The following is a 71279-nucleotide window of genomic DNA, read 5'->3' on the forward strand; positions in this document are numbered from 1 at the left end:
GTTCACGTCCTTGGGAGTTCGTTTACCCTTCTCTCCTTTTGTCATGGGTTTGCTAAACCATTGTGATGTTGCTCCGTCGTAACTGCACCCGAACAGCTGGGCTGCCATTCGATGCTTCGAGATGGTTTGTGAGTATCTGGAGCTTCTGATCTCTATAAACGTTTTCCTCTACCTTTTCCTTCTTACGAACCCTTCTAGGCAGGGGAAGACGAAGAAGGGGTATATGTCCTTCAGGGCCCAACAAGGTCGCAAGATCTTTGGCCTTTTTGAGGACTCCTTTCATGGATTTAAATATACTTTTTTCAAGGTCAGGCCAATTGAGGGTCATCAACCCTTCTGGCTTACCGCCGAGGGGGAAAGGCGGGTCCCGACTTACTGGAGTTTTGGGGCGGGATCCGATTATCTGATAAAAATATAATATGATTGGTTGAGCTCGGAAGAGCGTAACATCGCCGACATCTTGTTGGCCAGTTTTGACGAGAAAAATCTTAACCCTCGTATGGTTATGGGGGAACGGGAGGCCGGTCGGTCGTATGTTGGTGAGTTCTTTACCTTTTTTGTATTTTATTTAGTGTTTGCCCTTTTATTGCTCACACCTTTGCTTTTTGCTTGCAGTTTCCATGGCTGGCGGGAAGACTACCCTGGCTAACTTGATGAACCTTATCCATGAGGGTGATGGGGGTGATGAGGACTCTTCGACGACTTCTTTGACGAGTCAGGACCAGGAGGATGCCGGGGAAGGCAGTGGTCGGGCTGACGGGGTTGACCAAGCCCAGCCGGAGAAGGTTGAAGTCCCTCCTGAGAATGCCTCGGGGAACCCGAGTGTGGAGGCGGAGATTCCTTTTGATGAGGAGGATCTGGGGTTTGGTGATGACGACTTGAAGGTCGTTGGCAACCCGAAGAAGAGGAAGCGGGACTCCGGGAAGGCCCTTTCTATTATGGAAAAGAACTTCGATGCCGGGGGTTTCATCGAATCCCAGTTACTTCCTAGTACTGAAGAGTTTTTTCGGGATGTCGACCTCTCTGAGCAGGCGAGGTAGATCCATCGCAGTCTTCTTCGAGCTGCTGCTATTGCCAAGAAGGTGGAACCTGTCTTGAGAAATTATCATGTTTTGGAAGGGAAACTTCGAAACTCCCAGAAAGACTTGACAGATTCAAGATATCGGGAGGAGTCTTTGAAGACAAAGTTGTCTGAGCAGAAGAAGAAGGCTGAGGAGGATGCCAAAGAGATCAATAGGCTGGTGGATCGGGACCTCGCCTTGATGAAGGATTTGAAAACTTCTTGTGGTGAGACTGCCGCTGCTCAGAAGAAGGCCAAGGAATTAGAGGAAGCTGAAGTTGGCAGAGAGCTCGGCAGCGACTGCTCGTCAGGAGATAGCTGCTTTGAAGAAGAAAAATAAGGAGATTGCAAACGGGGCCCGGGAGGCCGTGAAGCTGACCGAGGAGGGGATTAAGCTCCAAGTGGCCGTGCTGGCTCCTGAGCTCGATCTTTCTCAGGTTGGAGCTCTTATGACAGTTGAGAACAAGAAGATTGTTGATATCCTCAAGCCTTGAAATGGATACTTCTTTTAACTTTTGTACTCCTTGCTTTACCTTTTGTAATTTGTTTTTATCTTTGGGCCTGTTTAAGGCGCCTTTTAGTTGTAATGAACACTTTGGCACTTTATTTTGATTAGGCCGTTTTTTGTTTATTGTTTGCTTGCTCGGGCCATCGCGGCCTTTTGGTTTACCGTTTTTATGGTATTTACCATTTTTGTTGCTTGTCGCTTCGAGTTGTTTTTTTTGCTCTGGGTCCCTTTGGTTCCCGGGATGACCAGTTCCGGATTTCCGTTAGGTCGACCGTTCATTGTTTTTCGTCGCTTTTTCGTTTTTGACGTAAATCTTGCAAAAAGACAAACTTATTATATACACATATGTAGAACTTAAAACAAAGAAAGTAGTGTAATACATAATAAAGTGAAAGAAATGGGAGTAAAAAAGGAATGCAAAAGGAGGTCAAAGTGGAGGGGTCGAGGTTGTTAGATCGTGTGGTTGCTTCTTCTTATGAGTAGAACCTCTTTAGGTTTGCCATGTTCCATGTTCTCGGTACCTCGCTTCCATCCAATCTCTCCATCTTGTAGGCGCCCTTGCTGAGGACTTCTCTTACCCTGTAGGGGCCCTCCCAGTTCGCGGCCAATTTTCCTTCTCCCGGGGTTGGTGGACCTATGTCGTTGCGTCGTAAGACCAAGTCGCCTTCTTCGAGACTTCTTTTCAGTGTTTTGCCATTGTACCTTAGGGCTATCCTTTGCTTGATTGCTGTCTCTGTTAGGTGTGTCATTTGTCTTGTTTCATCAATCAGATCCTTTTCGACTGCCTCGCTACCCCCTCCAAGGAGTAATCTTGGACTCGGCTCCTCGACTTCGACTGGGATGACTGCGTCGACCCCGTATGTGATTTGGAAGGGGGTTTCGCCGGTAGATGATTGGGGGGGAGGTTCTGTAGGACCATAAGACTGAGGCTAGCTCGTCTGCCCAAGAGCCATTCTTCCCTTCAAGCCACTTCTTTAGCCATTTTAAGATGACTTTGTTGGCTGCCTTTACCTGGCCGTTGGTTTGGGGGTGCTCGACTGAGGAGAACTTTTGCTTGATTCCCAGTCCTGCTAGGAATTCTTTGAACTTTTTGTCGGTGAATTGTGTCCCATTGTCCGATATGACGGTTTCTGGGATTCCGAACCTGGTGACCACGTGCCTCCACATGAATTTTTGGCAATTTGCTGAAGATATGCTAGCTAGTGGTTCCGCTTCTACCCATTTGGTGTATTAATCTATGGCTACTATCAAGTATTTTACTTGTCCAGGCCCGGGCGGGAACTGCCCTAAGAGGTCGACCCCCCATTGCGCGAAAGGTCGGGGGGCCATCATCAGGCTGAGTTCTTCAGGTGAAGCTTTGTGGAAGTTGGCGTTTTCCTGGCACTTTTTGCATTTTCTGACGAACTCCTGGGCGTCTGACATCATTGTGGTCCAGTAATATCCTGCTCTGATGATCTTTCTTGCTAACGATCTTCCTCCGATGTGATGACCACAACATCCCTCATGGACTTCACTTAGGACGTAGTTCGTTTGGTCGGGGTGTAGGCATTTGAGTAAGGGTTGGTGGAGCCCTCGTTTGTACAGCTATCCTTGTATGATCACATATTTGGAGGCTTCCCTTCTGGTGTTTTGCACTTCTTTCTCATTCTCGAAAGTTTTGCCATGCTCCAAATATCAGAGGATGGGATCTATCCAAGAGGGGGGGTTCGGTATTTAGGTTGCGCACAGGATGATTGCAGGTTCAGTTGCTAGCCCTTGGATTAAGGATCTGTTTCCCGTCCCGGGCTTGGTGCTTGCTAGTTTGGAAAGGAGGTCGGCTCGGGCTTTTCTCTTTCTAGGGACATGCTGAATTATGACTTCCTCAAAGCTTTTGCATAGCTCTTTTACCTTTTCCAGGTATTTTTGTAGAAGTGCGTCCCTGGCCTGGTAGCTGCTGTTTATCTGAGAGGTGACGATCTGGGAGTCGCTACTAACTTCTACCCTTGATGCTCCGACCTCTTTGGCTAATACTAACCCTCCTATCAGGGCTTCATACTCTGCCTGGTTGTTGGAGACTGGGAAATCGAACTTGATTGATTGTTCATAAGCTACTCCTGCCGAGTTCTCAAGAATGATCCCAGCCCCTCCAAACGTTTGGTTGGACGCTCCGTCAACGTGGAGTTTTCACCGTGTGTTCGGTATGTCGGGAGCCTCCCCTGTGACCTCTACCAGGAAATCTGCCATGGCTTGGGCTTTAATTGCCTGCTTGAGTTGGTATTGCAAGTCGTATTGAGACAGCTCTATTGTCCACGCCATTATTCTTCCCGCGAGGTCGGGTTTTTGAAGGACTTGCTGAACAGCCTGGTCGGTTCTTAGGATGATCACGTGCCCTTGGAAGTACTGTTTTAGTCTTCTGGATGAGGTTAGTAGGACGTAAGCCAACTTTTCCAATTTGGTGTACTTCAGCTCCGCCCCTTAGTGTACTTTGCTGATTAAGTATATTGGGCGTTGAGTCTTGTCTTCTTCTCGGACAAGGACTGTCGCCATGGCTTGTGTGGTCACAACTAGGTATAAGTACAGGGGTTCCCCTTCTCTAGGTTTGCTGAGTATGGGAGGTTCTGAGAGTATCTTTTTGAAGTGGCTGAACGCTTCTTCGCATGCCGGGGTCCACTCGAAGGCGATTCCTTTCTTCATTAGGTTGAAGAATGGGATGTCCCTTTCTGCCGAGGCACCGAGAAACCGGGATAGAGCCGTGAGCTTCCCGGTGAGTCGCTGCACGTCTTTGACACACCCAGGGCTTATCATTTTGAGGACAGCTTCGCACTTGTCTGGGTTGGCCTCCACCCCTCTTTGTGTTATCATGAATCATAGGAATTTTCCCGCTTCTATGGCGAATGCTCATTTGAGTCGGTTGAGCCTCATTTTGAATTTCCTTAGTGCCTTGAAGACAGCTTGGAGGTCGTCTATTAGCTTGTTCGGCTCTGCTGTTTTCACCAAGATGTCGTCGACATACACTTCTACTGTCTTGCCGATGACGTCGGGGAAGATTTTTCTCATTAGCCTTTGATAGGTGGCTCCTGCTTTCTTCAACCCAAATGGCATTACTTTGTAGCAATAGGTGCCTCCTAGGATTATGAATGCCGTTTTGTCCTCGTCAGGTCGGTGCATTGGGATCTGGTTATAGCCGGAGTATGCATCCATGAAGCTGAGGAAGCGATATCCTGCCGCTGAGTCTACCAAGGTGTCGATGTTGGGGGGGGGGGAAGAGTCTTTTGGGCATGCTTTGTTCAGGTCGGAATAATCAACGCACATTCTCCACCTTCCGCTAGCTTTTTTTACTAGGACGATGATGGACAGCCATGTCGAGTACTCGAGTTCTTTGATGAATCCTGTTTCCAACAGCCCGACTGTTTGTTTGGCAACTTTGTCGGCCCTTTCTCGAGACATCTTTCTTCGCCGCTGAGCTACCGGTTTGGCGTCTGGTTTTACGGCTAGTCGGTGGGACATGACCTCGGGATCCAATCCTGGCATGTCTGATGGTGTCCATGCGAAGAGGTCACCGTTCTCCCTTACGACCTCCATGAGGGGGCCCTTGAGTTCGTGGGGCAGGTTCTTGTTTACAAAGGTAAAATGGTCTCCCGACTTTCCTATCTGAAATTTTTTCATGTCCCCTTCTGGTTCTGGTCTCGGCTTGTCCTCCACCCTGACGTCTAGGTCTGCCAAGAACACTCCAGCTACCTTTTTAGATTCTTTCTTTAGGGAGAGACTGGCATTGTCGCAGGCGACCGCCGCTTCTAGGTCTCCCCTTATGGAGCCAACTGTTCCCTTGTCTGTTATGAACTTCATTGTCAAGAATTTAGTGCATATTACGGCTGAGAATTCATTGATGGTCTTTCTCCCCATGATGATGTTGTAGGCTGTGGAGTCTCTGAGGACTACGAAGTCTGCCATAACCATCTTTCTGGCGTCACCATTTCCTAGGCAAATTGGGAGGGAGATCGTCCCGTCGGGTTTTATGTAGTTATCGTCTAGTCCCATGACCCCGTGCTGGTGATTCTTGAGGTCAGACTCCTTGAGCCATATGGCGTCGAATACGTTTCTAAATAGGATGTTAGAGTCAGCCCCTGTATCGACGAGGATTCGTCTGACTAACCTTGTCCCGACCATCGCTGTAACCACCATGGGGGTTCTCGGGAAGGTCGTGAAACCATTTATCTTCTGGGCCAAAGGATATCGTGGGAGGTCTTCTGCTGACGACGGGACCTTCTGTCGAGATGAAGAGGATGTGGGTATCCTTTTTTGCTGCCGACTTGGATTTAGGAGGGCTGTCGCGCCCGACCACGATGTTGACCACAAAGGTTAGGGGGTTGTTGGCATCCCCTATGGGTTCTTGTCTTGGCTTGACAGTCCGGCTACGATCTTCCTCGGAGCATTCTCGTTCCCGTCTCCTCGGCTCTCTTATGAGCCGTGAGAATTCGCTCAGCCTTCCTTCTTTGATGGCCTGCTCTAAGGCATCTTTGAGATCGAAGCAATCTTGGGTTTTGTGACCGAATCCCTTGTGGTAATCGCAGTAAAGGCTTTTGTTGCCTTCCGTTCTTTCTTTCAATGGTCTAGGTCTGGATAGGATTCCCTTGTCTGTAATTTGTTGGTAAACCTCCACTATGGGTGCCGTGAGTAGCGTGTAGTTTGTGAACCTTCCTATCCGTGGGGGTTGCTTGGATTGCTTGGTTAGGGTGCCGTCCCTGGGAGCTTCCTTGTATCTGTCGACCTGGGGGGCCTGTCGACCTGGGGGGTTTGGGAGCTGCCGTTTGTTGACTGCTACAACCTGACTCACCTCCTCATTATTGATGTATTCCTTAGCTACGCTTTGAATTTCCTGCATGGACCAGACAGGCTTGGTAGTGAGCTGCTTCCTAAAGTCCTCGTTTAGCAGGCCGTTCGTTAGGCAGAGACTAGCGACTGAGTCCGTAAGGCCGTCGATTTCCAAGCATTCGTCGTTGAATCTGTCCAGAAACTTCCTGGTCGGCTCCCCGAATTTTTGGGTAACCCCCAGTAAGTTAATTGGGTGTTTTACCTTGGCTATGCATGTCGTGAACCGAGCCAGGAAGTTCTGGGAGATGTCCGCGAAGGCCGTGATGGATCCTTACGGGAGTACGTTGAACCATCGGATCGCTGGGCCGACCAGCGTCACAGGGAATGCTCGGCATCTGACCGCGTCGCCTACTCCTTCCAAATTCATCCTTGCTTCAAAAGCTGTGAGGTGCTCCTGGGGATCCTTAGTCCCGTCGTACCTCATGTCCGTTGGCTTGTCGAAATTCTTCGGAAGTCGGACCTTGAGGATCGAGGAGTGGAAAGGAGTGGCTCCCATGATGATAGGTTCTTGTTGTTTCTTGGCTTTCCCTCTTTGGGACTCCCCGTGGCTCTCGGACCTGCCTTGGGTAGGTCGAGAGGTCGCCTGTGTATGTGTCTCGTCGCGCTTTGTTAGGCTCCTTTCTCTGTTCTCGTATCTTCGGGAGGGGGAGCGGGTGCGGGTGCGGATCGGCTGGCGTCATCGTGGGATAGGCTGACGTCGCCTTGGGATCGACTCCTCGCTGCCAGCTCCCTTTCAAGGTTTTGTACTCTGTGTCTGAGCTCTTGCATGATCTTGGCGCTGTCGGCTCCTGTTCCTCCGAAAGGACGTCTTTCGGGGATCTTGGTGTAGATTGGTTGGTTTGGTTGCACAGAGGGTCGTGGTTGTTGGCCAGTACGAGCTGTCGAACTCGCCCTGCTCAGGCGGGCCCCGCCTCCTTCACGGAGCTCTTCCGACGTGGGGAGTCGCTCCATGTCTGTTCCAGGGTCCCCACAGACGGTCCCAATGTTCGTTACCTGAAGATCTCGGGTACTCGACGGGTCGGAAGATGGTGGAAGGATGAGAGGGTGAGACCCTGGAGTGACCTGGCGCGGGTTTCCGGGCTTGAACCGAAGACTGGCAAAATCGGAGGTAGAGCGGGCGAAGGGGTGGCCACCTGCAAGGACACTCCGACGATCAAGTCAGTGTCCGTACGAGATGATAGCCAAATTAGGTAAGGTGATGTGTACCTTGGGGGGAGAGCTGGCCTCTCCCCTTATATACTATGTTGGACGGGCCCATAAATGACCTAGCCCACTGGTCATGATACTTGTGAGCTGTCCATGTCCACGTAGGGGGAGTAGGTCGTTTTGGAGTTTGTGTCGAGGCTTCGGGTGCTGCCCCGAGGATACTGACCCGACCAGTTTGCTGGGCGTGGTTGCACGCGCTTCGGGTTGGACGCGGGGGACCGATCCGCGCAGGTTCCCTATTATGGAGGATGGTTCGGGCTTTGGGTCGGGGCGGCGGTCCCGACCCGCTGGATTGTTGGGCTGGATCGTGTGAGTCTGTAACAAGTCTTAATTGTTTTCGGCCCAAGGTTCAAAATATATAAAAAAAAAAAATCTGATAAGTCCTAATTTTAATTAGACTCTAAAAATAATTATAGTTCAATTAAATATGATAAATCATTTAGTTTTTTAATTAAATATCGAAATTACATATGAATATGAAGTATCTTAATACAAAAGGTGACATTTTATTTTATTTTCTTTTTTTATTTCAGACTTAAAAGACAGCACTTAAACAGAACTGATTGTCAAGACTTTGTTGGTGTTCATATCTTCAAAAAGTTTTGACAAATAATCTTCAAAAGAAAGAAATTAAATAATATTTTGGCTCTTCAAAAATAAATTTAATTTAATGAAATATAACAAATATAACTCAAAAAAATATCCTTTTTTATATTAAAAAAATCCTTTTATTTTTTGGAGTGAAAAATCCTTTTATGTTGTTCTTTTTCCTCTTCTCTTATGGGCCTAAACTTTTTCTTTTGGTATTTTAATTTTATCTTGGGTCTACCAAAAATCCCTAAACATTGCTAAAGCCCAAACATTTTACCCACTGGGCAAGTGGCTAATAAATTTCAAGCCCTATTGACCAAAAACAAACAAAATCCCCACGTCCCGCCCAAAAACAAAAAATGAAGCATTGAACAAGCACGTGAGGAGTGTTATATTAGGGAGACATTAATCATTGATATAAGTTCCTTAATTAAGTTTGGTCTATAATAAACTTAACTTAGTGGCTCCTATTAATTAGGCACACTTTAAAATTGCTGCATCAATAAATCATTGAGTTGGGTATGGTGATACATTATACTGATACCGGAACATGATGAGCTGTATGATGCAAATGCGTTCAGAAATGAAGTTGCTTAATTTCTTCAAAAGATATAGTCGGTGGTGTCATAAAGATTTAAGAGAGAAATTAATCTGATAATATCATATGCTAATGCATAAATGCATTATTCCGTATTTCTTTTTACTTCTAAGTTCCGATACCAAATTAAATAATGGATTACTTCTAATTTTTATATTAAATTAAATAACTCTATATCCAGGCAAATTAAAATACATAAAATAATTAATGAATTTATACACAATGTCACAATTTGATTGCAGCTAATCCATCTGATAAAAAAAACACAATTTGATTTGTGTTCAAATAAATATATTAATTTGCAGAGTTTGTTCAAATGATTAATTATTTATAATCAGATGGAATAATGGAATTTTTTGACACTAAAGTATATTTTGCTTCTCAGCGATCCATGATTCGGTTCCTTATGAATCATGGCAAATAAAAATGTGAAATAATGACTAATAATTAAATTTTTTATTAATTAAATAATAATTATATTGATATTTAAATATTTTAAAAATATTCTTTTTTGAAAGTTTATTTTTGTCTTTTTTTGTTTCTTTTTTATGTATGAAAAAAATGTGTACTGATTTTTCTTATCATTGTTTACTTGGAAATAATTTAATTTCATCATCTAGTCAAAGTTGCATGAGCCTGAATTAAAATAAGAATAACCATCCATGCATTTGCATGCATGCATTAAATAAACAAAAAAAATAAAAGAGTACAAAAGCTTTCCCTTCCCTAAATATTTGGTTAGCAATACCCTTAAAATAATTTTGTAATCAAGTCAAAGTTTAAAACTGTACATTAGTTATCCCTTTGATGTTTTTTATATAGTTTATTTTCTATGTTGAATTCATCTAAATTATTTTATATATAATTCTTTTTATAGTTTTGTTTCAATTTGTTTTACACTTGTTTAAAACTAAAATAATATCCTTCTTTTATGCTGAATTTATCTAAATTTTTATATAAAAACCTATTAACCATAAAATTTTATCTTATTGATTAATTTCACACGTTAGATATTATTTCGAGATATTACTTAAAATGAAATATAAAAAATTAGACCTTTAAATTAGACTCAAATCGTTTGAAAATTGCTCATTCATTTATGTTTAGACAGTGATACGTACAAATTTTTACACAAAATTTTAATATCTAAGTCAACAAAAATTTTAATAGAATGTAGTTAAAAATGGATTACATATAATACCTAAAATGTAGAGGTATTTATAGTAAAGACAGGTAAATTAATTCTGGAGATAACCTCCATAGTAGGCAATTTTTTTTTACTGAATGAACAAGTATTATTATTACTTATTAATTAAATTTAGATTATAACATAAATAAAATAGTGAATAAATAATCACATTCACGGGTATTAACTTTTTTCTTTTCACATTTTCATAAATTTAAAATATAGAGAGATGAATAATACGAGATCTTAGAGAAATGAATTTGGATTATCTAAATTTTAAATTGGTACTTTAGAGAGTAAAGTGTAATCTTCTACATTTAAATGATTTCTCTCTCATATTTATTTTTTGTCTTACTTATAAATAAATTATGAAAAATCATACTTTACGTGAAATTTAAACTTTAGAGAATCCAAATCATCGAGGAATTGACCTATTATTCAAAAGGAAAGATGGTTTGGTGTCATAATAATTATGAGAATGGCATGGTTTTCAACTTATTCACATGCCACACATTCAGACGAGTTATGGAAGGTAACTTCCTTATAGATGCATGGTTCAGGAACATATGTAATTAATGATAATAAATATATGACAAATTCATATCACAATCCAGGGTTTAATTGCGGGGGGTCTCTTCTACAATTAACATCCTATTCTTCAATTTATTGTTGGTAGTGAAATTATAAGTTTTAAAGTTGGACACTCATTATTATGAAAGTCCTATGCTCTGAAAAAAAAAGGCTAAAAATTGCAAATATTTGATAATAAAAAATAGTTAAAATTTTATTTTACTTGTATTAATTGTTACAATAATTAATAAACGTTAAATAAAATAAATTCTAACTTTTTTTTTTCCTCCTTAGTATTACCGGTTGAAAACTTATCTATGATGCACAAACAATGATACTGACACGGGACGATACGACACGGGACACGCTGACACGCGAATTTTAAAATCTTATAAGACACAGGGACATACATACATACAAAATATAAAGTATTTTTTTGATAAATCATAATAGTATTTTGATATTTTATTGATACTAAAATATAAAATAATTTTTTAATTATTTTTAATATCTTATTTTAATTATATCAAGTATTTAAAATATTTTTTATTTTAATAAATAATAATATATACTATATCTAAATTTATTTCAAAAATATATGTTAAGAATAAGATTGGACACGCTGACACGTGATGGTATTTAGGTGTGTCCGATGAAGAATTTTTTATTTTTTATTAAGACACAGTTTGGACACAGCAGACACATGTGTCGGACGAGTGTCGGTGAGTGTCGTGTTCAAAATATGTCCGACACGCAGAAACAGCAACTCAGTAAAGTGCGTACTTCATAGAAAATTATCCTTCACTCAAATTTAATTTTAAGAGAAATTAAATAATTCATTTCCTCAATAGTTTTTGTAAACATTACATCATTTTTGAGTGGGTGTAGTGTGTCTTCAATTAAGCATTTCAGCTGATAAAATATTTTTAAAAAAGAATTGCAACAATATATATAATTGGGGATCAAAATTAATTAAACTCGCATTTGTCATATATTATTTTTTTTTATCTACATACATAAAATAAGAGAAGAAATTGAGGGGTGATATTGTAATTTGTGTCAGCATTTTGTTGTATTTTTCTCATTATGTATAGCCTGTTAATTTTTGATGTATTGAAGGAAAAGGAAAGGTATCGAAGCAATTCTTAAAAAGGAAAAAGAATATTATTATCCTGGTTCCTATAAATAAATAGGTATACTCAAATTGGAAAAGGGATAACTGGCTTAAAAATATCGAACTATTTTCTTTTCTTTTTTTTGTTTATATTTTTGGCATATATGTTGAAAACAAAGTTTACAAATTATAGCCGATCTAAATAATTCTACATGCTAAAAATTTAAAAAACCAAACCAAATATAATTTTCCATTTCTCTCCATTAAAAGCAAAATGTGAAACATTTCTATCTCATTCTTGGTGCTTTAGTAACACAATCCAAAAGAGCAATCATGAAATAATTAGGGGTAATACCAGAGTATGATTGGGCCGAATTTTTATCTTATCTTACTTCATCTTATTTAACAATAATTTGTATAGAATTTATTTTGTTTTTACTCATAGATAATAAAAAATTAATTTTTAATCCATTTTTATGGATATTTAATTTGCTCTATCTCTATAATTATTAAAATTTAAATTTTTGTATAACTATCATCACATACATAATATAAATTAAAATAAAAACTTAACAATAATATAATGTTTTTAATATTTTACTAATTATTTTATATATATACTAAGACGTATAGGGCGAATATTATCTAAATTTGGCCTCGTTTCGTTCGCCCAAAATTCTATCTCATTAAAAATCTATTCTAAAGTAGATAATTATCTGCATTAAACAATTAAAGACAGAGTGAATATATGCAAATTTAGATAGTATTATCATCTCTAAAAATAATTGAATTTGTTTCTAAATATAAAAACTTTTGAAATTTGATAGGAATGAAGAAAGAATGAGTTAATAATTCAAGTCAAGTGGCACATTTTTGTTATTCTTCTTCTTAAGACTTGGTTTTAGGTTAAACTATTTTAAAAATTGCTTTACATAGCCTTAAGGCCAGTATCTCAAGTCTCAACAATAACATTCCTCTTAATTAGGTGTTGTGTAATGCCATGTTTAAAAGTAGAAAACAATAATCAACGTTAAGACAAAACGTTATGCGGCAAATCGTTAAGTCCATTATAACAAACTCTAGTTTTATTTTTTTATTTTGGTATTCACAAACTGTGATTTGTTTAGTAAGTAAAATCATCAGTCATCACCCAGGTCTAGGTTTGAAAATATGTACTAAAAAAATATATAAGAAATTTGTTAAATTTTTTTTATTGAAAATCATTATTTTTTACATTTTTAATCCACTTTTTAAATAATTAGATGTATAAAAACACAAAAAAAAAAAAAAATTACTTTTAGTTTCTTAATAAGCTTTCTAAAGATACATATTAACTAATTCCTAAAATATTTACCGAATTACTAATTACTCTTTAATTCTACACTGTTAAAAATTATTTGTAATTACTAATGACTAATAATTCAAGAATATATATTATTACTTCTAACTTGATGATAATATTTTCAATAAACGAATACATGTATACCAAAATTTAATAAAAAAATAGTAATATTTAAATGACATAGTTTTTTAAATGACATAATTTTTTTATACTCATTTAGGGTTCGAGTATTATTTTTAAATTTGGAAAAAAATATTTATTTTTTAATATTTATTATTTTGTTCTTTCTAAAATATATAGTTTTATTTTTAAATTTAAAATTTAATTAAAAAAAAGTTGTTTTGGGAATGAGGGATCAGGCATTTAGTAGTAGTATAGTAAATATAGTAAATTATTGTTCCAAGAATCCAAGGTGATTTGTGGTTAATTAGAGAGAGTTAGTTCCACAATTTTTTAATAATAAATACTGAAAGAGAAACAATGACTTTGGGTATGAATATGACATGGCATATCAGTGTCTGAACCTGCAAACTTTGGGCATATGCGCACATTAACCTATCAAAACTTTTCTATTTTCTTTTTTTTTTTAATCCAACAAAAATAAAATAAAACAAAATAATTCTCACCCCCTAAATTCCCTCCTATAAATATCCCGTGAAATTTTCTTCTCTCAGATCATCACTTTTCTGATTTCTTTTTATCCTTTTTTTCTTTTAAAAAAATATATAATAATAATAATACTAGTACTTGAACTCGAAGAAGATCCTTTGGTTTCTTCAAAGTCTCTCAGATTTCCAAAAGAATTTTCTCGTTAAAATCCCTGCAGAGTCAATCAGATTTTCTAAAAAGAAAACCCTAGATTCATTCGCTGATTGAAAATAAAAGGAAAAAACCGGGGAATTTTGTTTTCACTGGGAGCTAGTTTCGGTGGCACGTAATTGTGAACTCAAAAACTCAGGTAGGAGTGCAAGCTCGATTGAATTTTTTCTCTCTGATTCAAAATTGACGAAAACTAATTTTCTTAGCTGAGTTGAAAAAGTGAGTGCGGCATTGGTAATAAACTGCATTGAGTGCTGCTCCGAGAAGTTGGGGCAAGTTGATGAAGTGTTGTTGTTGATGTTGAAGAGGTGAAGGATGAGAAAATGAGTAACGGTTCATTGGAGTTTCGTTCTGCGAGTTATGGTTCTTTGGAGAAACAGCTGCAACTGCAACAGAACGGAGTTGTTGTTTCAGCTATTCAATCAGCGCGTAAGCCTTCCAAGATGCTCAAAGAAAAAGAGAGACTCTTCCTTTGGATCTGCAAGCTCGCCGGCAGGAGGAAGGTCGGAATGCTCATCCTCTCTCTCATCTCCGCCGCCGTTTTCGTCTGGGTTCTCTACGTTGGAAAAGGTGACCTTCCTTAATTCCCTCACCTCTTTTGTTATTGTTTCGAATTTCAATTCTGCATATTCTTCAGTGGATTGTAATGACGTTAGAGGAACATACATAGTTTAATTAGCTTGTTTGATTTTTATTTTCATAAGTTGATTGTTTTTAGGATTCATCTCATCTGATTAACCATTGGTCAAGGTGGTAGGTATCTTGGTCTCATAACACAAGTTGTAGAATCTGATTAACCATTAGGAGTAACCATTATTGTTAGGGATGCATTCCAATTGCTATATTCAAGGAAGAAAACTTGTTTTTTTCATTTACATGCGGATAATGATTTTTTTTTTTTTAGCTTTTGAACGAGGCATTATCTTTGTGGTATGGCTTGCTTCTTTCAGGTGATTCGCCAGAAGGGAATGGGGCAAGTGACATCAGTGTTAAAGGAAGTATTTCTATGAGTGATTCACCATCTACGATCTCTACGGCGAATATCATGGGCTTCGCCACGAATTTGGTGTTACCCCCTCCTCCCCCGAGCCATTTTCTGGGTTACACTCTTCCTCCTGGCCATCCATGTAATAGTTTCACTCTTCCTCCACCACCAGCAGATCCGAAGTGTAGTGGGCCGCGGCGTAAGTCCTACTTGAACTATTTGGTTCCTTCATCTCTGATGTTAGGTTATTATATACTTAGTAATTTGCAATGGAGTCAATTGCCTGTGAAGATATCAATTAATTGGTCAAAATATCCGTTTATGTTTCAGCATGCCCTGTATGTTACCTTCCCGTTGAAGAAGCCATTGCACTTATGCCGAAGTTTCCCTCACCTTCTCCAATAATTCAGAATCTAACATATATCTGGGAGGAAAATCTAAGCAGAGATGGGGAGTTTGGTGGTTCAGACTTTGGTGGATACCCCACTTTGAAACAGAGAAGTGATTCTTTTGATATACGAGAGTCAATGAGTGTGCACTGTGGGTAAGTTTTCATTTTTGTTGGATATTTACCTTTTGTTAGCTATTAAGCACTGAAGAGTTTTTTTGTGGGCATAAAGTTTTCTATGCCGGTTATAAAGGATATACGTCCAACCCTTTTACTCACATCTGTCGATTCTTGCATCTTCAATGATGTTGTGATCATTCAGATTTGTAAAAGGACCTAAACCTGGCCGCAACACAGGATTTGACATGGATGAAGACGACCTCTATCATATGGAGCAGTGCCGTGGTGTAGTTGTTGCATCAGCCATATTTGGTGTGTATCATGTTGTTCTAACTTTACTTGGTTGTTTAGGCTGATGTTTTGCTGATCCATTGAACATGTTTTTCAGGAAATTTTGATGCGATAAATGAGCCATCAAACGTTAGTAACTATTCAAAGAAGACAGTATGCTTCCTTATGTTTATAGATGAAGAAACAGAAAAAGCTTGGAGGGCATCTGGCCTACTGGGGATCAACAAAAGGATTGGATTATGGAGAATTATTGTTGCTCGTAATATTCCTTACACAGATGCAAGACGCACAGGAAAGGTCAGTATTATAAGTTCCCAAGCACCAGTGCGACTGTAATATAGAAACTTACACAGGGATTACTAATCATATTTGTTGCTTAAGCTTTAAATCATTATACTTTCTTTTCGATATGGTCATTGGTATAGAAAGCTAAAATTGTTGGCTGTCGTTATACATTAGATGTTGATGGACTTAAATGCAATATTGACCATCCCTTCTTAACACATAAATGGAAGAGAAACAAAAAGCTATTGGCTTGATCTCCTTGTCTGAGCATTATGATGTTTTTTTTTTTTTTTTTTTCATTCAGAATATATTTATAGGCTTTTGATATGAATTAAGATTAAGATGACCAAAAATCAAATCCAGACCCTTATATTTTATTGTGCATAAGTAGTATTCTTGTTTACTTGTAACTTTAACTACCATTCCCACAGATTCCAAAGCTTCTGATTCATAGGATGACTCCAAATGCCCGGTACTCTATATGGCTTGATGGGAAGCTTGAGCTTGTTGTTGATCCATATCAAATACTTGAAAGGTATACTTCAGGATCTCTTTTTTATTTGAGTGAATGTTGTTACCACAATGTCAGTTCACTATAACTTGTGTCTCTTGGTTTTACCAAGAAAGTTTTATTTGTGTACTTCTCATTCAGTGTGATTGTTGCAGTTGTTGCTCCTAATATCTCTTCTGGTTCTTTTTGTCATGGCATTGAAATTTTTGAAAGTATAATATTTATTTCTTTACCACAATGAATGACTAGCCTCTTTAATCATTCTAGATCACAAAAATGCTTCCGCATTTATTATGGATAAGTTGTTGATTATGGATATAAGTTTTAAGGATGAAAATGAATGACTGGTCTTGACATACACTTTCTGGCCTTAAGATGGTTGCCAAACTGATTGAAGTCCCTCCTATTGTATCTTTCTGAGTTAGTTGTCCATAGGCATGGTTTGCATCAGGCATAGGCATTGTTTAATCCATGAGCTGTTCCCAACTAGTGGAGAAAGACTTGGTTGTTGTTCCTGTATTTTATAAGTGGGTTACAAACTGAAATATTGTCACTTTTGGGAGCTTGGCAATGGAAAACGTGGATAAATGTGAAACTTAAATGAATGTCATTGTGGTTCTGGTTTCTGTTTATGCTGGAGATGGAGAGAATTCACCTTCCAAGGCCTTCTAGTTCATTTGCATTCAGGACTATACATTTTAGTTGGGAGTGTATTTATATGTGTAGTGTATACTCAGGGCGAACTAGCTTTATTATTGTTTGTCTTGCTACAGTACATGCTTCAGCACCTAAGTTACTCTTATCTCTCATCCTTTTACAGGTTTTTGTGGAGGAGGAATGCAACTTTTGCAATATCTAGACATTATAAACGCTTTGATGTATTTGTTGAGGCCGAGGCAAACAAAGCTGCTGGAAAGTATGATAACGCATCTATTGACTTTCAGATAGACTTTTACAAGAAAGAGGGACTGACTCCATACACAGAAGCAAAACTTCCTCGTATAATAAGCGGTAGGCTAAACTAGCTCTTCCATTGTGGGATTGAGGATTCAGATTGGACTTACATCTTCTCCAAACCTTGATGGTTGAATTGCAGATGTTCCTGAAGGATGTGTAATTGTACGAGAGCTCGTTCCTATTAGCAACCTCTTTACCTGTCTTTGGCACAATGAAGTTGACCGATTTACTTCAAGGGACCAGATTAGTTTTGCAATTGTCAGAGACAAACTCCTGTCCAGGGTTGATTTTCATTTTGCCATGTTCCTGGATTGTGAAAGGCGCAACTTTGTAGTTCAGGCAATTATTATTTTTACCTTGTTTTCATAACGCTAAGGCCTCTGTTATAAGTTATAACTATTATTGTTATTCAAAGTTCCCTTGCAACATTATTTTACACTCAACCTTACTGTGATTCAAATTATCTTCCTTTTGTGATTACAGAAATACCACATGGATCTACTACTAGAGCGCCAGTCTCCACCAGACTCTGCTGCAGCGAGTCCTCCCCCACCACTTACACCGTCTCTGCCACCTCCATTGCCGGTGCTTGAAACTCATCCTCGAAGGGTTGTGATTCCAACAGTTAGGGGAGGTCCTTGGCGAGGACCCTGGAAAGGCCCTTGGCGAGGCCCTGTAAGGCGTGTAAGAAGGCGCCGTCCCAGAGTTGTGTATGGAAATAGATACATTGCAGCAACTCAATAGCCATTGTTTTTTTGGGTGATTGGTTATACCATTTTTTTTCCTTTTTCTTTTTGGCATACACACCTACAAAGATCAAATCATTCGTTGGCAGAGCTGGAAGGGAAAAATATGCAAGATGAGCGTTCTTACTTTCACTTTGTGCAACTGTTCCATTGTTATTGATAATTTTTGTTGTATATAGAGTAAAAAGAAAAAAGTTGAATAATTATCTTATCAGGTGGGTTACCACTTACCACCTACCCCCAAATCCCTCAAATGTGGTAACCCATTTTGTTGTTCCATTACCCATAGGAGAAAGTGTACTTGCACTCTCAAATACCCCATTACAGATAAATTCATCGTCTTACTTTCTATTAAATAAAAGGTTACGAAAATTTACCAAGGATCCTATACATTCCGTTGTACGGTTCTGTTTCCGTTGTTTTATCTTATTAGTTATTACTAACATATGAGTTTATGTTGTCATATATATCACGTTTCTTTAAGGGTTTAACTAAAATTGATTTTTTTTTTAAATAAAAATACATTATGTTCTTAAAGTTTTTATTAATAAGAATTAATAATTAATTTTTTATAAAAATCATTTGGCGAATTTGTAAAAATTACATTACCATCGTTGCATTTATAACTTGAGGATCGACTTCTGTAAATGGAAAAATTTGCCCAATGTAGATTATCCCGAAATTAATGGCATTAAAACAGCCGCAGTGTAGAGAATTTGCCGTAATATTTGAAAACAAAAGGGCACAAACTCCAATCTCCACCGAGTCAGTAGAGATCAGATCAGAATCTCCTCTGTCGGCACTACAAGAGCTCTGCCACGTGGCACCCTGCAGGACATCTAGTCATCAGTATTACGTTAGGTAGGCCCCACCAGATCCTTATCCTAGAATCTCTCGCTTACGTCACACTACCCTTCGAATCTTTTGCCTTAAACTCATCAATTTAAATAAAATAAAATAAAATAAACAAGCTTTTATAAACATCATTCGACCTGCAATCATCTTCTTCCCCAAAACGTGAGCTGAGAGGGTTAGGGTTTTGCAGAACCAGCCATGTCAAAATCCAAATCAACCACCACCTGATAAACCGCAATCGCCGCTGCTCCACCGTCGAACCGATGGGATCGTCGTCGGCATTCTTCGTGATCTGTATCCTTCATTCGCTGATCGCCATAACCTGCGGTGCACTGATGATGTTCTACATGAAGGAGGTATACACCTTCGGGCACGGCGTGCAGACCGCGACGAAGCTCCTCGGCTCTACGCCGCACGATCAGCTCCTCATCAAGACCTCCGATTCCTTCTCTGGATTGCTTCTCGTTGCCATAGGGTTCCTCCTCTTCATGGTTTCCTTCGTCAAAGACCGTGACTTTCAGTCTTTCTTCGCCAAAGGTTGCATGATCCTGCACGTGTTCATGGCCATATGGAGGATCTACTTCGAGCGCAAGGTGGAGGATCTCGCCTGGGATTGGCTCCGGCAAACCGTCGGTGACATTGTCTTGGCCCTTTCTTGGGTTTTCTTCCTCGTTTACTCTTGGAGAGAGAAGTATGATTGATTAATTTGATTTAACATCCACCTTTTTTGGTTTTTCCTCCCCTTCGATTTGAATGAATTACTCTGTAAAAAATCGGATCTTACATTTTTTTTCCCCTTCTGTTTCTTCTTTCGATCGAATTGAGTAATTTAGACATAGATTATAAGTTGTGAATTGCATTCCTGTGTGTTCTGTTACGGTGGGGGGAAAAAAAAAGGAAAAATTCAAATCGGAAATGATACCTGATGTTATTTCTCAGTCTTCTGAAGTGCAGCTCATTGAAACTTTCATCAATTTTCCTTTTTCTCGTTTTTATTCTGATTGCTGTTGATTTGTGCTGGTTTTGTTTCTTAATTGTAGAAGTTTACCTGATTCTTTAATCAAATTGATGGTCGTACTTGTTGCTATGTTTTGAAGATTTGTTTAATGGAAAAAATTATTGGTGAGAAACTGTCTGAATTTTACTGATGTTCTCATGCCTTTACTTCGAAAGAGCAATTTGATGAGTTGTCCTGATCAAGCCATTTGTGTATTATTAAGTTCTGTTTAAATCATACAAACTGTAAAATCGGATCCTTAAAGGTCACCAGATGGATGAAATCTTTAGCTTGTATTTACTTACAATGCATATCATTTTTGTTTCTTACTTATCCTCACATTTTTCGTCATCCGCATTGCATTCAAGACATTTTTTAAGTTAGGATTAGCTAGTGATCTCCAATGTGATGTTGATGTATAAGAGTCCTTGATGAAAAAGAAAAACAAAGTCACGTTACCTTTTGTGTGTTAATATGTAAACTATCCCTGTGACATATTTGCGATTGTTTTTCTGGTTCTGTTGAGTGGAGATGTTTATTTATCTAAGGTGGTGCAAAGAAGGTATAAATTTGCTGTGACCATTTCCCAGCGAGACCGGAGTTGATCTGAAACTGAGTAACTATCATAGGGCAGTTACTGTTGAATAGTGCACAAATGTGGAGTAACTGTGTGTAAGTGAATATCTAAGGTGATGCGTTGTATTTCCATACTTCTAGTGCTTCTGATGCTCCTTGTTCTGGTCATCATAAGATTATACTGTTCTCCCTTTGAGCTACTGTTTGTTCTAAAGCAGAGGGTTTCATTCATGTAGCTGATGTTCACTTCCGCAGACATTCGTCAGTTTCTAATACCAGTTAGAAGCAACTGAGTACATTAGCATTGGTTCTTGTTGGACGGCTCTGACTAGGTATTATTACATATAGTTGTAAATGGCACTTCTTCATTCTGGAAATGAAGATATGTAGACAGATAGCTATTGAAGATACAAAAGCTAACTTTGGTCCGTTGAAAGTCTTTACATTCTATATTCTGTGAAAAGCATGGTTCCCTCAAGATCTATGTTTAACACAATGCCATATACTAACATCATTAGGAACCCTTTTAAGAGTTACAGTGGAAAAATAAATAAATTGCTCGAGTGGTTTTCAGCTTTGTTCATCGAAATTCCTCTGCTACATAATTACATAATTTTGTATCTTGGCACTATTTCTATCCGATATACACTACCTAGTTTCATAACAATTGGGTAAATCCTACGCCACAATTGTGTGATATCTATGTACTTATGCTATTAGGCACCCCTCTACAAGTTACTCCAGGACCAGAGCTAGCTATAAGCAATTCATATGGTGGAATCCCAGCACCACATCTGTTTCTAAGATTCTGGTCTTTATTCCTCTTCTCAATCTCCTTCTCTATTCTCTTTAGCTCTATGGAGAAATCATAGAATGCCTCTATGATTTTAGGGTCACCAATCCAATCTGACAAGTCCCTTCTCTGCCCTATGTATTCTTCATCCTCCGGATGCTGAGAGAGTATGTTAAGCACTGCAAGAAACTTGGTGGTTTGAAACATATCTGGCAGGGAAGAACACAAGAAACCTTCGGGATCCTCCAAGAACTCCTTGTACTCTGGATCTCCTTCCTTGGGTAGCAGCTTCTTCACCAGCGGCGGGCGCATCGGGACGTACCCGCCAAGAGGGTACTGCCCAAAATTCACTGCTGAATGCTGAACTGAAGCAATCCAAATGAGTGTGGTGAGGACTGAGATAAGATCTCTGGGAGTGGCAAGTGTTGGCCACCAAGTAGCATGTGCATGATCACCATGGCCTACGTTGATAACCTCATTGTACCACCCTTGGAGTTCAGTGTCCGACCGTACCATTAGGCCATTATGGTAGTAGTAGTTCACATAAGTTCTAACCATCCTCTCCAAAGCAAACCAAATAAGAAGCCCATCGTTTGCATAAGGGTAATCTTCAATTGTAAGTTTTATCCCATGAGGTTGTGTTCTGTCTGGTTCTGCTAGTCCCCTGCATAATGTTCAGGACAATGATCATGAGATTATGTTTAAAGGTTCCTAAATAAGAATCGTTAATGTACACGTACCTTCTAATAAGGTCAGCTGGGAGGGCTTCCATGTCAAAACGCCACCAATCTTTGTAGGCGGCCGAGACAATCTCAGTGCTGTATCTGCCGGAAGAGAAGTCAGATTCAATGATGCCTCCACCATTGATAAGAGCCTCGCGAGCCAATGCATTTATCTGCAGTGTGCATTTCATATGAGGCTTTAGGAGCTTGAAGATGGGGTGCGTGACACTCATCTGGCGATGTGCTGCTATGATGAATGGCTCCATGCACGCGTGGGTCCTCAACCTGTTAAACAAAACAATAAAAAGAATTGCCTATTCTCATAAGAAATTCATTAATAATTTTTCTTTTTCATAACATGGTGTAAAATCAGAACTACTTCATGTTTTTAAAACATATTTAACGTGTCTATTGAAAACATTTATAATTTTTTTTTTCGGTTTATAATGTTTGAAAGCTAAAATTTTGTTACACAGTAAAAAAAGCTCAACAGAGTTCCATGATATACTTTAAGAATACTCTTTAAAAATCGATTTTTGACAAAATAAAATAATAAATATGTTGATATAAAAATATTCAAGTATTACTTTTATACGTTATAGAGTTCATTTGATCGATGAATATTACAAGATGGAGAGTATAAAAAAGGTAAGGATTTAATTGAGTTGCATACCAGTGATGAACAAGTTGGTGAACTCCAGCATCATTGGAGCAAACATGTGCTTTGGCAAGTTGCCACAACCAATAAGAAGTGGCATCCAATGGAGGTGTTAGAACCTGTTTGGATTGTTGTTGTTGGTGCTCCCCCTCAGGAAGACTCAACTCTATGGCAATAGGTTTCAAAGTTCCCACTCTAGTCAAGTACAATATGGTACGAGTTGCATAAGCTTTTCGGTCCTCTTGAGCATTGATCCCTTTTAGAAATGGCATATAAGCATCATGGTAATCCAAAATGAATAGCTTCTTTTCCTCTATAGCCTATTCAAAAAAGAAATAATTTTGTGTTATATAAATTGTAGAAGGATTCATAGAAGGCCATGTATATGTGTATGTAAACTATGTATGTATACCTGTTGTACGGACATGCCGTCCAAGTGGCTAATTATGTGCTCTTCTTTTAGAGCGGACTCTTGTGGACCATACATGGAGGGGTCCAAATCACTCATCGGTGGAAAAGTCTACAAAATTTTAGAACAAACGTGTCAAATAATCAGAATAAAAGTTTTAGAAAACGAACGTGACAAAACATAATTAACTACTTGACATGTTCTAATAATTGGCTGAGAAAGGTTGCTTCTTGTAGTTAGAAATATAACGTGAAAAAAAAAATATCAGTTAAATAACTAACTAACTAACTAACTATATATCTTGATCTCCTACTTGGTACTTGCCAGCTGTAACTTCCTATAGTTTTTTTTTTTTTTTTCATTATCATTTATATACGTAACATAATTTTATGGAGAATTATTATTTTCTTCTCAAAATTGATTCAAATAGTAAAATTAAATATACCTGAACCCTTTTTATGCTTAGAGGGTTGACGCCAGCCAAGGCCTGACGCCCAAGTTCTTCATCTCTTATGCAGCAACCATTCCCTATAAAATTTTAAACAAATTTTCTTCATTATGATATTCAATTTGAAACTGCTTAATTGTCATTTAACACGTTGAGTCATTGAAGTTATTATTATTATTAGCTGACATACCACTTATAATGTGTGGAGTGCTAAATTTGAAGTACTCTTCCAAGGAATCTTGGAATAACTTGTTAACATCAATAGAAAGTGTTCCATTCTCCTCATTAGTATGATTCATTGCATCCACTTGATGCCTTCTTTTGTATATGTTCTTAATCTCTGATAGCTCCTTAAAGACTCCACACTTAGTTATATGAGTTCTTATGAAGGGAATCAAATTTCTTGTTACACCTTTCACTCTCTCCACATCAAGTGCCTCCTTTCTAACTCCTTCAAACACTTCATCTCTTGGCACGTATGTTTCCATGAATGCATTCACACACGACTCATATTTCTCGTCTGTCACATGCATATATATATGGTTACAAATTATGTAAAATGTGTTTAATCATATTTATTAATAGTAGGAGGATGCTCGTCTTTTTGTAAAGACACTTATGTGTCGCATTATTATTGGACGTATTAATGAACCGGTTATTTTTGAATTTCTTAGCAAACTAGAATAAAATCGATTTTTTTATAACAATAACAATAAACCCAATTGTTATCATATCTGGTCAAACCGACCAATTTACACAACCCACTAGATTATGGATTTTTTTGGTTAGTCAGAGATATATTTGTCTTTTTATCAAAAAATTTAAACATAATTTGCTAAGATTGTGTAAATCGGTCGGATAAAATCGAATCTAATAATTATAGCGCGGACAATTGGATTTATTATTGTTGCTATGATAAACCGATTTTGTTCTAATTTATTAAAAAATAAATTATTAACCAGTTTAATAAAGATATCCAATAATATTATGATATATGTAAATGTCTTTAAAAAAAAGACATTTTTAGTGTCTTTATCAAAGTGATCTCCTTAACGATAATGCACATATTAAGTATTTTAACAGTGATAGATTACTTATATAAAAGTTTTCGTGTGAAAATGATAACTAAAATATCGATATATATTATATTTTAGTAATTTAATCAAACATACTAAATTATTTAGTAGTTTTTTACTATATTTTCATATGAAAACATCATACCATTAAAGAGCAATTAAGATGAATATAAAACTCACCGGTTATGACAGGTGGACGACCAGTTCGACATCGCCTAGGATTAGGGTACTGTTTGGTTCCCAAAATTGGCCTAACATGTTGAATGCCCTTGTCTGGATTTCCCAAGTCATTGTAGACATCATAGTCATAAACCCTATCACTCATCACCTTTCTCATTCCATTTCCATCTCCCCTCTTTTGTCTCAGCTCTTCTTTTCTTAGTTCCTTCACACCCTCTGCTGTGTCACATGGTAAGCATGCCTAATAATAAACAATGCACAATTTTAATTTTTTAATTTATTTGTGGTGGATATAATAATCAAATTAAAATATAATAATATATAATCAAATGGCTACCTTGTTGGTGAAGAAAATTCTTTTGTCTGGGTGAACCTTTTCAGGTTGAACCCAAGAATTGCAAGAAAATTCCACAAAGCCTCCTTCAATGGAGATGGTTTCCAAGAAGATCTCTTTGTTATATTTGTTTGTGACTGTAATGGCTCCCGGAAATCCAAAATTAGAGTCAATCTCAAAGTCAACTTTGTGAGTGGACCTCTCACTATCCCCACCTCCATTAAATAATAATTCTCTTGTCCAATCCAGTACGGCTCTCTTGCTCAGCTTTCCCTCCATTGTTGCTTTAATTCAATTAGGGCAAATCACACAACTCAGGTCAACACAAATAATAATCATTCATATTGGTCTAGCTTCATGTTTTTATGAGAAAATGTTTGCAGGTGAGAAAGTTAATAAAATGATAAAAAAAAAAGTTTAATAATAAAATTGAGATTTGACAGAAATTACAAATTTAATAATAATTAATTTTTTTTGTCAGTTTATAATTTTATTTATATTAAAGATTTTTTTAATTTGGAGAGAATATGTAAGTATTTTACAATACTCATGGCGAAAGAAGTCACTACAAGAAAAGAGAACTATTTTAACATTAGTTTTCTTAACAACCATAATTAAATGTAAAAATTAATATATATTTTTGACCAATATCACAAATGTCAAATTCTTTATGTTTTTTTGATAAATAATTTGATCGTAAAAAATTACTCTTCAATTTTGACACTCATTTGTTTTCAATTTACTCCATTATTCCTCTTTTCTTTTAGGCTCCGTCAATTTTGGCATCACATTGTTCTCAGTTTGAAATCATACTACTCATTCTTTATCTTCAAAATTTCAGTTTATTCTTCAATTTCAAGATCTCATCTCATTCTTTATTAAAAATTTTTGTAGAAAATTTTTTATGGTCAATAAGTGTCAAAATAAATAATATTTTTTACGGTTAATAAATATCACAGAAAATATATTCTCAAATTTTTCTAACATTATTTTTGATAGCTAATATTTATCAAAATAAAATTTAATCTTTTTTTATAATTACTTATACGTTAAAAATATTATTTTTGACAAAACTTTTATTAACATATTTTCATAGTTAAAATAGTGTCAAAATTTATTTTTTTTGATAAATTTTAATTCTTTTTTACACATATAACCCTAAAAAATAATCTATATTATTGTAATAAATGCATACACAGTGGAAGAAAATGCTGCAAAATGAGATTTTTTTTGAAAGAAAGATGTGGAAGAAAAAAGTGAAGTGATTAGAATTTCAGAGAAAAATAAATTTTTAGAGTGAATTACATGTTTTTGGTATTTTTTAGATTTTTTTTTCAACTCAACTAATAGTTTCTGTAGTTGGTTGATATGCTAGTTGGTTATCTAAAAATATTTGATAACTAGAGAAAATTAATAAAAAAATAGTTATAATTTGCTTAACAGAATTATTTTTTAAATTTAAAAAAATATGTAAGTATTTTATTATTTTATTAATCTTTAATTTGATAGTGTTGAAAAACAAAAATAAGAGATAAAAACACATAATAATTATCAAAAAAAATAATATTTTCTAGAATTATGTAAAAAAAAAGTGCATGCTTACTGGGATCAATTTGAGTGCTAACTAGCTGCATGACGATTCCTCTATCCCCAGTGGTATTATGGCTGAAACTATCAAAGTAATGAAGCATCATTGCCATGAACTCCTTACTATTCTTTATAGTTACACTTGCACTTATCGTCAATGTTACACCACCACCATCATGGAGACTCTTATTACTACTATTCAAATTATCAACGGTGGTTGTGGTTCTCCTCTTCACAATGGGCAACAGAATTGACGAGCAAGAGAAACTCGGAAACATTGAAATTTTGTGTTTCTTATTATTTTGATGAGTGTAACATCTTCTAGAAACTTCAAAACAAAATGCTTCAGCCACTACACTTCGTCCCAAAATTTCCTTAACCATCCTCATTTCAATTCTCAATTTCAACTCTAACAAACCCTAAAGTGTGTATTTGTTACTATAACTTTATATGTATGTATGTATGTATGTATGTATGTATGTATGTATGTATGTATGTATGTATGTATGTATACACAATGCTAGTGCTATAGTTATAGAGTAGTAGCTTATTGACTTAAGATGTGCCAAAATGAATAATGAAACCTATTTATAGTAACAGAATTTTAGAAACTTCCAAATTGAAAGTAGTTTAATTTCGTGTACATATATATACAAGTTTGAGGTTTGTGTGGTACACAAAATAATTTGTCTGTAAAACTTGAATCATATGAAGATTGTGAATCACATGTGAATAAATATTATCGGATTGGATTACTTTTATTTTTCTGAAAAAAAAAATAGAGACTCACGCGTACAATTATTTTTGTATAGAATTGATAGTTAAAAATTATTAGATAATTTAATATTATCAAATATTAATTTTAAATAAAGACAACTTAATATATAATACATAACTAAAATAAATCTCTAATTAATGTGACTAATGTGTTTAATTAGGATATATGATTAACGGAACTAAATTATTAGAAGAAAAACCAAGGCTTTCTATATAATAATTGTGAAATAAATTTTTTTTTCAATTATAATAGATGTACACTAAACATTAACTATTAAATTAATTATTAATATAAAATATATGTTAAAAATAAATTAAATAATATATATTTATACATAATACATAATAACTAATTTAATGATATTTTTTATATCGGTATAGTTTTTTTAATGTATATTTTGTTTTGTCGTTGTTTAATTATTGAATTCCTCCCTCACTTGCCATCTTAGGATGATGAGGCCAGTATTATTAATGTGATATGATATGATGCTGAGTTATCACTTTTAAAAAAAAATATTTACTAAATGATAAAATTCAGTCTAAAATAATTTATTTTTTTTTATTTTATAGTCATTAATTATTATTAAAATAAATAGATAAGTTTAAATATAATAAATATATAATTATAAATATTAAACTAAATAAATAATTTTGTATTATTATTTCCCAAACATTATTTTCTAAAAGATAGGTTGGAATAAATAATATTTTTCCTGTAATGCAGCCAATGGAGAGTTTGTTAAGAATGTTCATCAGATTTGTGTTCGAAATTTCAAGCAATCAGCTGCAACTTGGCCTCCGTTAACAGCATTATATTATGAGTAAAATATTATATTGTTAGAAAATATTATCATTTTTTGTTAGTATTTGGTTAATAATAATTTGTATTTATATTTATAAATATTTTATACGTATAAATTAATATAATTTATATTTATATTTATCAAAATTTTACACACATAAATTAATACAATTTATATTTATATTTTTTTAGAATTTATATATATAAATTAATAAAATTTATTTATTAAAAATAATTTAATATTTATACTAATTAAATAATAACAAAAAATATTAAAAATTACTGATTCCATAAATTTCTCTCATATATTATATATATCTCTACTATATATCATTTGTTAGAAATATGAGACTAGACTAAAAGAAGGATTTGTGTATTATTGAGTGTATTCAAGTTGTCTACTTAAATTGTTTGGAATGATACAATATATAAGGATATTTATAGGGGTTAAGAAAATCATAATAATAAAGACATAATATTCTATAATAAATATTCAGATATACTAAATAATTCTAATTGATCCTAATTATATTCTAACATCTTCCCTCAAACTCAAGTGACAACTTCAGTTTGAAACTTATTTAAAAATAAAGAGAAAAAAATGCATAAACTCTCTAAAACGGATGCAGACGGAACTGCCGGAAGGAAGCGCACACGAAACTATCGGAAAAAACGTAGAACTGCCACGAGAAAACGTAGACGAAACTGCCACGAGAGAACACAAACGGAACTGCCATGAGAGAACGCAGACGAAACTGTCACGAGAGAACACAGACGAAACTGCCAAAAGAGAGCAAAAACTATATAATTTCTTCGTGAGAATAGGAAAACAGCGGATGACATTGGTGTTTGATCATTCGACTCGAAAAGACATAAGACGGAGAAAATAGACTAATCAGAGGTGAAAAAACATCAAAGGAGTGACAAAAGGTAAAGAAAAATGGCATGAAAAGAAAAGTGCAAAAACTATGGTAATTTCACCGCAAGAAAACAATTTATCATCTTCAAGAAGGATACCATGATTCTAATACCATGTTAAAAACAAGAGACTAGATTGAATGAAGAATTTGTGTATTATTGAGTCTATTTAAGTTGTCTATTCAAGTTGTCTCTGAAATGATACAATAAAAAAATATATTTATAGAGACTAAGAGAATCGTAATAATAAAAATATAATATTTTATAATAAATATTTAGATATACTAAATAATTTTAATTGATCCTAATTATATTTTAACATCATTCATTTCCCATCGTTTGAATATATATATATTTTCTTTGCATCCACACATGCAATAGAGTGGCTATTAAATCTAAAAATTTCTTGGGACTGTGACAACATTGTGACTGGTCCATTTTTCGTTCCATCCACACATGCAATAGAGTGGCTTTAATCTAAAAATTTCTTGGGACTGTGACAACATTGTGACTGGTCCATCTCCAATGGTACATTGATGAATATATCCCAGCTCCAACTAGAGTATATTATACCGTATTTATTAGGTAGTTGTTGTGGTACACAATAGTTGGAATCTTCTCTAAGCTTGATGATTTGTATCTATCGTTAACGTTAGATAATAGTGGTTAATAATCAGCAGTAGAAGAATATATAACATGCAAAACTCCTTTTTTTTCCCCTCATTATTGTCGGCAGGTACACCACATGTATATTTATTTTTTCATGTTTGCAATAAATTTAATTTTTTTCACACACACATATATATTCACTCACAATATAAAGCATTTTATATTGTGATTATTGTCGTATAATTACATCAATTCTTTTAGATGATCATTCACACAGTAAAATAGTTATTTTTAGTGACGTATGTGACATTACATAAATTAAATACATATATAAAATTATTTTACACTGATAGTGCATTAAAATTAAATTCTAGGATAAAACACACAATTAAACCAAACCCAACTCAATATTACACAATTCACTCAAATAAAAAAATGTTACATAAATCTCCTCATTCACTTCTCTATATAAATCGAATGAGTTAGACTAGATTTAACTTTCTATGTAAATTTAATCAATCTGTTTCGATTTATGCATGGATTTACTAGGACAGCATGCATGCATAAATCGAAACCGGCTGATTAGATTTACAATATTAAATTTGAGAAAAATAATTAAAATACTATATCAACAAAATTAGGCTATTTTTTTATATATCTCATATATATTTTAAAATTTAAATTAATAACTTTTTCATGTTTATTTCTACTGAACTTTTTAAAATAGATGATTTCAAATAACGATAAAAATAGACGGTTAGTTTTAAATTACTAGCGTACACGTAAAAAATCACTAGTTTTTAGAAAAACAGATGAATTTACGTAAAAGTAGTGATTTAAAGTTATCCATTTAAAACCAACTCATTATATTTCTAGAAACCAACACATTTGGATTTTTAATTATATATGTTCAAATAAAAGTTATCAAAATTTTTTATTTTTTTATAATTTTTTATTCTTTTGGAATACTAATTTTTTTAATACTAATTTAAATGTGTTTGTTTTTATAAAAATAATATGTTAGTTTCAAATGAACAATTTTAAATCACATCAATTTTTTTAGAAATTAATAATTTTTTGTTTGTGTACACTATTAATCTAAAATAATGTTTAAAATTTTAAACTTAACTAAAATTTTAAATTTCTGTTCTCGTATTCAATTTTTTTTCGTTTTAGTTAAATTTAAAATTTTAAACATTATTTTAACTTTTTATGTAAATCTAATCAGTCTGTTTTGATTTATGCATGCATGCATGCTGTCCTAGTAAATCTAATCACCCTGTTTAAATTTACTAGGGGCATAAATCAAAACAGGGTGATTAGATTTACTAGGATAGCATGCATGCATGCATAAATCGAAACAGACTAATTAGATTTACATAGAAAGCTAAATCTAGTCTAGCTCATTCGATTTACATAGAGAAATGAATAGAGAGATCTATGTAACGTTTTTTCATTTGGGTGAATTGTGTAATATTGAGTTGGGTTTGGTTTAATCGTGTGTTTTACCCTAAATTCTATATATATATATATATATATATCATTCTAAAAAACATTCTCTTGCATGTCCCGGTTGAAATCTTTCTGTACAGTGTGCTTAAACAAAAAAGCTTCTATGCCCAAACGATGTAACCCATTATATCATTGGGCTAACTAGAGGATGGCCCAACAATTATTAAATGCTTTTATTGTATTTAGTTTTATTAGTATCCAAAAAAATTGTCCATGATTTACGCAATTCTCCTTTTGAAAAAAAAAAAAAAAGAAAAAGGGGATAGCAAAGTTGCAACGCCATAGTAAATGCCTAAGGAATACGCCTTTACTTTGGAAGTGTGGATAAGAACGGAACGTAAAAAGAGTGACAAAGAAACATCCACTAGCTCTTTTATGAATTTGAGAGGGTGTTAATGTTTTATTCGTGAGTCTTATAAAATCTCTTTCTTTGATGGCTACGTATGCAAATTAATCTAAGATTTAGAAGGGTGTTTGATATATATGTGTGTCTAAAAGAACGTTACATCAAGGTAGTTGTGTCTCCCTCGTATTTCTTTTTTTTTTTTTTTTTGTGGAAAAAAGGGGATCACAGATCCCAGTAAAGAAGAAAGGACAACAAAAACAAAAGGACAGCGCTCGGCAACCCCTCAACTTGAGGGAGCCTATGCTATTAACATATAAACTATGAACAATTTTGGAGGGAGGAGATTCAAAAATCTAGAGGCCGACCGGAAGGTTTTGGCCTTTCCTGGCAAGGATGTAGCAACACTATTGGCCTCACGCAGAATATGTTTCCACGACACTGAATTAGGCGCCTGCTCAGCACCGTTATATCATCTAACAGAGGAAAGTAAGGATGATGTCTTGGGCATTCTTTTTTGATGAAGTTGATGGTCATCGTTGAATCGAATTCTATAACAATACGATTATAACCACTGTCAATAGCGATTTGCATACCCTTGATAATACCCCATAATTCTGCATGCATAATCGAGTAGCTCTCTAGGTTGCAGGCAAAACCTTTCACAAATCTGTCAAGATTGTCACAGAAAACTCCTCCACAAGCAGCATTTCCATTTTGAGAGTAAAAAGAACCGTCCACATTAACCTTGAGGTAGTCAACAACAGGTGGATACCATCGGATTAAGGTGTCAGGATCTGTGGTCACCTTACGAGCCATGACTTGCTTCTTCATCACCTTGGTGTATTCTCTACATCGGGTCTTGATTCCTTCAGCAACATTCGCAGGTTGAGAGATGGTGCCTTCAAACACTGGCTTATTTCTCTCGAACCAAAGAGAAAAAATGGTCATGCCAAATTGGTTTGACCACTCATCAGTGCTAGACAAATTTTTTATCAACCAATTTCTTCTGTTTTGTCGGAAAAAGTTCCTATCATGATCTTGAGATTTCAGAATTTTTCATATTTTGGTTGCAAACGGACAATCTCAGAAAACATGAAGGGACGTTTCATCATTGTGGTTGCAGCGAGAACATCCAGCATCATTAGTCATATGTCTTCTCTTCCTTTTAGCATTGGATAGAATTGCGTCGTGGGCCACGAGCCAGAGGAAAAATCTACCTCTTTTCGGACCTTTCCATTTCCAAATCAGCTTAAAGAGTTGGTCATTTGTTCCATCATTTTCTTTTATTGCTTGGTATGCTGTCTTCAAACTAAAAGCACCATCCGGGGTTGCAGCCCACGCAATGTGGTCCTCTTGCTTCCACGGAGAGGGCGGGGACAGGGAAACGATCTTATGCACCATAGCTTCAGGAAGCCATTCCTTAAGTTTATTTATGTCCCAAGCACCTGAAACAGAAAGGAAGTCCGTTAGTGAGGATCTAGACTCTAATTGATTAGTTACCTGCGGAATCTGTTGATCTAGTCACCCAAGATTGGACACCCATTGATGCTTTCAAAATTTGATGTAGGACCCATTTCCTATCCTCCATATGAAGTTGCTTTCAATGTCTTTTCAGGAAGAGCATATGCCTTTCCAAAGATTAGAGCCATTTAGTCTCCTAGTAACATTTGGAACAGTATCATTTCCACACCGATACTTAGCTCTAAGTACCCGAGCCTACAAGGAATCCTTCCTTTCGATAAAACCCCATCCTGCTTTCATCATATATGCATGATTAAGATCCTTGGCATGCCGAACTCCTAGTCCACCAGCTCCCTTAGGTTCACCCACTATTTTCCAGTTCAAGAGATGAACTTTTTTTGAGTTTTCTGTTTCGCCCCAAATAATATTTCTGCATTTACGGTCAATAAAATCACAAGTAGATACAGGAAGAAAAGCAGTTTGAATAGTATAACTCGGAATAGTAGAAAGGACAGATCTCACCAGAGTGGTTCTACCAGCTAGGGATAGGGATGAGGCTTTCCAGTTATTTAGTCTTGCATTAATCTTTGCTTCCACCTCTTTGGAAGTATTCCTTGTGACTCTAGAATGAATGAGAGGGTCGCCCAAGTATTTGCCAAGGTCCTTTATTCGCCTGAAGTTCAAGAAATCACTTATTTCTTCCCGAATACTATGTCCCTTATTTTTGGAAAAGAAAATTCTGATTTTGTTATTGCTAATCTTCTGACCCGAACTCAAGCAAAATGATTCCAAAACCTTTCTAATGACTTCAGCTTGTCTCGTATTAGCTTCCGCAAAAAGGACGAAATCATTCGCAAATCAAATATGCGAAAGATTGGGGCTGTTTTTGGTTAATTGTATCGGCTTCCAGAAATCTTGCTCTACTGCCGCATTAATCAATTGGGACAATCTATCCATGCAAAGGACGAAGATGTACAGAGAAATGAGGTTGCCTTGACGGATGCCCCGAGTAGGAGCAAACTCATTGAGAGCTTCCCCATTCCAAAGGACTCTCATCTTCATAGTTGAGATGCAACAATATATTAAATTGATAATATGCTCCGAAATACCTGTGTCAATTAGAGTATCCTTGATAAAAGACCACTTCAATTTATCATAGACCTTCTCCAAATCAATCTTAATATCCATCCACCCTTTCTTACCTTTTTCTGCCTCATAGAGTGAATAACTTCTTGCGAGATAATAATATTATCAGAGCTCTATCTCCCTGGCACAAAATTACATTAGTTTGGGTTGATCATTTTATCCATTATCCTTCTCAGGTGGTTAGCTAGAACTTTAGTAATCACTTTGTATGAGACGTTGCACAGGATGATTGGGCGCATTTGTTTCAGATCCGTGACCGGTTCCACCTTAGGAATAAGGGTGAGTAAAGTTTCATTAACTTCTTCTGCCTTGTTCGGATTTCGAAAAATACCATCAACAGCATGCAGAGGTTAGAGCCAACTTTCTCCCAAAAATTCTAGTAAAATATAGCTTGGATTCCATCAATGCCTGGAGCCTTAAGGTTTCCCATATGAAAAATGGCATTCTTAATCTCTAGGTGGTTAAAAGAACCTCCCAACATCATCAAATCATCATTGGAGAGGGGAGGAAAGTGGTTATTCAGGACAAACGGACCACCCGGGATGTCATCGGTGAAAAGGTTACGATAGAAAGTCGTCACCATACCTTCCAGAACTAATTTATCAGAAATCCAGCTGCCATCTGTCCCTTGAAGGGACTCAATTTTGTTTTTCCTCCTTCTTGCCATGGTACTTCCATGAAAATATTTTGTATTGCGGTCACCAAACTCTAGCCAATTACATCTCGATTTTTGTAACAATAAAATCTCTTCTTGCAGGAGAATATCTTCATATTCAGCCTATAAAGACTTTTGTAACTCTTGAAGAAAAATATTACTTTCGAGATTCATGCAAGCTGTAATCTCTTGTAACCTCCTTATAATCCTGCTCTTTCTTTTATGAATGTTACAAAAAATCTCGGAGTTCCAAGACTTAAGAGACTTTTGGAAATCAGTGATACAATGAGACCAAGAGTTCTGAAAGTTCCAATTACCATTAACCCACTCTGTGAAATCCAGATGTGTTAGCTAGGCTGCCATGAATCTAAACAGTCTTTTGCCTTTATTTATCAAATAAGAAGATCTGAGCTGGAGGCAAAGAGGCGTGTGGTCCAATTTGAAACTGGGGAGATGTTTGACCCTCGACTCAGGGAAAGCATTATGCTATTCCAGATTGCAAAGAGCTCTGTCTAACAATTCTACTAAGTTATCCCTTTTCCAAGTAAAGGGCCATCTGCAGTAGCCTATATCAAACAGGCCATAATCCGATATACAAGATTGAAAATCAGGACAAGCACCTCTGGGGTTATTTCCCACACTTCCTTTCCTTTCAAAATCATTGAGAATGGCGTTGAAGTCGCCAATGAGACACCAAAGTTGATTAATGTTGCCACTTAGATCACGAATCTCATTCCAGAGAATTCTTCAACTCGCCCTCTGTGGGCTACCATAAATGGCCGAAAGGAGCTAAGGTGTTGACTGCCCCCTGCCTCAACTCCATGTGTACCATCTGAGAGTTATGAAAAATGATATCCACAGTCCAAACAAAATTATTCCAAAGGCACCATATACCACCAGAGAACCCTCTAGCATCCTCAATGAAAAAATTATCAAAACCTAATTTCTCACAAACAGTTCTTCCACGATTACCACTAATGTGTGTTTCTAGCAGAATACAAAAATTAGCACTATATTCTCTTTTAATATCTTTAATAAGCGCCGAAAATGTTTTACCCCTGCTCCTTTACAATTTCAAGCAATAAGATTCATCATGACCACAAATGAGAAAAAGAAGGATAAATACATACCCAAAATCAGTTTTGGAGATGGACCCCAACAGCTAGCATCGGCGTGTCTACCATAACATCATCTCCATGTCTCGATGAATTGCTAGCAATGTTACCAACATGCTCCAAATTGCTATCTCGTGGCTTTTCCTTTCGCATAGGGCTCCCCTGACTTTTTTGCATCCCTTCTTTCAGGAAGCTCTTCAGCATTTGGGATGAAAACCCATCCTTTACCACGTGCTCTTCCATAATATTCTTCATAATTTTTGACGCCTCAAAAGATTTCCTTTGTTCTTGATGTAACCTCCTCATATTTGCGAGCATCTCGGCCTCCATAGCCATGGTTTCACTTTTTATCGTGGCTGAGCGTTGGTGCTGGGGCGTTTTGGATGAACTTTCAGGTACTTCTGCCTTTCTTGCAGCATCTTTTATCCTGGGCTTTTGATTTTTGTTGAGATCTCCTAGCCCATTAGGAGTGTTCTGCTTTTTTTTTTGAGTTTTGTGGGTTTTTCCCACTCCATACCTTAAGACTTTTTGGGCCACCTGGGGTTTTAGCCCACTTTTCTTTGGGACACTAAAAATTATTGGTCCACCTTGCATGGCCTCTTGACTTTCATTAATATGTATAGTATTATTTTCCCTATCAATTTCGCCATCTTCATATAGGACATTATATCGCGATCCTGCTTCACTTAAATGCACCGTCTTAGGATTCCCACATTTCCTAACTGTAAGAAATTCTTTTCCGTTGGCAGCAGATTTCTTTCCTATAATTAATCTTTCTGGTTTTTTCTTTATTTGTCGCCTCACCATCATCTACGGTCCAAAATCTGGTGGTTTTTTATTATGCTGAGATTCATGCACCGTAGCCGAACTTTTCATATTGGTTTCTTCTAACATCATTAATGCATTTTTCTCGCCTGAATTATGCCCATTCACCAGAATATTCTTCCGCACGGTGGCTATCATCATCTGAAATACTCTCACTACAATCCTCCGATCTGTGGCCATAGAGACCACATATGAAATAGATAAGATGAAGACATTCATATTTAACATTCAAAGTACTACCCAGCATAGAGATACGAGGAATCAATTTCTTCGTAAGATCAATTTCTACACAAATTTTCGTGAATTATCCACGGGAGTGGATGGACGTTGCTCGATCAATCTTGAGCATCGTTCCTAATGTTGAATCAACTCTCCACAGAAACCGAGGATTATAGAGTTCAATAGGTAAATTCGGGATCCGGATCCACGCCGCGATCTTTTTACTGCTCTTTTTTATTCCAAAAAGAAGGGTCTCTATCTTTGCACGATCAAATAATGTCCAACTATCATCCACGGTCTTCCTGTGAGCGCAAAGGAATAGTCATTTTCATCTGAAAAATGAACCAAAAAATAGTCACGATCCATATCAATAACATTAATCTTACCTTTCTTTACCGAGTCCCTTCTAAGGCATTGCTTCATAAAATCGAGATTCACTCGCTTTCCTAGAACTTTGAGAATGAGTGAGGCATGCCAGGACTTGCACCAATCATTGAATTCTTCCTTCGTCACCTTAATCTCAGGATAAGAATCAAAAGATTTTTATTCCTTTTGGGGGTTTTCCTCGTCCATATATCAACGATCCTCCGAATTTGGCTCACTATCATTAGAGTTCATAGAGCGTGGGCTTAAGTTTTCTTCCATAATGCCTAGTGTCATCAGAAGGGAGTCTCTATATGAGACTTTTAACTTTGTCGAGTTTGTAGAATCAATCCCAGTCGGAAGATCCATACTATTCCACGGTTAGTTATATTAGATCATCTTCTTTGGATGAAACTCTACCAGAACTCTCTTGTACTTCTATCTTTTTTTTATATAATCTCATATTTCTATAATTTTATATTCTATATTATCTGAAATGGTAATTCTTCACATGAAAATATTTTTACATAAAAAAATTAAAATATACTGTAAAAATATATTATGTTAAGTTATTTAATTTAGTTAAATATACTAAAAATAATATTATATAACCAATTAAATTTATTATTTTTTATTAATATTTAATTAACAAACAAAAATATTTTTAACAAATTTTAATTTTTAAATTTTAAATTTTAATAATATAAAAATAAAATATTAATTTAAAATATTACTTAATATAAATAAAATTATTGGCGGTCTATCATTTCTCTATATTAAATACTAAACACGTTACAATTACATGATACGTTAATACGTATGCAAACTTTGGGATTACTATAGGAAACGGAATTTATATATATATGGATAGAGTATAGAGATTATTATTGAACTTTATACTTCCACAAAAATCTGTTATTGGCAGCATTAGGATCCAGTCCTATCCACTGCTGACACATTATCTTATATTCCTTGTTATTATTATACTTGACTTGATTTTTAGAGAGTAGTAGTGCAAAATTAACATGTGTCACGGTATATATAGAGAGTTGACTTTTGACTTGATTAGGATGAACCTTTTATATTTGTCTTGAGAGTGCCATAACACCATGCATCTTTTTGGCTCTTTTCTTCCCCACCACTATCTATCTATCTCACTCCACAATTCTCAACACATTGTGCTTTATTCATGTTAAACATGGAATCCTATTCATAACTCTCTCATCATGGTCCCCCTCTCTCACAATAACTATTTTTTTTTGAAGCTATCATCTTTAATTTCAAAGAAGATATATGTGTAATTTTCAGTTATAATAATGAAACTATGTTTGTCATTAAAAATGTACACATTCATGTTAAATAAGGTGATTATTTATTATGTGAAGATGACTTTATATGAAAATAATAGATAAAATATTGATCATATATATTATATTAAGTAATTTAGTCAAATATATTAAATTATTTAAATACTGTTAATTATTCTTTATATAATTTTTTTTTATATAAATAACCACTGTTAAATACATAATAAGTGGCTAAAAGAACATTATCTACATTTTGCTTAATCATTATTTTTTCTAATAACTCAGACAAGATTTTTGGTTCAAAGCTTACCAATTGGACCAATGGACACACTATACCAGTTTCAAGTAGTATTGTAAATATAAATACTCTAAATTTGTGAAAAATAGTTAGTAACAACACGTTTTCTTGTGTTCCAGGGTAACCTTTTTCTGTAATGGAAGATAATATCTTGTTTCTTAGCTTGTTGAAAATAAATTATTAAGTGGTAGACTGGTAGTAGTATGCCTGTGTAAAGCATAGACATTTTTTGATACACTTGTCTTTTATATCCAACCGTGTCTTGATAAAAAATATAAAATATTTTTTTAAATACATTTAAATACACTTAAATACTATTACTATTAGCTATGTCTAACTTTATTCTTAACCTATATTCTTTAAATAAATTTAGTAATTATATATATTATTACTTATTAATGCAAATTTTTTTTAAATATTTTATATAAATAAAAATATTAAAAATAATTAAAATATTTTAATATTATATTATTTAAAAAATATTTTATATTATATATATAATATATTTTTGTATTTTTTAAAAAAATTAAAATTTGTGTATCTGCATGTTCGGGGGGGCTATATTTCTGGGAGCGAACTCCAGGCGAATATGAAGTGCATAGATACAAGTTATGCCGTAGAATGAAAGAGAATTTCGAATCAGCTTTGTCTACAAGTAAGGAAGCTATAAGTAATGCAATTAGGAATCTCATGGAGAGTTCGATCCTGGCTCAAGATGAATGCTGACGGCATGCCTTACACATGCAAGTCGGACAGGAAGTGGTGTTTCCAGTGGCGAACGGGTGAGTAACGCCCCTCGGGACTACCTAGATCCCACGAGTGAATAGAAAGTTAGATCTATATTGGATCTCACTTGAATCGCCTCATCTATCCTCCTGAGGAGAAGTTTAGTTTCAAACCCCAGTTCGAACAGAAGAAGTACGCCATGCTAATGTGCCTTGGATCAGGGACGGACCAAGTAAGAGCCATGAGGGAGCACTTGCCCCACTGGGTTTTCATTTTTTTTTTTACAAAAAATAGTTATATATAATAATATATCTCTACTTTAAATTTTAAATGATCCCACTATAAATAAATTATACTCAATTGGCTAAAGTCCCATATTAATTTTTTTATTTTGACTATTATTTAACCTAATTAAATTAAATTTTTGTACCGTCACTCTTTTATTTCCTTAAGCTCTTTTTTTATTTTTATATTTTTAACATTTTTTTTATTCCTTGTCTAGTAGTTATTTTCTGTTCATCAAAAAGTAAATTTTAAATTCTTCATTTATTTTTATATAATTTTCTATGACTCTATGTATCTTCTAATTTTATTGTTTTTCTTTTTGATATTTTCAGTTACAAATTTTAATTCAAACAATTATAGTTTAGGTATTAATCTAATATTTCTCTTCATGACTTTATATATTTTATTTTATTCTCAATTTATTCATCTTTATTACTTATTTTTTTTATCTTTTGTTCTATTATATATACCTGTGATGCATATAAAATTTTAAAATAAATTAATTAATTTACTAATTTAGAATATATTTTTATTTTTGAAAATAGTAAAGACAAAATATTTTAATTACAATACATAATTAAACAGATGAATAAAATTTTTTATCTAACATTATATCAAAATTAAATTAAAAAATATATAACAAATTTAATTATTTTAAAAATAAAGAAAGAAAAAAATTGTAAATTAAGATTATATTATTTTATATAAACATATTTTTATATACAGATTTAATTTTTCTAGTATTTATATATAATTTTAATTTTAAATTATAAATACTAGTGTGTCATTAATTGCTAATATGTCAATTGAATCAGTCTTTTATTATTAAATGTGTATAAAAAAATTAGTGAAGATAACAAGTTATCTATAATTTAATTAAAATATTTTAAGTTTAAATTTTAGAAATAAAAAATATTTTTTATAAATTATATATAATGAATAGTATTTTAAGAATAAAAATATTTATTAACTTTTTTAATTTTTATATCTTTATATAATTAATAATGTTTAATAAAATTTATTTTAGTGTATATATTTTTGTCCTTACTTCTAAAATTTTTTGGGTCCGTGACTGTCTTAGATGATGTTAGACGCCGCAGAATATCTATGCTTTATATATATATATATATATATATATATATGTGCGTGCGTGTGTGTCGGTAATTTAATTGGCATAAATATATAGTGTAAAACACTTCCTCTTCTCCCACTTTCGTTTAAATTATGATTATGCTAATGAACTTTGTTGTTGCAACAGCTACTCCCACTTTCATTATATTCACCCTCAAAATTATTTTCCATTTCAAAAGAGAAAAAAAGAGGGTTTGAAGTTATCTGATTATTACTGCACCCTGCCACCACATAGAACATAGTTTTCTTTTTGGAACAAGGTGGATTTTGATTAGACATTAATCAAATTTTTTATTTCAACGAGTCTATCTATTAACTAGAATGCCACATTAAATTAGCTATTAATTAAGTTGTTTAAATTATGTAAGAGAAAACTAACCTGCAGTTTGAACGAGCCGTGTGATCGATAATTTTTTTTTTTTAAAAGTGATAATAAAATAATAGAAAGTCATAGAAATATTTTTTGTTTTGAAGAATTAAGTCTTAGAATAATTTTTAAATTTTCGCCTGAGCTTTAAACTAATCTTTAAATATTCAATTGTCTCAATTCAAATTCCAACTTTTTATTTAATAACACATGTTAATCTCTCAAATATTTTTTATTAATAATTTGCTGACGTGACATAATGATCTAAATCGTTAATAGTATGCATCAGAATATAGTTCGACCACATTTATATCTGTTTATTGTCCCTAAAGTGCAGTGATATGCAATAATTATGTAACATGCTCGAATTTTCAAAGTTAATTACAAGCTGATGATCATGATGAAGTGGACCATACATAAATATAGAGTAGATCAATCCTATTGTTTAGTCTACGTTTTGGTAAATGAAGAAAAAATAGTACTACTTGCCAAAAAGAAGAAACGAAATAATTCAGTCCATTTTAAATGATGATGATGAGCATGTTTCATTAGCACTTTTTTGTTCAGTGACAATTCTTTATAATGAAAATCTTTGAAAAATATTATCAATAATGGCTAATTATCAAAAGTTGCATAAACAACTACAGAATAATAATTAATCATAAACCTCATAATTGTTCTCAGTTCTTTTTATTCTTTTTCAATACTATTTTATTTACACTTGAGAATTTTATATGCTTCAGTTGCCATATAATAGGAAGAATTATATGGTGCACTTTGTGTACTCTCTATACATATATAGGGCTGGAAGTGAGTCGAACTGAGTCGAGTTAGATCAAGCTCAAGTTCGGCTCACGAAAATTGAGCTTGGCTCACGGCTCGACTCATTAACAATCGAGCTTATTTCTTAAGTTCAAGCTCGTCTCACCAAAAACTCACGAGCTAGCTTGAGCTCACGAACTGGCTCAAATAAGAAAAACATAAATACCTAATCTATAATTCTATATCAATAAATTATAAATTTTTTATTTATGTCCTATATTAAAATTATATGTAAAAAATAAATATAAATATTAAATAATTAAGATTGTTATAATATATATATATATATATAATCGAGCCAACTCACGAGCTAATGAGTTGAACTTATCCAAGCTCAAACTCGGCTCATTTAATTTATGAGCTCAATTCCAGACTCAAACTTGGCTCACCAACTCACAAACTTAATTTATCGAGCTGTTAACGAGTCGAGTTGGAGCTGGCTCATAAGTTGGCTTGATTCATTTCCAGCCCTAACATATATAATGGTTGGTTGGCTTAGCTTATTTTTATGTGTGTCTATTTATTATTTTTCTAATAAAATGGTATGAACAATAAGAAAAAGTTCATCAATTTAAAAAATAAAGGGCATTATTTCTAAGGGGAAAAAGTCCACTTTGATTGCTAGCTAGAGATCAGAGAACCTAGCTATTCTATGCCTTTGAAAAGCACTATCCTTTGAAATGATTATTTAATAACAGTGGAGGACCAATTATAAGCCTACCTTGGCTTTATTCTGCAATAAATAAAATATTTTAATTTGCACAGGCCACTAGTAATGGATCCCTCTCTTGCTGCCATATTTCAATCAATATATCTTCCCTTTTCTGAATTGCAATTTGCATGTCACAGATGCACTGATTTTTGTGGGAAAAAATTAAACGAAAAAAAAAATGGTACAGAATAATTAAGGTCTTATTGTTTATTACAACTATGTCTTCTTTTCTTTTATCTTCTTAAATTAATGCAAATGTTTCCAATATTCTAAGCTCTAACTAACTACTTTGTTCTGTTATACACAGAGAAATGTGTGCTTTGCCTGAATGACATTAATTATTGCTTCAAACTTCAAAGCATTGAAAAAAAATTCTAAGTTTTATAATAATCTTTAGAAAAATGATGAAATATTTTTGAAATACTAGTTGTTCTTGCTGAGTTTGGCCGGTGTATAGCTCGTCCGTCGATAAATGTCTTTAAGCTTCTCGTGGGGATGAGTTATACGTCGGCAAGAAGAGAACAAGAGGTGTGTACCTACAAAAGATACTCCAACGCTCAAGTCAGTAAGTGTTTAAGACGTATAAGAATAATTCTATGAATATAGAATGTATATAGAATATATTTAGAATGTCTTTAGAATCTATCTAGAATGTCCAGCGTATATAGAAATTAGTGCCTTTTATAGGTATAGAGTTGATGAATAGAGTTGATGGTATAACCGTTAATCATTAAGTCATAATAATAGTCATTAAATCGGTAATGAAGATGTCGGTTACAAAATGAATGATAATTAAGGCAAAGTTATAACTTATAATAATGCACAATAAAGACCGAATTATAAGGTGATGAATCACTAGTATTTTAGTAATTTTAACTGTTAATTTTAATTAATATTAACAGTTAAAATTATTAAAATATCAATATTTTAATAATATTTAATTTTTTTTTAAATTATATTATGATCTCCAATCACTGTGTACTATATAATTTAAATATTCTTTCTAATAATTCTTTTTAATTTATTGACCTAAAATATTCTTTCTCTTTCTTTCTCTCTCAATATATATATATATTGTATTTTTGAAACTTTAAATATATATATTATTATTCATCACTTAGACGATCTTACCCTAAATTAAACCATTATATATCATTAGGGACGAATGACATCAAAATTACATGTGAAATGTGATATTTAGAACTTTGGAGACAAAAAGGGTTTTCCAGGTCGCCAGGTAGGGTAGATTATTATGAATGTTTGATTTTATTACACTTTTTAATTTGGTGATGTTTCCCGCACCTAAATAAGCATTAATATATATAATAATGATATTAAAGCATCATGCATTAATGAAAGCACTTACATAGAAATCGTTTTCCCTACTGCTAAGATAACTAGTTAGCTATGGCTAAAAATTTTATATATGAATAATTTTAATAGAAAATACGAAAATATTTAATTATTTTAATATTTTATATTATTGTGGTGTAATATTGATATTTTATAATAAAAAAATTATTTAATTATAAAAAATAAAATATTATTAATGTTTTATAATAAAAAATATTATTTTAATTATAAAATAGTAAAGTGTTATGATATTTTGTAAATATCTATAGTAATATATAACACATAGTTTAATTTATCGTTAGAGATATGAGATTTCACACCTAATAATTTAATATTAAAAAAAAAAGTTCAGCTAACTATAGTTGCACTTTACAAATTTAATTATATTATTCAAAAGAGTGTTTTAATTACATTAATTTTACAACTTTGATTCTTGTTTCTAATAATGTTAGTGTTATATTAGCAAATATCTTATAAAATATGTTTGTAAGTAAGTAATTAAAACATTGAGAAAACATATTTCAATTCTAATAAAATCATGCATTAATAACGAACTTAGATTTACATATTAAATATTATTAGTGAATGACATGCATTGTAATGGTGTTAATACGAAAAAGTTAGTCTATGTTAAATTTTTATTCCTTCTACAGATGTTTTTTTTAGGGTTGCATCTTTTATAATCTTACTATGTATTACGCAATATAATTTTATTAGTGTTACGTTTTGAAAACAATAGTGAAAATAACATGATGGTGGAACAGAATCGATAAAAAATAGGACTTTTCGTCATCCCAAGCACAACAATTACTACAGAGCTTCTATTTGAGAAAATTGCCCAAACTACTAACAAGGATGATGGTAATTGTTGCAAATTTGCGTTTAGTTTTAAAATTGTCTTAGCATCTTGTAGATTGGTTTTTTTTCTAAGTCAGTATCTAATGACTCCAGAGTTCTCAATTTCTTCTATGTATACTCATTCTGTTATGTGCATGTTGATATTTTCAGTCTTACCTGAATATTCCGGAGAAATAGTTCCTGACAGTTTAGATGGAAAAGAGTCTTATTCAGAAGATAATTTAGATGATGTATCCTCTGTCGCAATCGATAGATCCATGCAGTTTGATCTGAATAAAGTTCCGGATGAAGAGGATGAAACTTTAGAAGACCGAAAAGATAAACAAGATGATATACATGTTAAGAAAAGGTGCTTTGATCTGAATAACATTTTATGGTATGGAGATGAAATATCAGATCCTCTAAAACGTGAAGCCCATAGATTCATAACAGAGTATTTTTCACCAGATCAATACAATGTTGGAGAGAAATTTTGATCTTTTATTATAACAGTTACGCTGATTTCCTTAGCTTAATGATTTGGGTCGCAGTTGAATATGTTTAGTTACTTTTAGAGTTTCTTGATTTAGGTTTAGTATGTCATTAACTTCAAAGAGGAGTAACTACTTTGATTTATGCTCTGTAGAACTTTATTTTAACTTTATAAATTCAGAGTTTGATTATATTTTCTTCTTTTACATCCATGATTGAATGCAATTTTAAATGTCAATAACGTAATCAAGTAAATCTTATTGGTAAATTTGTTCACATAAGTTAACATATATAGCTTACAAGTACTTGTGAATTTTTTTTACGTAAAACGAATGTAAAAAAAGTGTTGAGTTTAAGTAACAATGATTTAAACATATGTAGCTTCAGATAGTAGTCTTTACTCAACTAGATTATACCCAGATGGTTATTTCTAAAGAGAACAATGCAATATGTGGTAATACGCATTTTGCGGCGGTTTAAACAAAACCGCCGCAAAATGTAAAACAATAAATCACCCGGCAGACATATAGCGGCGGTTTTCGAAAAGATGCAGCGAAATGTAAACCTGATGGAAACATAGCGGCGATTTTTTTAAAACCGCCGCTAAATGTCGGCCTGATTGCAACACCTACCTCTAACCGCCGCTATATGCACCGCATTTTGTCTTTTCGCGGCGGATTCACACAACCGCCGCAAAATAACCGTCGCTATCTTAAGGAATTGTTGTAGTGAATGTTATTAATTAAATGAGGAAGTATAGGGAACCAATACATGTTCCGTACAATGCATATAATGGGGTTAATTTCAAATTAAAATTAAAGTATTAGATATTTAGAAAAAACTACCATTTGTATCCATGAAATTTACGAATGCTGACAAAAGTACCCATAGAAGACGGAAAGTGACTTTGTACCCATGAAAGGCTGGGTCCGTCTGTCGATAGTACCCGAACGTTAATAACTCGTTTGCTCCATTAACTTAAAGGCCAACATGGCACGTTAAGTGCTTACATGGCTATGAGACAGCAATCTGATGTGTCCAAGCATGTTGTTACCGTTATAACATCACTCATTTTCCTAGTTTGTCCTCAATTGTTTCCCAAATTTGAAATTGAAAACCCTAGAATGTCTAGAAAAAACAGAGGGAACCATTTTCGAATGGAAGCATCAGCGGAGAAGGGACTTCATCTTCCAAGAGGGGTGAAGAGAAGACTTTGTCTGGGAGATGCTTTTGCGGACAGGATGTGGTGTTGCTACAATCTGGAACCTTAACAAATCCTGAGAGATGGTTCGTTAGGTGTCCTCGGTAAGTCTTTTTGTTTTTGTGCTTCTGTTTAGGTTAACTTATTGTGAACGATTCCTTATTCCTCGCTTTCACGCTACAGACGATGGATTGCAAGTATTTTGTATGGGTGGATGAGATTGACGGAGGCTGGGAGGGATTGGCAAGAGCCCTTGTTAGAAAAAATCAAGATAGTTGTTGTGCTACCCATGAGGTCAATTTCATTGGGCCAAGAAGAGAGATTCAAGAGAATAGTGTGAAGATCTTGTTAAAGATGGGAAAACTCCAGGGTGAAATTAGAACCATTAGGTCATGGATTATAACAATTTTCTTTAGTTTGTTGATTTGTGTAGGCTTGAATCTGCTCCAATTAACCAATATGTAATTGTGCGTATGGTGTATGTTGTCCTGGGGTCTTTTTGTAGCTATTTGGTTTCAATGATGATGAACTTCAAAACTCTGTTAATATCTTCACTTGTTGTGAAAAAGTCAAGTTGTGTTATGACGTTAATACACATGATTGTTAATGTATCTGATATCTGTGATATTGGATGTAACACAAATTTGACAAAACAAGAAATATAAATGCCGTGAATTGACAAATCTAGCCGAAAACCTAGTATGGTATACTAAATAACGAAAATATAACCTGAAAATAGAACTAAATAAAAGACTTTCATTCCATATGCTATAACAAACCTTGAAAGAATTTTAACATAAGCATTTATCAACAAAAGCCTCAAAATAAGTCTATGAGTTTGATGTGAAAATAGCAAATCCAAATTACCTAAAAGTATCAATACAAACCATGAACATGAAAACATCAAGTAGTGCAATATAAACACTAGGCATAACTTACAAAAAAAAAAAATTATAGTATCAGAGTTTTAAAACTCTCATTACATTAAGTCCTTGATAAAAAAACAAAGTCACACTAGAAAATTCTATTTGTTAGGTGTGGAGTTGCTGCTGCCACTAGAACCCCATTATGGTTGCCACTTGAAGATGCTCCTGTTGGTGGGCGAAACCTAGGTACTGGCCATCTGCTTGCTGTTTGAATTGTGAATGGTGGGGTTGGCATGAATTGCATAAATCTTGTAGTGGTCTCTCGACTTGCACAATGCATTATTTGTCTGGTAACTCTTGGAGGAGGTTGGTTAGTAGGTGGTGTAGGCCTAACATGAGAAGGTTGTGGTGTGGTAGGCGTTATAGGAGTAGGTTGTGGTGGGGCAGGTCTGAGAGGAGAAGGTTGTGACGGTGGTGGCCTTTTAACGTTTCTCCTCCTAATTAGTCTCTTGGATATGGTCGGCTTCATGATAGGTCTAGGTGGCACACGTGCAGTAGAGGACTTGGAAGGTGGAGGTCTTATTGCCATAGGTTCTTCAGAAGGATTCACAGAGTTCACCACATCGACATTCACCTATGTAGAATAATTGCATTAAGTCAAATGTTTAGTGCAAGATAAATTTATTTTTATGCTAAAAAGTGGAAGAAGAGAGTGAATACAAAAAACTGACATTAGGTGAATCTGAAGCTGATGCTTCAGCATCTGCAGCCTCCAAAGTCTCCTCCCAATACATCTCTTACTCCCTAGCAGCATCGTCATCAAGATCATCAACATCCATACCTTCAGTTATTGCTGCTGCACCCTGATGCTGACTACCACTACCTGCTGCAGCTCCTTCGTTAGCCATAGCTGCTTTCTTCTTGTCACATCCTCTACTGTTATGACCAGTCTGAGAACACATGAGCAATTTTTATAATTTTAATTTTTTAAACAGATAATCAATATGCACAAAGTAAACAAAACGAGACATGGGACAAACTGAAACACAACCCCACAGTAACAAACTCTATGCGATCAGTGAAACGAAAAAACCCTAACTTTAGTTAACAATTTCATGGTGTACGAGTTCAGTGAAAGAAAAAAATTGGTAACTAAAATGAGAAATTGGGCACTAGCACTATAGGAAGATGGCTTACCCCTCACTGTGGGAGTGACGATTGTCTTCCAATCGTCTTGACGCACCCACACCAGGATAAAAGATCACCCCGGGACCACGATTGTGGATTTTGGAGTGGCCGCCTTCAACCTTCAGATCAGTTTTATTGGAGCCCAATAGATGATTCACGTCTCTCTCTCTCTCTCTCTGCTAGGGCATGCAGAAAAGTGGTGAGGAAGAAGATGGAATGGCGCGAAGTGACCTCTGACTTCTCTCTCTCCCTTTCCTATATCCACATGGAACGTTCTCAAAAAAATAAAAATTAAAAATTAAAAGCCATGTAAGCACTTAACATGCCATGTTGGCCTTTAAGTTAACGGAGCAAACGAGTTATTAACGTCCGGGTACTATCGACAGATAGACCCAGCCTTTCATGGGTATAAAGTCACTTTCCGTCTTCTATGGGTACTTTTGTCAGCGTTCGTAAACTTTATGGGTACAAATGGTAGTTTTTCCGATATTTATTTAAAGCTATTCAATAGGATATCAGATGTTTATTATCCCTGATATCAAGATGATTATTCCAGATAATATAAGTATATTGTGTTTAATAAATTAGTAATATTTTATCTTAGATGTTTGAACCTGTACAACAGCAGATGGTTACTTTTTTTTTATTGAGCAAAAAAATCAGTTTATTGTATACATTGTATATTTATTTCATTGGGACTATATATATTTAATAGTAGAATTAGGGACTATATATATAGTTGGATATCCAACTTCATTCATGGGTGGTTAATGCCTTTGGTGTGACAGAGAGATCGCACAAACACAAAAATGGCACAACTCAAAACAAACAAAACCGACACGTACACTTCCATTTCAGAAAATATTAATCACTGACTAATGCTGCACACGTGGCTCAAACCACGTTCTTAAGTTTCAGTCATTGTGCCCTTTTACTATGTTCCTTTAAAATTGCCACAAGAATATTCCTCTCAGTTTCTATTCTCGTGTATTCTTTCTGTATGTACTACTATTACTATATTAGTATACTATAAATAAATATTTGAATAAAATGACAAATAAATTTATAAAGATTTATATTTTAAATAAATTAATTTTTAAAAAAATACTAAAAATTTTTTTAGCATAACAAATGTGGATACATTACGTAATTAACCTTTATAATTAGAATAAAAAATTTTAATTTAAATTAATTTATCTATATCTATTATTTTAAAAAATTTTATTAATTTTTTAAAAAATTTTAAAATATAAATTTTTAAAAAATTATTTGTCATTTTACTCTAAATATTTATTAGTTATATTTATATAATATCAAGAAAAATAAATAAATTTAATGGCAAAGTTAAAACAATGAATGCCAATCATACATTATTGTGGATCCTTAGGAGCATTTTGATTTATAAAATTCTTGTGGAGTAGATGAATGTTGATGTCAAATCTCCACCCTGCCCAACACAATTTAGAGATGACCCACCATAAAATCCTATGCAGATTTGACCTAATTTGCGAGCTTAGCTTATAGCATTTACACAAAAACATATTTTTGAAGAGTAGTAAAAGTTGAATTTAGTTTTCCAAATTGTAAGGATATTTCAATTTATTTTCTAAATTTTCTAAACTAACAATTCAATATTTAAAATTATATTTTATATGTGATGCTTATTTTTAGTGAATCAATCTATCGTTACTACTTTATTCATCTTTATGTAGATTTTTAATTAATAATATTATATGCTACCTGGTACTAAATGATAATATGACACATTATAATATTGTATGCAATGTCATGTTAAATTATCATTTAAAATATTAAATTTGTAAAGTGAGTATTTTGATTATTAAATATGATATACTCAAATTTTATAGAAACTAAAATAAGTATACATTGCAACCAAATTGAATCAGTCTAGTAATTAACTTATTAATCTGTTTAAGTAAGTGGTGGGGTTTGAATTCTGCCTTAACTTTGATCCACAACGGATTAGTATTTAATTTGTCGGATTGAAAAAAATCGTAGAAAAGCAAAAAAAAAAGTATATATTGTAGCTGAGGATGATATATAATATGAATATCAAGGATAAATCAAGAACTTCTATGATGTTACATCTTAGAGAATGAAAAGAAACATGAATGATTCAGTTGAAACCAAGAAAGCTGATGAATGCTTTGCTTTCTTTCCTTTGGCATGGCAACTTTAGATGCATTCATTAGGGATAGAACCAAACTTGTGGATAAACTAGAACATCAAGAATCCAAAACATTTTCATCAAGTGTTACTTTTAAATGATTGTTTAATTTGTCCCATAGGAAAAAAAAAAAAGGGAAAGAACCTACCCTTCATGTCTTCAAAAAAAAAAAAAATGGTCCTAAGTAATCATCAAAGGGTCATTGGAATTGTGAATGAAATCTAGGGCACATGGACAATAAAGGTACAAAAGGAATAGTTAAATCAGAAATCCACCCAACAAAAAGAGAAAAAAGAAAAGAGTTTAATACTTCAACATATGGTCATAGGAAGTGAAAAAAAGTTGTTAGGAAATTGTCATTTTCAGTTAGTAGTGTCTTAGATAGTGCTGTTAGGGACAAGTCACATTCTTTTCAACATTGGCAACTTGTAAAGGAAAATGCTTATTCTAACATACAATACAACCAAATTCATTGGTTCCTAATATCTTCTCTCTGTTTGTTATCTTTTATTAGGAATTAAAAAAGAGAATTAAGCACTTGCTTAGCTTGTTTCTTCAAACATTCCTAAAGAGAGTGTGTTCCTTTGTCTTGTGGTCTTTTCAAATGCAAGCTTCATATAGCAGTTCATGTTAAATCATCCCACTTAGTTTTGGATAATCAAGAATATTCATTTTTGCCATAGAAAAGTAGCATGTGTTTAATAGGATATCCAAGGGAATAAACCTGAGATAATCTTTGCTTAATGGCTAACCAGAAATTGTTAATAACTCCTACTGTTGAGTAGTGCTTAATTATATCACTATCAGTTATATATATATGAATGTTTTTGTTCTTGGTGTTAAGACCTCAAATGAAATAATAGACTTTAATTTCCTTTATTTTCATTTTTTTAATCTCTTCATTTGAAGCTTAAGTTACTCATAAATGTCACAATTGCTTGGAATAAAGTGATAAATGAACTTTGCTTACAGGAATAACACCAAGATAAAGCAGATGTTAAATAGAGTTTAAAGACATTGATTTCCAAAAAGCATCTTGTTAAGGGCCACTCTTTTTTCACAAAAGATCTTCTTTACAAAAGAAGAAAATATACTTGGTTAATTAATTTCTCTATTTTTTTTTTCTATATTGACTATATGTTAATTATAAAATTGTTTGTCATGTAATATTATATATTGTAAAATAAAACTAAATATTTATTAAGTTTTTTGTTTGTTTCATTTTTATTAATTAGCATGCAATGCAAAATTATCTATAAAGATTTCCTCCCTATTATAAAAAAAAAAAAAACTAATTTCGTTTTTAATAAAATAAAAATAAAAATTGAACTTTAGTGTCTCTTAGAACCGTTCATAGTGTATCTTTCACTTTTACAGTAGTATAGTACTATATATTTTCTTGGAATAGAAAATAGTTTAAGTTTGTATAGACATCAAACAAAATAAAAACTAAATTATAAAAAAAAAAAATCAAAACTTAAAGATGATTCACTTATTTGTACATTTGAAAATAAAAGATATTACACATACAATAAAAATCAATTAACAAATTAATTAATACATATTTATGTTTATTTATATATATTGATTTAATATATTTTTAATTAAATAATTAATCACCAAAAAGTTAAACACATTATAGTGGATGAATAGTCAAATTTATTTACTGTCACAAAAAAAAATAAACTTATTTACAGTATTATAATAAAAAAACTTATAAAAGATCAAAAATATATTTTTATATATATAATAACATTCATAAATATTATTTTTGATGAACAAATAACATAATTATTTTAAATTACTAAAAAGTTTAGTTTAAACTTTAAAGTGGTTAAATAGGGTAAGTGTAGTGTCTAGTTGAAGAGTAACAGTATCTGTGTGTCTCATCCTGTTAGTTAGGTTTGGTGTATTCTAATTTCTTTCCCTGATTGGTTATTCAACAGGAAAAAAGGTCCCATCTTTGTATGAATTTTTAAGTGCAAACTCTAAACTAACCAAACAAAGAAACAAAGTTGCCAATTTGCCATATTCTCACTGCATGTGTCTCTGAAAAATGAAAATGGTTCCAAAGTTGGGTGGTAGAGTTGAGGGTGGTGGAACTGGCTATGGAACCAGTCCTATCTGAATTTCAATATATAACTGCTTCAACGAAATTCATGGCTGCCACTTCCAATCTTTGGTGAAGTTCATTCCTTTTTGAGTTATTACTATGGCCCTTTTTGTCTCTTGTGCTGTAACCGTCATGGCTTACATGGGTTCAACTTCAATCATCTCGCTTTTCTCAATGGTACAGTTTCTTCTTCTTTCCCCTGCAAAGTTTCATCCTTTCTTATAGATTCCAGATTTTTCTATGTCTGAACTCTTTCGGATGGTTTTTATATCTTATTCTGTGAAATTCAGTACCCAAAGGATTGTTTGTTTGTTTGTATTGTTCTTTTCTTCCAGGTATATAGGAGCAGCTAGGCTTATTCAATAATAAAAAAATTATAAGTTGGTTCATGTATGATAAATATCACTCCTTTTCTGTGGATATTGTTGATCCCCTTCCAAAAAGAAATTGGAAATTGCGGAAGAATTTGTTTTATTTATTATTATCAAAATTCAAAACACAGTGAGGTTGCATATCTTTGATGTGCAATTTAGAATATTGACTTATTGAAAATAGTTGATTAAATTAATCAATTCCCAGCCTGTTTCTTGGCTCCTGAATTAGATGTAAGATTAACAGTTTATCATTATTTTGTTGTTTCTCATATGCTTTTCATATTTGTCCTAATCATGGTGCTGCAGGTTTAAACGATATGATCTGGTGATAACCTCTTTTGACTTTCAGCAATGATGGATTGGCAATTGTGGTTCAGTTTTGACTAAGTTCTTTCAGACGGGTCATCTGAGCAGATATTTGTATTCAATTTCACCTTATCTGTTGAATGTTCTAAACCCTTTCGTGCTTTAGAATCTGTAGTGTATGTGTTTTGGATAGTAATTAATATCCTTGGTTCTAGATAGACTTGTGGGGCAAATCTCCTTTGGCAATATAGCTTCCAATCTTGGAAGAAGCAAACTTATTATCCTTCCAAAAGAAGTTATTTATGTTTGAAGACTCTGCTCTGTTGGGCATTGGGCAAATCTCCTTTGGCAAAAGTTACTTAATTTCCTTTGGCTTGGAACAATTTCTGTCATCTCAAGACAAAGATTACTATTCTGAAGTAATTCCACTATCCACTAGGAACTATTTTCACTAGGGCAAATCTTCTTTGGCAACATTTGGTTACCTTACCTGCTTCCTCTAATTCCCCAAGTAGTTACTTCCTGAAAACCAGAAAAAAAAAAAAAGATACTTTCAGTCTTTGAAACTTCTTGAGTTTCTGTTTAAATTTCCAGTTCAAAAACTGGGCAAATCTCCTTTGGCATTTTGGAGTCCTTAGTTGACACAGGTTATCCTGTTAGGCTAAGCTCCTTTGGTATCTAATCATCAGTTTCAGACTTTCAGTGATCAAGATATTCCTTTTAAGAAACTGAGTTTCTATCTGAAAGAAATAGCAGTATCAATCAGGCATTGTACACGGCTCTCCTTGAGGTCAAGATCAACGTAGCTGTTGTGAATTGCTATATATACAGACACTAGGGTTTGATGATTCTATTTGGTTGAGAAGGTAATGATCTTATTGAATTCCTACTTATTGTTAATTTTCCTATATGAATATGAGAAAAATTGTCTGTCTAGTATGATCAATTGTCTGCTAAAGGCTTTGGTTAGTAAGGAAAGGAGACTACTATGCTTAGCTCTGTCAAAGAGAATAAATAGATAAATAATAAATAAACTCTACATTTTCATTACCAGGTCGTGTTCCTTTCCACAAGATATTACTGATTGCAGATTACTTCTGAATCTTATCTTTCTGAGTGGTGAGAATTCCTCTGCATTGACTACCAACTCTATCTTTTCCTATTGTTGTGTTATTATATTCTTGTGATTTTGCCATTGATGTTACAATGGACGCATTTATGACAGACATCTGGTTGATGGATTCACACATTGCTGATTCGGACTGGGAGACCTCCAGTGACAGCAGCAGCAGCGATGATCAAGAGGATATTGATTTTTTATATGGTGGGAAAGCTTGCAGCATATTATCCAGTTTAGAAGAAAGCATTGAAAAAATTGATGATTTTCTCTCATTTGAGAGGGCATTTGCTCATGGGGATGTGGTCTGCTCGTTGTCAGATCCATCTGGACAGATGGGCAGGGTTGTAAGTGTTGATATGTCTGTCGATTTGGAAAATGTTCGGGGAAACATATTGAAAAATGTAAACTCCAAGAAACTTCTGAAGATTCGCTCCATTTCAGAAGGTGATTTTGTGGTCAAGGGACCATGGCTTGGTCAAGTTCAAAAGGTGGTGGATAGAGTGACTGTATTGTTTGATGATGGAGCAAAATGTGAGATTATCGCATTGGAAAAAGAGAAGATTTTACCAATCAGTCAAAGTTTTCTTGAGGATTCACAGTATCCATACTATCCAGGACAAAGAGTAAAGGTTAAGTCTTCCACTGCTTCTAAATCGGCTAGATGGCTTTGTGGCACTTGGAGAGACAATCAAGATGAAGGAACTGTATATGCTGTGGATGCTGGTCTTGTTTATGTTAAATGGATCGCTTCTGTTCTTGGATTCAATTCTAATGTCAATGTCAATGATCCCACCTGCTGGCAAGATTCCAAAAACTTGACCTTGCTGTCGTGTTTTTCGCATGTAAACTGGCAGCTTGGTGATTGGTGCATGCTCCCTATCGCAGACCAAAAGAAAGAGATGTTTCAAGATTCTTCTACGAGTGATATTTCTGCTGAACATAATATGGCAAGAGGATATAAGAGAAGAAACCTCAACTCTAGTATTGGGGAAATATTCATAGTTGGGAAGATAAAGACTAAAGTGGATGTTGTGTGGCAAAATGGGGAACATACTTTGGGATTAGACCCACAGAACTTAATCCCAGTTAATGTCATAAACACTCATGAGTTTTGGCCTCAGCAGTTTGTACTGGAGAAAGGAGCTTCTGATGATCCTCTTAAGCCTAGCAGTCAAAGATGGGGTGTTGTTCAATCTGTCGACGCAAAAGAGCGTACGGTAACAGTACAATGGAAAACTGTTCCCATATCTGAGGTAGATAATCTGGCCGGAGAAACAATGATTGAAACTGTAAGTGCCTATGAACTTGTGGAGCACCCAGATTATTCCTGCTGTTTTGGTGATATTGTGTTCAAGGCTCAGAAACAGATTGATTCCCAAGCTGATAAGGATAATGCAAAGTCAGTGACCGACTTGAATGGAGATGATCCTCTGAGAGGCAAGGATGAAATCAGTGATCAGAATAAGTTCCCTGATGACTTTTACCTGTCTTGTTTTGGTAATGTTGTCAGTTTCGAAGATGGTGATGTTGAGGTGAAATGGGCTACTGGTTTAACAACCAAGGTATGAAATCAAACTTTTTGTTCTCAATATTTTGTAGTTAATGATGCTACTGGTCTGTGGTGAGATCAAACTTATGAAGTTTTTGTTTATGCTTATCAAGATGAAAATTTCGTTGTGCTTCTTAGGTATCTAAGCTGAAGTCAGGGTAGAGTTTGGTGAGATTAGGATGATTATTTCAACTCTCTTGTGATAGAATAGATAAATTATTCCTTTCATTGTCAGAATCCTTATATTTGATGAGCCGTGGAACTGAGATGGAACCATGTTAGACTTCGTTATATTACTTCACTTTGTAGCCTTTCATCTACGGGAAGTCCTTATAATTTTCCCCTCACAGGTTGTACCTTATGAAATTTTTCGCATTGATAAACATGAAGATTCAACTGCAACCCCTGTTCCTAATGAAGTAAATGTTGAGGAGTTGACTCATGAGATGATTGTACATGAAAGTCTTCCTTCTGACCAGAAGGGAAAGGTGAGGGCAATAACTTCTCGAATTATGCTTTCATATTACTATCACTTTTTTTTGTGTGTGAGATGCTTAATTGGGACATTGAGATATAGAGGTCTCATGTTAGAAATCAATAATCGTAATCTTTTTATTAGATTGATTAAGTTTTCCAAGGTTATTGTCCAATCATGAGCTGAGTTTCATGTTTTCATTATCAGGACTTATTAAATTGTGATAGTGGTAGAGGGAATCATGAAAAGCATCCAGGAGAGTGCAGTTCCTTTTCTATTCCTCAAGCTGCAATTGAACTTTTTTCAAGCATTAAAACCAGCATATTCCAAACATTTGGTGTAACTTCACTTTATGGAGCAGTTTCCCGAGTCCCTACATTTGAAGAGGAAAAAGGAACCAATTTTCTTGAAAAGAAAGATTTTGAAACTTGTGGTCCCTGCCCCGAGTCAACTCCAGTGAGTGGGTTGGAGACAAATGAAGACAAACTTCCATATTCTGAGTTCGTTAAGATTCATGAGAGAAATGATTCTCCAGTTTCTTTAGATAGCAACAGTTCTAATCAGTTAAAGCAGTTTGATATGATAGATAATTGCTCAGACCACCACTTTTTTGATAAGGGAAAAGGGTTGGCGATATCTCAGGTTAGAAATTTGCGTATCAGCAATTACAGCGACATATAATTACAATGAAAACCTTAATTTTATTCATCCCTTTTGTTTCATTGTAGGTAAAAAGAGATTGGGTGAAAAAGGTTCAGCAAGAATGGAGCATCCTGGAGAAAAATCTTCCTGGTTTGCATTTCATCTCATTGGTTTTGAAAACATGTTTTATATTATACAGTGCTTAAACTCAGAATATAAGCTCAGAGTTGGGTCAGAATATAAGTTCATAGTGTTTCTAATTCCTTTTTACATTGTAATTAATAGAGAAGATTAAGTTTGAGACCAGTTTCATTCTTAGGAAGACCAGGACCATTAGATTTGGTGGTAGTTACTGAAAACTTTTACTTTAGAAATCAAAGTCTCTGCAAATTCACTTAGTATATTTTTTGGCCAAACAGAAACTATTTATGTCCGTGTTTTCGAAGAAAGAATGGATCTCATGAGAGCAGCCATTGTGGGTGCGTCTGGGACGCCTTATCATGATGGGCTCTTCTTCTTTGACATATGTTTTCCTCGAGAGTATCCCAGTGAACCACCTGTAAGCTTTCGGATTTAGGTTTGCTGTGCTTGTTGAATTATTTTCATGTTTATTCATGCATAGAAAAACTGCATATTGGTTTATGAATATGCTCTAATGCAGTCATTTTGGCCATGTAAACTCCATGCAGATGGTGCACTACCATTCTGGTGGGCTCAGATTAAATCCTAATTTGTATGAGTCGGGAAAAGTGTGTCTGAGTCTCCTGAATACATGGACTGGCACGGCCAGCGAAGTGTGGAACCCTGCATCCTCCACAATCCTTCAAGTCCTTCTCTCCCTGCAGGCCCTTGTCCTTAATGAGAAACCTTATTTCAATGAGGCCGGATATGATCAACAAATTGGAAGAGCCGAAGGAGAGAAAAACTCAGTCAGTTACAATGAAAATGCTTTTCTTGTCACCTGCAAATCGATGTTGTATCTGTTGAGAAAGCCACCCAAGGTAAAATAAATACTACTAGTACTTAAGCTTGGTTTTCCTTTATTATTGTGAAATAGTGTTGGACATTTATTCATGTAAAACATGCATGCAATGTTGCCTGTTGCAGCATTTTGAGGCACTGGTGGAAGAGCACTTTAGACAACGCTCGTGTCATATACTTTCTGCCTGTAAGGCATATCTCGAAGGCGCTCCCATCGGAGGCACTTCTGGTTCTGGAAAATCCGAGGATGAAAACCAGAAGGGGACTTCTACAGGATTCAAAATTATGCTGGCTAAGCTCTTCCCCAAGCTTGTTGAGGCATTTTCTGATAAGGGAATTGATTGCAGCCAGTATATTGAGCTGCAAAAAGAAGCTAGTCCTAAGTAGTGAGTAATCCTGCTAGGACAGTCCAACCATATGTATAATTAATTTGTTTTCATGGGATCTGTAAAATATGTTAAAACACCCATCTATGCTATGTTCACTACAACCACGATTTGGTATGAAATGTCAATGATGTACCCAAAAAAAAAAAAAAAAACCTTATGGTCTCTGTGTATCATATTTGATTGCATATGTGAAATATAATGAAAATGAAATAAGAAGCATTGCATTGATTGCTTTGCTTTATGCCTTAAATGTGTCTTTTCATGTTTCATGCACAATGATTTGATGTTATATAGCAGCAACTAGCAAATTAGCAATATCTAAGTATGGTTCCTAATCAAAGTATTGCTTATCTTCGATAAATCATGGTAAGAAACAAACATATTGGTGATCCTTGCATTCTAAAATATGACCGGTTTCAGAATAAAATGAAGCAAATGCAAACAATGCTTTGGTGAAGAACTGAAGATTGAGAACAAAACTACCATTAAAAAGGGTATAGACCTTAATTTATGTATACCTTGCTGCAACTAATGAGAGAGCAAGTTTAAAAAACAAGAGATTGATCACCTTTTTTTATTAATAATTACATCATTACACAGAGTTCAAAAATAAAAAAAGGATTTGTTGACTTTTATTTTAACCAAACGAACACAACGACCAACGGAAGGGAGCAAGAAACAGAAGTTTCAGCAATGGACTCCATTTCTTCTTCTTTTTCTTTTCTTCATCCATTGCTTCTAAACCCTTCAAAAACCCGCAATTCTCCATCGAACCCTAAATTTGTTATCTTTTTGTTCTTTTTCTTCTTCTCCTTCTTCACGTTCTCCTTTTCAGCCTCAGATTCTCCTTTTCAATCCACTTACATTCGCCTCTGCGACAACCTCGTCACCGCATTCCCGATCCGCCCCAATGCCGCCGCAACCTCCTCCGCTGCCATCGCCGACTCCCTCCGCTTCCAAACTGGCTACTTCACCAGCGCCCACCGCCTCTTCAACCGATCCGCCGCCTCCGACTACTCCAAGCGCCTCAATTTCCGCGTCACCTCCATTCGCATTACCCAAAACGACGACGTTTTCGAGCTCCGAGGCCAAATACTTCTTCAGCAGCGTCGGCCCAACACGAATTATAGAAGGTCGCTGAGGAAGGTTTACCGAGGTCACAGAGTTACGAATTGGGGAGTTTCACAGTGGATTCGAGCTACTCTCAGGGGGTTCTGGTCACGTTCTTCTGGTAAGCTTTGCATGCTTGGAACAGGATCTTATGGTTACAAGGTGATTAATGCTAATGTTGTTCTTAAGCTTAGTTACCCTTTGGATTTGAATGTTTTGGATCCTTTGGTTAGTGGAACCCTAGAAAGCTTTGATGACAAGAGTAGCTTGAATTACTTTGAACCTATTTCAATATTGGCTTTGTCTCAGGGTTCGGATTATAGGTTTACACTAGTTGGGAATGAGAATGGTGGTTGTGTTGGAGGATCTGATGGGGAGAATTTGCCCCTTGGAGACCTTAGCAAAGGAGCCTGCACTGTGTTTCGCGGACGGATGGATCAGTTTGAATTGGAATATGGTAGTCACTGTGGTGATGTTAATTGCAACCCTATTGGTTCCGGTGCCCAGAAGTTGCCGGATTTCTTGTATTTTTATGGTAGCAGATGTGCGACAAGACGAAGGGTTCAAATGTTGTTGGGTTTTCCTGACACCAGTTACCATGGTTTTATGTTTCCATTTTATCCTAATACAACGTTGATATCCGAGGGTGTGTGGGATGAGAAGGAGAATCGGCTTTGTGCATCTGCTTGCCGGATATTGAACTTCACAGGAGATTTAGGTAATCCTTATGTTGGAGATTGCTCAATTAAGCTTGCGCTGAGATTTCCTGCGGTTTTGTCGTTGAGAAACAGGAGTTCTGCTTTGGGCCAGATTTGGAGTGACAAAGGGATTGGTGATTCTGGTTACTTCGGTAAAGTTGGATTTAAGAGCTCCTTCAAGTCTGCAAGGGGTCTTCAAGGTTTCCAATATGTGTATACTGAGATTGAAAGGGTAAGAAAATATTGTGGAGGAAAGATGAATGATAGGGGGAAGGGAAGAAAGAAGTATCCAGATGGATATTCTTCTGATATGCGATTTAGCATGACCGTTAGAAGCAACAAAGGACAAGTAGCTTCTGGTTACTCATCACCACTATTTGTTGGGGAAGAGAGCTATGAAGGAAGGCTATATGGGGTTCCAACAAAGATGGGAAAGCTGAAATCACCAAGGACTGGATCAGATAATTATAGCAGTTTGTTGAACGTCAGCTATACAATGAACTTTAACCCTCCACCTGATTTCAACCTCACTGGTCAAATCTCTTCAGGTGAAGTTAAAATTAGTGCTGAAGGAATCTACAATAGGAATACTGGAAATTTGTGTATGACAGGATGTAGGAATTTGAGATCAAATGGCAAAATACTGATGAAGAATGAGTCAATGGACTGTGAAATAGTAATTAATGTCCAGTTTTCTGCATTGAATGCAAAGCGACGTGACTCTGTTAAAGGAACTATAGAGAGCACTAGACTAAAGTCTGATCCTTTCTATTTTGGTCCTCTTCAGCTGTCTTCAAGTTCCATTTACACGAGTCAGGCAGATGCATCAATCTGGAGAATGGATTTTGAGATTGTTATGTTGTTGATATCAAACACACTTGCATGTTTACTTGTAGGATTGCAACTCTTACATGTGAGAAAGCACCCAGAAGTGCTTCCTTACATTTCGGTTGTGATGTTGCTTGTTATTACTCTAGGTCACATGATTCCCCTGATTTTGAACTTCGGAACCTTGTTTAGCCACAGCCAGCAGACTGTGTTTCTTGGGAGTGAAGGTTGGTTTCAAGTGAATGAAGTAGTTGTGAGGATGGTGACAATGATTGCTTTCCTTCTCGAGCTGCGTCTTCTCCATTTGACCTGGTCTTCGAGACAGCATGAAGGAAGCCAGCCAGGTTTGTGGGTTTCCGAGAAAAAGGTTCTTTGTATGACTCTACCATTGTACGTTGGTGGCACACTCGTTGCTTGGTTCGTGCATATATGGAAGAGTGGTCACAAGAAAGGATCTAGATCATTTCGGCTATCACGCCACAGGTTTAAGTTTCCTCTTGGTCAAGCTTACCAGTCTCCTTCCATCTTGGAAGACTTAAAATCCTATGCTGGTTTGCTCCTCGACGGTTTTCTGCTCCCACAAATAATATTTAACATAACATCCAAAGCAGAAGGGAATACTCTGGCATCTTCTTTTTATGTGGGAACAACCATTGTTCGGATACTGCCCCATGCATATGATCTTTACAGGGCTCACACTACTGCATGGTTCCTTGATTCATCATATATCTATGCAAACCACAGAATGGGTTTTTACTCCACTGCGTGGGACATTGTAATACCATGCGGTGGTGTTCTGTTTGCAGTCCTTGTATACTTACAACAGAGATTTGGCAGCAGGTGCATTCTTCCAAAGAGGTTTAGAGAGAGTTCTGTATATGAGAAAGTACCTGCTATTGGTAATGATGAATTGTGATAGCTTAAACTGATATAATATTATTGATTGCAGTATGTATAATGATTTGTAGCCTCCAAATTTTTGAGCTATGGATGGCATAGATTGCAGTGTCACATACACAGTTCACATTATAGCAACAGAGGATTTTTTGGCCCTGCAGGCGGCTTATCATATCTTGTTACACAAATTTTGCCCCCGTTATTATTACTATTTTTTCTTTAGCTTCCTTGATCTCGAAGGATGTATCACTGCAAAAGAAAGAGAGCTTTTATTTTTCTCTCATTTGTTATCCCCTAATCAAACACCAGAGTCAACATCAATCTGTAATGTTGTCGTTTCTTTCTTGGTCTGGAATTTCTAATGTTATCTGATCTTCACATCACTTCACACGGGCAGGAACCTTTATTTATTTAAAATAAATAATAAATAAATTCAAAATGTTATCTGATACTAGAGGTTCAAACTTCATGGTCACTAGCAAAAGGTTAAGAATTTGAGATTTATATATAATAATTTTAACGTGTCCAATATTTGCAGCAGCTGTCAAACGAAAGTAGAAGAGCCTAGAAAATCAATGAAGATGTGACAATGAAGTATATAGTTACATAAGGTTGCACTCTAACAAGATGTACAGCAAGTTGATTGATAATTATAATACTCTACAGAATATTGGGTGATTGTACATAAGCTATCACTATTTCGAAGAGAAGGCTAAGCCTGTTTGAGAAAGCACAACCTGAAAAATAAATGCCAAGTTTTGAATTAGAATTCTATTAAGAACTGTTAGAAGAAATATTTTTTGCAGGTAAGTTTCATATACCATCAACTAATAACAATCATACATGACATAACTTCAGGTAGAAAAAAGCGCATAAAAAATCAATCATGCAGTTTCTTCTGTGAATATTGTAGCAATTAGCAAAGAGAATTGAAGGAGAATTTAGATGGCCCAAAACGGAGTATTTATTCATTCAATAAAACAATGGCCTTCACATTCAACATGATTTATCAGCATTTCAACAGCAGCTACATGACTTGTTGCTTAACTGAAATTGATTGAAAATGAAGCTATGAAAAGAATCTAGTGCTTTTGGTCTGTACATACATGGGTTTATATGTAGGCATCCGTTCATCATGGTTACAAACAGTCAAAGTCGCCACCTGATGCTAGTGTCTAGTTGTCCATAACCTTCTCTCTATTTCTTTTACAGGTCCAATAACATGTTACAGGATTCTTGACAAAACTACGTGGGCAACTACAGAAACCCATCTCTCACCAGCAATGCCGTAACCTTTGTCTTTGGTGTGACCTGCAAATGCATATTATCAAACTAACGTAAGCAAAACATACATATTCGTATATTACTATCTAAATACCAAAACTTCCAAGTTACAATTTTGTAGTTCATGCTTTCAGGGCTAGTTTCAGTTTAATTGGTATGATTCAACTTCAGAGTACTACTACTAATTAGCATAGACAATATCCAAGTATCCAAAGATAATACTACTAAAAGACAAAATTAACGAATGAGTATACAAATTTCACTAAGTATAAAAATGATTTGGACGGAAAAAAAAGATATCTCATCACATTACATTTTAAGCAGACTTCTTGCCAGTAAGTATTCTAGATATCTGAAGACCCCTGCTGAAGGCTTCATTGAAGAGAATCCTAGTTTGCATTGATTGAAATCCAGGTAACCATGAAAGCACTGCCACAGGAGCCATAACAATAATCCCAAACATCAAATCATACAGCCGGGCTAGGGAAACCACAGTCTCCCATATCATAGTAGGCTGTAGAAATGGTCTGAGCACCAGAGCAATTGAAATCATTCCCCAGCCAGTGGGAATGAACGCCATCATGCTTGTGATAAGATCAACAAATTTGAATTTAGTGAACTCTAGTAAGAGAACAAGTACAAGAACTGTGACCACAATCACTAGAAACTGAACCAGTCGATAATATATGTGCTCCTTTGTAGCATATTTATCCCGTGCATATGCCATGATAATATAAATACCAACAACCACAACCATGTATATCCACGACAGCAAGTAGACACTTATACTGGTATTGCCATTTGCAATGCCTAGCTGATAAACGATACCATACTGAAAGAAGAAGAATCGAATATCTAAGATGATTTCCAACAGCTTTCCCCAGATACCTGTTGTTCTCAAATGGTCTTGTTCTTCATACCACCATGTTTCCCAGCTATATTCTGCCTTCTTGAATGGGCCACCTGGATACCATATCCAATTCATAAAATCCTCAAAGTCATATACTGTCTTCAACCAATCAAACCCAGAAGGATTAAAAACAAAGGGGGACATTATCCAGGAAACTACAAGAAACCAACTTGAGATCGTCATTGCTATGTACACAAAAGTATTCTTGGCCAATGGACTATGAGATGCATATACAATTAAAATAACTCCAAGTTCAATAGCCTTCACAAAATGGCTTCGTGCATATAACCGATAGTTCTCAGCAAAACTTTTGTGCTCCACCACAAAACCACGACCAGTGGCCCGGTACTTTGCACCCCCATGAAGTATAGTGCGACCAAAGTAATGGGAACGGGTTCCCAAGGAAAATGTATAGAATAATGATGCAAGCTGCAACTGCATCGTCAAGAAATCCCACACAGCTGGAAGGAATCCATGCTCAAGAGTGTTCTCCACGATCATTGGCAGAGCAGTGAAAAGACCAAGCTGGATTATAAACTGCTGATTTATGACAGCACCAAGGGCTTTATTGTTGGTAGCATTATTCATGGCTTCCCCCTCAATGCCACTGAGAGCCATATAAAGGCGGCCCCAAAGGAAGGCATAGACTGTCAGTACAATAACCATGGAGTTGAAATAAAATCCTACAGTTGTATAGAACACTGAGAGCATGCGAAAGAAGTCCAATCTATGGCCCAGCCGGTAAACATCTCTGCTTAGAATTTGCTCACCGTTGCCACTAGAAACCTTTGCTTCAAACATGGATACCTGATTCAAACCAACATCTCTTCCTTTGCCTACCTGTATATATTCATGATGTGTTACATTGCCACCGCGCAGTGTACAATTGAATCCAGCAAAAATATCTTCACTGATATTGATGACTCTAGAGGCCTTGCTCACTCCACCCCGACCTAAGAACCAGAATCTATCAAACACATCCGGGTGACCATAGTGCATTCTTACTTTCAAGGGGTTTGCTAAAACACGCTGGCCTAGTGTCACAAAACTTGTCTCTTGTGCTGACATGAACCAAGCAAGAGATGAAACAGAACCAGTGAAGATATTCTCTCGGACCCCCAAAATTGTTGGCTTCCTAATACCATAGTGGATGTTAAACTCCTCCAACAAATTTCGCATTTTGAGAGCCTCCTCAAAATAATTGTCCTGGTTCATATCAATGGTCTGAACTGCATCACCCCGTGTAAAGATTATTGCATGATTCTGATTCTCTGGCTTCCCTTCTCCGAGTTTCAAAGGTCCAGGCAATCTGATCCGATAAATTTCAACCTCACTCTGCAATTGCTGATCATATTTAACAAGAACAGAGTAATATTCAGTTTCATCCCTCCCCAAAGAAACCTCATCAACATATGCCACCCGAAGGGCCTCATTATTTTGCATCAAATACAATATCTCTTCAGCACGGGGATTTTTTTCTGCCTTGTGGCGCCCATACAGCTGGCAGGCCAGCACATATGAGAATTTCATCAAAGCACTCCCATATTCATGTCCCTTGAACAACAGGGCCACACTGCTATCTGCCCTCCTGAGATTCCGTGCAGATGGAGGCCTATTTGAGGATAGGTCATTCAAACTGCTGTTATGATTTGTTGGATTATGTGAACCAATATGTTCTGATCCCTGTCTTATGTCCATCTCAGAGGCTGAATCAAGAAAGGAAAGCATCTTCAGGGCCCTATAATAATACATCATGCCCCGGACTGTGCGAGATAATGTTTGACCTCTATAAGATACCCAAAGGCGAAGGTCCCTTGCTTTAGCTGTCCAGATATCATCCTCATCTTCCAAGCCTTCTCTATGCATCCTTTCAATAAAATTTCTCCATTCATCCTCATAAATCCTCTGCAAATAGTATAAGGTAGTGACACCGTCCTCGTTCTCCTTGCGGAGAGACTCTTTGCTATAGACAACTTCCTCATCATAATACGGGGTCAAAATACTGAAAGCCATCATTTTTTCAACTTTGGGAGCACGGGGCATGTTCATAAACAAGGAATTGCTAAAGAAAGCAATCCGTCGTCTTGCCTCAAGATTCAAAGGAACATTGTGCATTGAGTCTCTGGAAGTAAGAATTGTATGCAACCGTCTGAGCTGCTTAATGAAAACTGTATCTTCAGCGTCTGGAAACTGAATAGCATTCTCAAAGAGCAATTCTGGGTCCTCAGGAACCAGACCTTCCTCCTTCAGTTGGGGGATGGACTTCTTCACCCTCGGGAATGATCTCACACACAGCTCATACAAGGCTTGCAACAAATTTACAGCTCTATCCAGATTGATCTCTGGTTTCAGCAATAGCTGAACAAAATCGCTCACCTTTTCATGTATCCTTGGTAACAGAGACATTCTGTAAGCTTCTGTTAACTTGCCCATCTGAATGTAGGTTTCTATCTCCCCAAATATATTATTCACAATGACGGACTCTCTTTCAGCTTTAATAATTGCACGAAACAAATATTTAATGCTATCATAAGCTTCAATGACAGCACACCGGCGATACTCATTCTTGCATATCCTCAACCAAAGGGACGTATCAGACTCATTTTCCAGCTCCTTTGCCTGACTGAGTGCCAGCAGAAGTTCATTGCAGAGAAGGAAACAAGGCCACCGAATAACTCTAATATTCCAGCAATTTGGCGGCAGTTCCAAGAGCTCAAATTCTCTATCACTGATGAGATCTTCCTCCCTGAAAGTAATGATAATCTCATTCCATATTAAGGCAAATCTAGTAGCCTCCACTTGGCTTGATTCAATCTTGGTGTAGGGTCCACCAAGTCCATAACGCAGTCTGAACCGGTGGATGGCATCACGAAGCTTCTTTATGGGTGATGCTTTTTGACTTAGAAGCCTCTCCTCTGGCATCAGATTGAACTGCAATGCACTTGCGAAGAACTGGAACCTAAGTCTGAGTTGTGAGATATTCCGAATTTCACCCAGATGTGAGAACAGACCAATGGTGGCACCGTACAAGGAAGAGAAAATAGAATACCATATCTGCAGATCCATGAAGTAAATCAGCACAACAGGTAACCAAAGCAAAACAACCGCTGTTCTGTTGGTTTTACTGAAAAACTCATGCCATTTGTAATGTTTCATCCTAAGCTTCAATAGAGCCTTTGTTGGTGCAACTAAAGGTTTAATCTGAATAAAATAACTGAAGGAAAACTTTGAAACCAATACAAGAACCCAGAAACAAGTATACTTTATATTATCTACAAGCCCTTGTCTCACACCACGACCCACAAAAATCCGAGTATGAAACCACCATGTCAAAAAGTATACAATACTCCAGTCTAATTCCTCGATGAAGTTGCGTAACCACGGCACTATGAAAAGTACCAAGGCCAACAGTTCTGGGATGAGAAAGAAAAGGACAGCCTTGAGAAATGTAATGATCCTCTGATTTGCCTCATCTGGCCAATCTCGATTAGAACCCTTTGCAATCCAAATCATTGCATAAAAGACAGAGAACAAAACAGTCCAAGTTATGGCAGCCATGCCCTTCAGTACCATCCTAACTCCAAGCCATTTAGTCTCCCTAGTAACCATGCTATACTGAGTCCCAGCATCAAGCACCGACTGAAGCAACCTTAGCACACTCCAAGTGATAAACAAGGTCAACATCTTTACCTGGACATCCCTCCCCTCCAATGCATCCCACGGATACTCAGTCCCCTCCCAAGCAACAATGATTGCAGCCTGCAAGAACAGAATGAGCATGACCCAAAGCCTATCAAAGCTCTTATAAACATTCCAGAATGACCTCTGCTCCACAAATCCGGTCTTCCCGACGCGCTTGTTCTTCGGAGTAGTCCCAAAGAAATTGCACTCCAAATTCAATGGCCACTGAAGCTTCTTCAAGCACCTCTTGCTCCAAAAATACTCATTAATATCATCATAGTTCCTCCATGCAGAGTGAGGAGCTTTTCCATTCCTACTGCTATCAACCTCAGTCTTAACAGTATAGTAAATAGGCATAACAACAGACTTCAAAAAGGCACAATCACCAGAAATAGAAGGTAAAAATGGACGACCAGTGTCAGGGTCTATGTGCTCATCAAGAACATAGTTAAGCTCTTTTGCCATGAAATGAAAGATATAAGAAATACACTCGGGAGCAAAACGAAGGTTACCGGACTCTCCCCAAACAAGGAGGAAGAGGCAGACATAGAGAAGCTCGCGGCGGAAGAGATCGTCAGGGGTGCGGCGCCGGGGGAAGATCACGTTCGATTTCATGCCGAGGTAGGAGCACCATGCTGTGTAGTTGCGGAGGAGCTTCCGCCGGAACTTCTTCAGAACGCCGCTGTCGAGAGCGTCGACGGCGGCAGGCGGCGGCTCCAACCGCATCTGCGAGTTGGCGAGGTGAAGAACAAGGTGCTCCCTCTGGTTCCGAGCGTTGTCGTTTTGGAACCCGAAGAACAACCTTAGCCAGTCGAAGAGGTCCATCTGCGGCTCCCTTGGTATGTACGGGTGCTCCGGTAGGTCGCCAACGGCACGGAGAGCCGCTGCGGCGGCGCGAACTTCCGGCGACCTCTGGGAAGGGTGGTCAGCAAGGACGTCGTGCACCGGAATAATGTTGTAGACTGAATTCACCGACGGAGGTGAAGGCGGCGGTGCGTAGTTCACGCCACCGCCACGCACGGCGGAGGGACGCTGTCGTAATTGCATTGGAAGCTAGGAAGTAGGAACCTGTCTAAACTACACCGTTTTTGAAGTCATTTCTCGTTTCCTCGAAAGAGTTAGTTCAACTTCTTCTCTCCAATATCTCGTGGTTTTTTGGTTTTCTGAGTTTCACTATTTTCCCGTTAGCTATGGCGGAAGGAGTAGAGTGAGCGAGTGTGCGAGGAAGGAGAAGTAGACGTACACGAAAAAAAACTGATCCTTCTCTTTTTTTTTACTTTTTCTTAATCTGACACCTTCACGCGGCGGGGAGCCGCGGTGATTTCCACGCTCCCGTTGCGGTGGTTGGTTTATACTGGATTACTGGGGGGTTTTAGTTTCTAGTGGGACCCGTTAGCAGTCTTAGCACCATCATTAAAAGTTGCTGAAACGGTTTATCAATCGGGTAACTAGTAACAATGAGTTATGTGGGATCCTGAATGAGATTCGAATCATGGTTGTGATGATTAGGAAATGGACGGCCCTGATGAAAGCGTTTGAAAATGCGACGTTATAGGTGGTGGCGTGCGGAATTGAATGGAGAGTACAGTGTTTATGTTACCAACAGAGACAGGGACCGAGGGAATCTCTGCCTTTGAGTTTGAGATTATGGGTAATTTTGTATTTTTTCATATTGATATATTGCGTTTGTTCCGTGGCACGTGCGACACGTGGGGAGCTGCATCAGCATCTCTTTGTTTTTTCGTCTCAAATAAATGCATGATCATTGTTCAATGTCCATACTCCATAGAGTTCTTTTTGATAAATTTGTCAATAAATGTTAATTAATAAAGAGCCTTGGGTTCACTTATCTGGCTCATTAGTAGGGTTTTTTTTTTTTTTTTGTCACGTTACCACTTGGACTTGCTCATATTATATTATCATTATGACAAGTTTGGTCTTAATCACTTCAAAGCCATCCTTGAACCACTTACTTTTTAAAAATTATAATGGAGTGCTTTGCTGAAATCGAATATGTGCCAAAAGCATATCATAGCGATATCTTCTTTTGAGTAATTAGTCTTGTTTTGTTTCAAATGGAATATTTTGTTTGGCCCTACCAAAACTTACGACTGTAGATAATTTGGCTGAAAATTAAAATCGAATCTCCTCATATGTCTTTGTGAGACAAGGAAGAAAAGGGTTAAAAATATGGTTTATGTTGCGTGCCAATATTAACAGTCAATATGCAATCACATAGTCCATTAAGTGCACTCAGTTATACTATATGAAATTAATTACAATGTCTGCCTGAATATTCTCATGGATCAAAGCCTCAACACGGAGCCCACCTCCCAAAAATAATACTATAAAAAAAGATAGGAGTTCAACATTGCACATGCATGTGTAAGTAACATTGGAGTTTTTTTATTTACATACACCGTTCTCAATTATTCAACTTACTATCCTTAGACAAATAAAAATAACAATTTGCTTTAAAATCGCTATGATATTCAACTACTAATTATGTGTCTTATTAGAAAGTGTACCTAATTCAAATTCAAATCTTAATTATAACTAAAAAGTTGATATATAAAATCGATAAGGAAAAGGTGTGTGTTAGATGTAATTTACCAAAAGAAATTCTTGCATGCTCTAA

The 71279-nt window shown here is 35.5% G+C and overlaps 6 protein-coding genes and 1 non-coding gene across 8 annotated transcripts; 4 read left to right on the top strand and 3 right to left on the bottom strand.

Moving 5' to 3' along the window:
• The first annotated feature begins 13598 nt into the window (after nucleotides 1–13598).
• LOC112783678 (probable hexosyltransferase MUCI70) lies at nucleotides 13599–18518 on the top strand. Its single transcript, XM_025826721.3, has 10 exons — nucleotides 13599–13984; nucleotides 14052–14415; nucleotides 14796–15029; nucleotides 15161–15374; nucleotides 15541–15650; nucleotides 15727–15926; nucleotides 16346–16449; nucleotides 17246–17436; nucleotides 17522–17721; nucleotides 17866–18518. Exons 2-10 carry the CDS (start codon nucleotides 14169–14171, stop codon nucleotides 18124–18126), a joined length of 1761 nt encoding a protein of 586 aa, XP_025682506.1. The 5' UTR covers nucleotides 13599–13984; nucleotides 14052–14168; the 3' UTR covers nucleotides 18127–18518.
• A 599-nt stretch (nucleotides 18519–19117) lies between these two features.
• LOC112785312 (lipoxygenase 3, chloroplastic-like) lies at nucleotides 19118–27303 on the bottom strand. Its single transcript, XM_072230878.1, has 9 exons — nucleotides 26780–27303; nucleotides 25180–25460; nucleotides 24843–25083; nucleotides 23735–24106; nucleotides 23584–23666; nucleotides 23142–23249; nucleotides 22745–23049; nucleotides 22090–22356; nucleotides 19118–22013 (listed from the first exon to the last, which is right to left on the bottom strand). Exons 1-9 carry the CDS (start codon nucleotides 27150–27152, stop codon nucleotides 21257–21259), a joined length of 2787 nt encoding a protein of 928 aa, XP_072086979.1. The 5' UTR covers nucleotides 27153–27303; the 3' UTR covers nucleotides 19118–21256.
• On the top strand, nucleotides 19247–19921 carry LOC112783251 (uncharacterized). The gene has a single exon (XM_025826097.3). The coding sequence runs from the start codon at nucleotides 19247–19249 to the stop codon at nucleotides 19682–19684; it is 438 nt and encodes a 145-aa protein (XP_025681882.1). The 3' UTR covers nucleotides 19685–19921.
• A 25817-nt stretch (nucleotides 27304–53120) lies between the features above and the next one.
• On the top strand, nucleotides 53121–59483 carry LOC112783504 (probable ubiquitin-conjugating enzyme E2 24). 2 transcript variants are annotated; one of them, XM_025826475.3, is made up of 10 exons: nucleotides 53121–53574; nucleotides 54078–54943; nucleotides 55132–55196; nucleotides 55303–56759; nucleotides 57097–57234; nucleotides 57429–57863; nucleotides 57950–58013; nucleotides 58283–58422; nucleotides 58553–58864; nucleotides 58971–59483. In XM_025826475.3, the coding sequence occupies exons 4-10, from the start codon at nucleotides 55314–55316 to the stop codon at nucleotides 59229–59231; spliced, it is 2796 nt and encodes a 931-aa protein (XP_025682260.1). In that variant the 5' UTR covers nucleotides 53121–53574; nucleotides 54078–54943; nucleotides 55132–55196; nucleotides 55303–55313; the 3' UTR covers nucleotides 59232–59483. The 2 variants fall into 2 exon arrangements, with proteins under 2 accessions (XP_025682260.1, XP_025682261.1); XM_025826476.3 differs by lacking the exon at nucleotides 55132–55196 and having other exon boundaries at nucleotides 53134–53574.
• Nucleotides 59484–59848: 365 nt separating this feature from the next.
• Nucleotides 59849–62954, top strand: LOC112785313 (uncharacterized). The gene is made up of 2 exons (XM_029296461.2): nucleotides 59849–60505; nucleotides 60653–62954. The coding sequence occupies exons 1-2, from the start codon at nucleotides 59927–59929 to the stop codon at nucleotides 62783–62785; spliced, it is 2712 nt and encodes a 903-aa protein (XP_029152294.1). The 5' UTR covers nucleotides 59849–59926; the 3' UTR covers nucleotides 62786–62954.
• Nucleotides 62955–63252: 298 nt separating this feature from the next.
• Nucleotides 63253–70290, bottom strand: LOC112783503 (callose synthase 11). The gene is made up of 3 exons (XM_072230768.1): nucleotides 64364–70290; nucleotides 63873–64077; nucleotides 63253–63503 (listed from the first exon to the last, which is right to left on the bottom strand). Exon 1 carries the CDS (start codon nucleotides 69686–69688, stop codon nucleotides 64367–64369), a length of 5322 nt encoding a protein of 1773 aa, XP_072086869.1. The 5' UTR covers nucleotides 69689–70290; the 3' UTR covers nucleotides 63253–63503; nucleotides 63873–64077; nucleotides 64364–64366.
• On the bottom strand, nucleotides 66644–66726 carry LOC112788385 (small nucleolar RNA J33). The gene has a single exon (XR_003195751.1). It is a non-coding gene; the product is annotated as a small nucleolar RNA J33 (small nucleolar RNA).
• Nucleotides 70291–71279: the final 989 nt, after the last annotated feature.

The sequence above is a fragment of the Arachis hypogaea genome, chromosome 20 (assembly GCF_003086295.3).
Source record: "Arachis hypogaea cultivar Tifrunner chromosome 20, arahy.Tifrunner.gnm2.J5K5, whole genome shotgun sequence".
In the NCBI taxonomy this organism is placed as follows: Eukaryota; Viridiplantae; Streptophyta; class Magnoliopsida; order Fabales; family Fabaceae; genus Arachis; species Arachis hypogaea.

What these genes read in the sequence shown, in the direction of transcription:
- LOC112783678 (XM_025826721.3), top strand. Translation starts at nt 14,169, where the DNA reads ATGAGTAACGGTTCATTGGAGTTTCGTTCTGCGAGTTATGGTTCTTTG. An exon ending in ATGCAAGACGCACAGGAAAG is followed by an intron (nt 15,927 to 16,345) that starts GTCAGTATTATA and finishes CCATTCCCACAG; the next exon opens with ATTCCAAAGCTTCTGATTCA. An exon ending in GGCGCAACTTTGTAGTTCAG is followed by an intron (nt 17,722 to 17,865) that starts GCAATTATTATT and finishes TTGTGATTACAG; the next exon opens with AAATACCACATGGATCTACT.
- LOC112783251 (XM_025826097.3), top strand. Translation starts at nt 19,247, where the DNA reads ATGGGATCGTCGTCGGCATTCTTCGTGATCTGTATCCTTCATTCGCTG.
- LOC112785312 (XM_072230878.1), bottom strand. Translation starts at nt 27,152, where the DNA reads ATGAGGATGGTTAAGGAAATTTTGGGACGAAGTGTAGTGGCTGAAGCA. An exon ending in TAACTTCAATGACTCAACGT is followed by an intron (nt 23,667 to 23,734) that starts GTTAAATGACAA and finishes AAAATTTTATAG; the next exon opens with GGAATGGTTGCTGCATAAGA. An exon ending in CCAGCTGACCTTATTAGAAG is followed by an intron (nt 22,014 to 22,089) that starts GTACGTGTACAT and finishes AACATTATGCAG; the next exon opens with GGGACTAGCAGAACCAGACA.
- LOC112783504 (XM_025826475.3), top strand. Translation starts at nt 55,314, where the DNA reads ATGGATTCACACATTGCTGATTCGGACTGGGAGACCTCCAGTGACAGC. An exon ending in CTACTGGTTTAACAACCAAG is followed by an intron (nt 56,760 to 57,096) that starts GTATGAAATCAA and finishes TTCCCCTCACAG; the next exon opens with GTTGTACCTTATGAAATTTT. An exon ending in CTTCTGACCAGAAGGGAAAG is followed by an intron (nt 57,235 to 57,428) that starts GTGAGGGCAATA and finishes TTTCATTATCAG; the next exon opens with GACTTATTAAATTGTGATAG.
- LOC112785313 (XM_029296461.2), top strand. Translation starts at nt 59,927, where the DNA reads ATGGACTCCATTTCTTCTTCTTTTTCTTTTCTTCATCCATTGCTTCTA. An exon ending in CAGGATCTTATGGTTACAAG is followed by an intron (nt 60,506 to 60,652) that starts GTGATTAATGCT and finishes GCTTTGTCTCAG; the next exon opens with GGTTCGGATTATAGGTTTAC.
- LOC112783503 (XM_072230768.1), bottom strand. Translation starts at nt 69,688, where the DNA reads ATGCAATTACGACAGCGTCCCTCCGCCGTGCGTGGCGGTGGCGTGAAC.